General features: G+C 50.5%; 12 non-coding genes across 12 annotated transcripts; 5 read left to right on the top strand and 7 right to left on the bottom strand.

Moving 5' to 3' along the window:
- Nucleotides 1–3282: 3282 nt before the first annotated feature.
- TRNAF-AAA lies at nucleotides 3283–3355 on the bottom strand. The gene has a single exon. It is a non-coding gene; the product is annotated as a tRNA-Phe (tRNA).
- A 1526-nt stretch (nucleotides 3356–4881) lies between these two features.
- Nucleotides 4882–4963, bottom strand: TRNAS-UGA. The gene has a single exon. It is a non-coding gene; the product is annotated as a tRNA-Ser (tRNA).
- Nucleotides 4964–16917: 11954 nt separating this feature from the next.
- On the top strand, nucleotides 16918–16989 carry TRNAG-UCC. Its single transcript has one exon. It is a non-coding gene; the product is annotated as a tRNA-Gly (tRNA).
- A 3989-nt stretch (nucleotides 16990–20978) lies between these two features.
- Nucleotides 20979–21050, bottom strand: TRNAC-GCA. Its single transcript has one exon. It is a non-coding gene; the product is annotated as a tRNA-Cys (tRNA).
- Nucleotides 21051–24942: 3892 nt separating this feature from the next.
- On the bottom strand, nucleotides 24943–25036 carry TRNAR-UCU. The gene is made up of 2 exons: nucleotides 24999–25036; nucleotides 24943–24978 (listed from the first exon to the last, which is right to left on the bottom strand). It is a non-coding gene; the product is annotated as a tRNA-Arg (tRNA).
- Nucleotides 25037–27523: 2487 nt separating this feature from the next.
- TRNAR-UCU lies at nucleotides 27524–27596 on the top strand. The gene has a single exon. It is a non-coding gene; the product is annotated as a tRNA-Arg (tRNA).
- A 7721-nt stretch (nucleotides 27597–35317) lies between these two features.
- Nucleotides 35318–35389, bottom strand: TRNAE-UUC. Its single transcript has one exon. It is a non-coding gene; the product is annotated as a tRNA-Glu (tRNA).
- A 650-nt stretch (nucleotides 35390–36039) lies between these two features.
- On the bottom strand, nucleotides 36040–36112 carry TRNAK-CUU. The gene has a single exon. It is a non-coding gene; the product is annotated as a tRNA-Lys (tRNA).
- A 9663-nt stretch (nucleotides 36113–45775) lies between these two features.
- Nucleotides 45776–45849, top strand: TRNAT-CGU. The gene has a single exon. It is a non-coding gene; the product is annotated as a tRNA-Thr (tRNA).
- A 1540-nt stretch (nucleotides 45850–47389) lies between these two features.
- On the top strand, nucleotides 47390–47461 carry TRNAA-UGC. The gene has a single exon. It is a non-coding gene; the product is annotated as a tRNA-Ala (tRNA).
- Nucleotides 47462–48673: 1212 nt separating this feature from the next.
- On the top strand, nucleotides 48674–48746 carry TRNAK-UUU. The gene has a single exon. It is a non-coding gene; the product is annotated as a tRNA-Lys (tRNA).
- Nucleotides 48747–51987: 3241 nt separating this feature from the next.
- TRNAG-UCC lies at nucleotides 51988–52059 on the bottom strand. The gene has a single exon. It is a non-coding gene; the product is annotated as a tRNA-Gly (tRNA).
- Between the last annotated feature and the right edge of the window lie 8186 nt (nucleotides 52060–60245).

Here is a 60245-nt window from a genome sequence, read left to right as displayed (position 1 = left end):
TGGAGGAGCACACCCAATGGCCCATGGCAAGGGGTGGACAATTGGGTGTACTGTGTCTGAGGTGTTTTGCTGGAAATGTACATATTACTGGGGGCACAATTACCCCAGCCCCTAACCAAATTCCACACTACACACTGCTCTCTGGGCTTTGGTGCACAGATAGATCTGTGAATCTTACTGCTGTGAATAATCGAACCAGGGCATATGGCCTGATTCCACATCACGTGGTTAAGTTGGTTTGGACAATAACCCATTTCTCTGTGGACATTCAATGGACTTATGCTATGGACAAAAGCACGAAAACCTGCAGCGGCAGCGTATTGCAACTGCCAGCAACTGGACATGTTAAGGGCTTGACCCCGTCGAAGGAGGAGAAGAGGTGTTTTGGTGGTGGCCGGGATGTTGGACCATGCTGCAGTGCTCAGGTCTCTCGGTGTTGCTGTGGATTATTACAGTGGCTGGTGTATTGCTAAGTATACTTGTGTTACGTTGCCTATGGAAATAACCGAGAAGTAATGGAGTAAGCCCCTCCCCCCTGTACTAGACAACCTGGACCCAACCTTCCCAGGCCCACTATAGTGGGAAGTCTGGACGCTAATTGGAACAGGTGTGGCAGGCCCGTACGAGAGAAGGTGCAGGGCACTGTACTACACACGGGGCAGTGGGACAAATGGAATATCAACACCTTCCACCTTGATGCCTGGCCCTATCAGGAAATGTGTCACCATATGTCCTATGTCTTGCTAAGGGGGAGAATGGGAACAGGGACACAGGCAAGGCTCTGTGGCATCAGGGCTGGGATGGGGACACTGAGGAAGGAAACTGGAATCGTTGCTTGCTGGAAGTTCAATCCAATAAACATCTCATTGTTTGCACCTTCGGACTTTGCGTATTGCTGCTGTGTGTGTACGCAAGAAGGACCCGCTAATGGGAGGGTGAAGGGATAAACCCTCTAACACCTAACACACATTTCAACCTCTTCTTTTCACACCGTTGCTCATTCTCAGGGGCTGCTTTGTCTCCAGACAGATCCATTCTCTTTCAGGACAGCCTTGCTCTTTCCATCTGTTTCACTCACTGAGGTGTGGAAGTAAACACTCCTCTTCCCTCTAGTCTCAGACAAACACTAGCATTAATTGTTTGCTACTGAGGGGTTTAGAAAGCATTTGTCAAGATACCATTTCTGGGGGATTTTTCCCAAGAGCCATTATTTTGTGTTCAAACATCTCCCAACTTCCTTGGTGAAAATAAGGCCAAGGTTTCCTTGCAATATAGAGGCAGTTTTTCACCCCAGATGGGACTCAAACCCACAATCTCTGACTTAGAAAGCCATTGCCTTGTCCATTAGGCCACTGGGGCCCTGTGGAAGAATGGAAATTCAATCTCCTAAATGCATATTTCTCATATTAACTTGGAAGCCAAATACCCTCTTTCTGCACCTTACAGAAATGTCTGCGTCCCCTGGCAGTGAGGCTACTGGGCAGGTCACTTACAGAGCTGAGCACCACCTTTCTGCCAGCCATCTTTAGAGAAGAAGGCTCTTTCCCCTGACAGCCACACACACAGCGCTGCCTAGCATCCCGAGAGCCTCCCTCGTGTTCTCCCACAGCAGCCGCCTGCCGGTGTGGGTGGGAAAAGGGGACCAGGAAGCAGTGCGGCCTCAGGCCAGGACAGGAGGCCCTCGCCACACCCAGGCCTGCCTCTTGCCTTCAGCCCAGGCAGCCAGAGGTGCTGGGGAGCTCCCTGGCAGGCCGCCGCCTCAGCCAGGAAATAAGGAAAAGGGGATGAATGAAGAAGTCAGGAAATAACAAGGAAATGAAGAGGTTTGTCGAACGGGTTTCTGCCCAATTTACCATCTTCTCAGCTACCGCTCAAAGTTAAAGACCTAAAGTCGACCTATCGGCATAAGTACAGATGGTTGGATGGGAATTAAAAGGAGCTGCTGTCACAAGTGTTAGGTGCCTGCAAGCAGCATGCAGACCGTTTAAAAACACTGCAATTAGAGGCTCAGATGAAACGTTTGCCCTAAATCAGAAATGACAATAGGACGACCAGCAGAACGCCACTCTAGGTAAACGGCCGAGTACTGGAGGCTGTTAGAGGCAAAAAGTCATTCCTCAAAATATGGAAATCAGATCCTAGTGAGGATAGTAGGAAGGTGCACAAACTCTGGCTTGTTAAGTGTCAAAGTGTAACAAGTCAGGCCAAGAAAGAATCTGAGAAGCAACATGCTAAAGACACAAAAGCTGAGCATAAATCCGGTCAGTGCGACTCCTGGCCTGTCCCCGCAGAAAGGTGAACCCCCTCTGTGGCTGGAGAGAGCTCCTCTAAGCCGACCTCACTACAGACGTGCACCAGGTAGTGCTCATTGTAAAAATGTTTCCTCTGATGGTTGGGAAAACGGGACCAGCGGTCCTCAGGCCGGCTGACACAATTAAAATCCCCCCCAACAACAAACATCATGCAGTCCAGAGGAAGGGAGCCTTTGATCTTCCCTCTCATGCCTTAACTGGGGACCATACACACTAATATAGCAGTAACCAGTGCCACAGAGCACAAAGCCCACCAGTAATGCCCTCCCTGGTCGGAGCCCCACCACCTTCTGTACTTGCACCGCGAATGTGAAAAACAAGACTCCAGCCCCATCGTTCTTCCCTGGCCAGGAGGCCCTTCCTCCCATCACCCTCTGCCTATTGAGCTACCCTGGAATTGTTAATGTGCATTTCCTGAACACTCACCATGGCTAAGTCCAGCTGCTCCAAGGCACTGAACATTAAGCGCCTCCTCCTGGGCCCCCAAATCCCTGCCACCTTCCACAGGGCCACTTTCACACATGCCCCTTCCCTGGCACTGCCCTTGCTCAGCTGCACAAAGGAGTTTTCATCCCCAATCCCTGCCTGTCACTGCCCAGCACCCCCTGTGGCACCATTCCTGAGGGTCACCCTGCCTCACTCTCTTCCTGCCGTGTTGGGAAAGACAGCTCTCATCTCTCCTTGTTAAAGGTCAGGTGGGCCAACTAGGGGCAGAAGCCCATTCTATGTTTTCCTATTGCAGAGCCCAAGATCAGAGACATGCTTTCAGTGCCACCCAGAGGGGAGGCAAGTAGGGCAATTTGTTCCAGGCCCCACAGGGGCCCCATGAGAATACAGTATTGCCACTTTTTTAATGGAAGGGGCCCCCAAAATTGCTTTGCTCTATGGCAGCTCTGCTCACCTTGGGTGCAGGTACCACTGGGCTGCCAGAGAACAAGCTGCCCCCCTGTACAAAGAGAATGAAAGAACCTATCAAAGCCTGGGATTGAACCAGGAACCTTTAGATTTTTAGTCTAATGCTCTCCCAACTGAGCTACTTTGGCAGCTGTATAGCAGTGTTTTGGCCTGTTGCTTCTCTGTCCTGGATGTTTTTGCAGCAGTTGCACACAAAAAGGATGTCACTGTGAGGTGCCCATGAAGACAAGACTCGCTTTTGCCTGCCTTGCTCAGCTTGACTTGCTGCCTCACCCCGTTCCTGCCCTAGTGCCCGGGCTGACCTGGTGGTGGAAGGGGACTGGGGGCCAGTGGCACGGGGAGGAGGTTGAGCTGGACCCAGAGCTAGACTAGACCCTAGCAGTGAGAGTCTGGCCACCACCTGCCGCCCCACCCTGTTGTCCTGGCTTCCCCCACTGGGCGTCATTTCGGGAGGGAAGTGGGGCTTCTGCCTCCCCTCCCCGATTTTCATACCGCAGAGGAGTGCGAACAGGAAAACGAATGGCTGCTCCACACCCCCACCGGAGAAACCCGGCGCCCTTAGCTGTGGGGAGTAAGAAGTGGCTGTTGGCTGACAGGGCCTGTCCCCGAGGAGCTGGAACAGCAGCTGCCGCCTCCCCCTCGGCTCCAGGCTGTGGGAAATGCTCATTGCCTGGCTGCATGGGCGGCTGCTGCTCCGTGCTCTGGAGAGCGTCTGTATAGCTCTGTCAGCCCCCCGTCTTCACTGAGCCAGTCTGGTAAGGTCCCAAGTGCCCCCTCCGGCCTGGCAGCTGAGAGTCTGTGCAGACATCAGCCCCCCTGCCAGCCCCACAGGTGGCAGCAGCGCCAGCCCCCCAGCACCACAGGGGCACTCAATGCACTTCCTGTGGGGAAATGGCTCCTTGGCGTCCAGCTGCTAGAGTGAGAGCCAGGAGAGAGCAGTGTCTGGCTCACCGTGGGGGAGAGAAGAGACCTGGTGAGCGCGGATCTCCCTCAGCCTCCCCCGCAATGCTGGTCAGTTGTATTGTCACTGTGATAGTCGGTGCTTCCCTTCAGGGCCGGCCCTAGAGGGATCCGGGGTATGGGACAAATCCCCCCTTTCCTCCCCAGGCCCTGCCCCCCACTCCACCTCTTCCCCCAAGCCCCCACCCCGCTCCCACCTCTTCCCGCCCTGCACCTTCCTGTCCCATTCCTTTCCCTCTCCCACTCTCCCTGCTCCTCCCCCTCCCCCCCCCCAGCGCCTCCTGCACCCCACTGAACAGCTGATCACTGGCAAGTGTGAGGAGCTTGTCAGCAAGGCCTGTAGTGGGTGGGTGGGGGAGCTGGCTGCCAGTGGGCGCTGAGCACCTTTTTTTCTCTCTGTTGGTTCTGCAGCCCCGTAGCTCCCATGGAGTCGCTGACTCAGCTCCTTTCACATGCTAGAGAGAGGAGCAGAACCAGGGCTATGGCTGATCTATGGGGCACCAGGTGAGTGGCAGAGGCTTCAGGTGCTGAGAGTTTGCCTGACCCCTCAGGGACACAGTGTGAGGTGGTGTCCCAGGCATCTCGATGAAAGGAGCAGAACAGAATTTACTTGGGGTGGGGAGAGAATTGAGAGTGTCTCAGGGGGTTGTACAGAGGTATTGCCCGGGTGAGAGACTGGCTAAAACACAGGCCTCGCTGTGAGCAGGATTTGAACCTGTGCAGGGGAACCCTATGGGATTTCAAGTCCAACGCCTTAACCACTCGGCCATCACAACTGTGAGCACAAAACTGCCCCAATGCCAGAGAAACTGGTAAATAATCCCAATGCCCAGGCATGAAGTCATCTGAACTACAGGATTCCCACAGCAAACCTGGCTCCCAAAGCACAGGGGGGATTTGGGGTTTGTTCTGTTTGCTTAGCCAGGTGCCACAGGAGTCTTTGCTGCTTTTACAAATCCAGACTAGCACGGCCCCTCTGATACTCCTAGTGACACTCTCCAATGGATCCCCATCCTCCACCCACCTTGAGCTAGGTAGGAGCGGATCATCATTATCCCTACTTGAGAGAGGGAGAAGCTAAGGCTGAGAAAGGAGAATCAACTTGTCTTAGGTCACACAGCCAGCGAGTGGCAGAGTTGGGAATAGGACCCAAGAGCCCTGATTTTGAAACTAACCATCAGATCGTGAATTTCAAACACTGAATGACCTGAATAAAGTGCTCTCAGATGAGCTCCAGACCAACAACAGTTCACAGTAATTATTCAGCAAGTATTTGAGGAGAACTGCAATGTTAGAGAGAATCATGAACTGCTCAGAGACCATTAATGCAGCAAAGCAGCAAAATTTGTCAACATATAACAGGTTATGACTTATTTCCTTGGTCTTAAAAGAGAACAACAAGGACCTGAATCTCCACCCTGTCAATAACCCCCTGTTCAGCCAATCAGGGTAGAGACTGAGGACGGGAGGCTGAAGGTTCTCACCAGAGAGCCCAAAGGATGGCCCAGGTCACTGGTGGGGATCACTGCCCGAGCACTATTTCAGCCCCACATTTTTGGGTGGACCTCCCACAGTGGGAGCTGCAGAGCACTCCCCCGCAACACACACATACACACACACACACACACACACTGCTCCTGGTGTTGGGAGGGGAACAGGTGAAAGGACAAAAGAAGCAAGAGACAAAGAGAAAGGAGGGAGGGATGGATGGAGGAAAAGGTGAAACAGAAAGGACAAACCCTAATGTCCCCACTGATTCTATGGGACAAAATCCCTGGTGCAGAATAAAATTCTGCCTCCTTAAGTTCGTGTTTTCCATGCCTAGAATTCAACTGTCACCAGATGGATCAGACTGAACAGGTTTCAAACCTCGAGGAAGCTTCAACCTTCTAAACAGGGATGGCTGTTTTCTAGTAAAATCAGGAAAAGGGAAGGAGAAAACTCGAAAAAGGTTCCTCCTGGCACTCATGTCCGTGAACCCGAATACTCTCTCAGTCCTCAAAGAGAGACCTGGAGAAGGAGACTTGCTGAAGCAAAGCCACAGGGGTCTCTGAGGTTTCCCTGGCCCCTCACCCCTGTCCTGCGTGGCTGATGTCAGCATCTCTCTGTGAGGTCACCACCTCCACACCATCTTTGACCAATAGTCTGAGGTCCTGCAAAAGGCCTTTGTGATGTCACTGCCACACCCCTCCCTTGCTGTGCTAATGTCCTGCCCCTTCCCAGGCACTTTGGAGGTTTGAGCTACTCCCTGTGGATCACCCCACTCAAGGAGCGTTTGTTCTAGGCAGCAAGCTGGCTAGACGGGAAAACATCAGATGCTGCTCCCAATGCTACACTCAGTTTTTCAGAAATTAGTCGACTTTATGGCCAGAAGAGACCATTAGAGCATCTAACCTGACCCCCTGCATATCACAGGCCTCCTGTATGACACAATATCTACTTTGGGGGCAAACACATTCCAGAAAGATAGCTAGTCTTCATGAAATGACATCAGGACATGGCAAATCCACCACTTTCCTTGGGAGATTTTTCCTGTGGTGAATCATCCTCGATGTTGAATATTTGTGCCTTAGTTGTAATATGAATTTGTCTCTTTTCACCTTCCAGCCATTGGGTCTTGTTATGCCTTTCTCTGCAAGATTAAAGAGCCCTTTAATGCCTCATCTTTTCTCTCCATTAAGGCCCTTCAACACTTCAATGAAGTCACCTTTCAATCTTCTTTTGATAAGCTAAACAGGTTGAGCTCATTCAATAGCTCACTAGAAGGCATTTTTCTCCAGCCCTCAGAACACTTCGTGGCTCTTTGGTCATCAGATTCCTGAACTGCAGCTGGATGTGGCTCTTGTTCTTCTGCACAACATAGCTCCTGGAGAAGAGGGATCTGCAAATGTACATTCGTATGATACCTTTGTTTAACTGATGAAAACATAAACTAGACACTTAGAGGATTGGAACTGATTTCAGCTGATGGACAGCTTTGCTAGGTTTTTATGCATTTGGACAGCAAAATGTTGAGTGTTTACATTGATATCAAGCACTCCTGTATAGAGGAGCCCCTGAACATAATGGAGAATGGAAATGAAAATGTTTAACTTTTTTTAAAAAAAATAAAGAAGGTTATAAGAGAACATGGGGGTTTGAACTGAGGACTATGTGAAAACTGCAGTTAAGCACTCTAACACTGAGCAATATCCCCAATGACAACAGGAGTATGGAATCGTGATGTCCAGGACTTTGAAGGACAAACCCTGATTCATCGAGCTCCTTTGCCATTCCCAGACCACAGGTGGTTTTCAAAATGGGGTTTGATTAAACTTCTTAATTGTGGCAAACACCACAGCTTGCGCACCCACCAATATAGCTTCTCCCACTGACATAGCTGCCACCTCTTGGGAAGTGGATTAACTACACCCCCAGGAAAACTCTCTCCCATCAGCCTAGAGCAGTGGTTCTCAAACTGTGGGGCAAGACCCCAAAGTGGGTCATAACCCTGTTTTAATGGGGTCGCCAGGGCTGGCATTAGACTTGTTGGTGCCTGGGGCTGAAACCAAAAGTCTGAGCCCCACCACCCAAGGCTGAATCCCTCAAGCTCTGGTTTTGCCCTCCCCCAACTGGGGCAGGGCTCAGGCTTTGTCTCCTCTGCCTGTGTCCAGTGTAGAGGGGCTTGGTCCCTCTTTCTAGGGTCATGTAGTAAGTTTTTGGGGTTTTTTTGGGCAAAAAGGGGTTATCGTGAAAGGAAGTTTGAAAAACCCTGGCATAGAGCCTCTGAGTATGTCTAGACTTGGCTCCCTGTGGTAGATCAAACACTGAAAGTACAGCCATGGAGACACCACACACCAGCCTTGCCTAGCAGGCAAGAATCAAACCTCCACAGACAAGTGCCTGTTGCTTTTTAACCCATCTCCCTAAGCCCTCAGCCACCACCACTTAACAAAGGGACTTTTCTACATGATGGTTCTGGTCTCACTGAAGGGTTATTTCCAATTGTTTGCTCAGACCAGCATTAGGGGAAATGGTGCCCTGGGCAAAGCTTGTACTTTGGCACTTCCCCATTGCCCCTGGACGATCCCCACTCCCCCTTTACCGCTAGCTCCTGCACTCCCAACCCTTGCGCCTCCTTCACCCCTAACTCCTGCCCCCTCCTGTGCCCCCCTTTGTTCCAGTGCTGGGAGCCCCGCACTTGTTCTCCCTTTCCCTGGGCTTTGGCATCACTAGCCCCTGATTAGCGAGTAGGGTTCAGTGGTCCCCAAAATGTGGGGCATGACTCCTAGGGGGACACAGAGGAACATTCATGGAGTCAATGAAATCAATTGAGCTTCTTCAATCTCTCACTGTAGACATTTCCCTTGTTTTTAAAGGCAAAAATCCTGATCTTTCCAACGGGAGCTGCTGCTTCAATGTTCAGTTTGGGGAGGGATTTGGCTGCACTCAGAGATCTGCCTGCGGGTTACAATCTGCGATCCGAAGGGTCGAACGCAAACAGCATTTAGATGGGACCGTTAGTGCCGCCCCCGTGTGGCCAAAGACTAGAACTGACCAGCAGAGTTTACAGCTGGAGCCTGGGGCCTTGTCTACACTACAAGACTATTTCGAATCTACTTAAGTCGAATTTGTGGATTCGACCTTATGAAGTCGAATTTGTGTATCCACACTAAATACAGTAATTCGAACTTCTGAGTCCACATTAAGGGAGCCGGCGTCGACTTTGGAAGCGGTGCACTGTGGGAAGCTATCCCACAGTTCCCGCAGTCCCCGCTGCCCATTGGAATGCTGGGTAGAGCTCGCAATGCCTGCTGGGGGAAAAAATGTGTCGAGGGTGGTTTTGGGTTACTGTCGTCATTGAACCGTCAATCACGCCCTCCCTCCCTGAAAGCGCCAGCGGGAAATCTGTTCGCGCCCTTGTCTGGTCAGTTACAGCGCGGACGCCACAGCACTGCGAGCATGGAGCCCGCTGCGATCATCGCTGCACTTATGGCCGTTGTCAACTCCTCGCACCTTATCGTCCACCTCTTCCACAGTCAGCTGCTGAGAAACCGGGCGAGGAGGCTCCGGCAGCGCGGTGAGGAGAGTGGCGCAGACCTCTCAGAAAGCAGGGTACGCCGCGCAGTGGAGATCATGGTGGCAATGGGTCACGTTCATGGTGTGGAATGGCGATTCTGGGCCCGGGAAACAAGCACAGACTGGTGGGACCGCATAGTGCTGCGGGTCTGGGATGACACAGAGTGGCTGCGAGTGCATAAGCGAGTGGCCATAGCTCTCTGGAAACTAGCAACGCCAGACAGCTACCGGTCAGTAGCGAACCACTTTGGCGTGGGCAAATCTACCGTGGGGGTTGCTGTCATTCAAGTAGCCCACGCAATCGTTGAGCAACTGCTCTCAAAGGTAGTGACTCTCGGAAATGTCCAGGTCATCATAGATGGCTTCGCCGCGATGGGATTCCCAAACTGCGGTGGGGCTATAGATGGGACTCACATCCCTATCCTGGCACCAGCCCACCAGGCCAGCGAGTACATTAACCGAAAGGGCTACTTTTCAATGGTGCTGCAAGCTCTGGTGGACCATAGGGGACATTTTACCAACATCTTCGTCGGGTGGGCGGGCAAGGTTCATGACGCGCGTGTGTTCAGGAACTCTGGTCTGTTCAAACGCCTCCAGGCAGGTACTTTCTTCCCGGACCACAAAATAACTGTTGGGGATGTGCAGATGCCTACAGTGATCCTCGAGGACCCGGCCTACCCACTAATGCCCTGGCTCATGAAGCCCTATACAGGCGCCTTGGACAGTGAGAAGGAACTCTTCAACTATCGGCTGAGCAAGTGCAGAATGGTGGTGGAGTGTGCTTTCGGACATCTCAAGGGGAGATGGCGGAGCTTACTGACTCGCTCGGACATCAGCGAAAAGAATATCCCCGTAGTTATTGCTGCTTGCTGTGTGCTCCACAATCTCTGTGAGAGCAAGGGCAAGACCTTTTTGGCCGCTTGGGAGGTTGAGGCAAATCGCCTGGCTGCTGTTTACGATCAGCCAGACACCCGTGCCGAGAGAATATCCCAGCGGGAAGCGATGTGCATCCGGGAGGCTTTGAAAGCTAGTTTCCTCGCAGAGCAGGGTAACCTGTGACTGTCCACTTGATTTTAAGAGAGCCTGATCATGGGCCTGTGTCTGTATGTGTCGAGTTAGATCTGAGCTCACAAACCCGGTTCTCCAAGTTTCCCCCAGTTGCAAAGCATGATTTAAAACTAATGAAATGTTACAGTAATTAATAATAAATCTTTCGTTGACTTTGCATTTCTGTTTCTTGGTTGAAACACGGAAGCATACTGTGCTGGGTTCGGTGTGCACTGATGTACAGACCGGTTGTCCAAAACAGGACGGACAGCCTCCTGCTCCTACATAGGTCTGTGGGGTGGGGGACAGTTTACGGTGGTTGTGCATGTAGGGGGGGGTTTGCAGGAATGGGTGGGTTTGCAGGAAGGGGTGAGGGGTGCCGTCTTTGGATCGGGGTTGGCAGGACGGCGGGGGGCGGTGGGTTTGGGCGTTGGAAGGGGTGAGGGGTGTGGGGGAAGGGTGAGTATCTGTCCCTGGATGAGGGCTCTTTTTGGGGCTCAGGGCACCGGGGAGGATCGTGGCTACGGTCGAAGTGCATGTTAAGGGAAGCCTGCCTTTACATTCGGGGATGGCAGGCACCAGGACCCTGGACAAGCATACACATCAACGAAAGACCCGGGGCAGCATACACCACACAGACTGACCCTGGTGCCTAGTGACTGCAGTCTGTGTGTGCCCTGCAGTTGACCCTGCCCCCAAGTCTGTACCATGGTACTGTGGGCTATGCACTGAAATTACAATTCCGCCCCCCCCCCCCCCCACAGAAAGTCTTCTGACACGAGAAACGTGACGGAAACAGTGAGTAACACCAAACCGCTTTTAATAATGTAGTACACAGTGGGGGGTTGAAACTTGGAGTTGGGACTGGGTGATGCTGTAAGGAAAGAACTTGTACAAATTTACAGCGCGAGAGGTGTCTTGAACATTAGCGCTCTGCTGCGGTGCAGTGACAGTTCTCACGGCCCCTACCGCCCCTCCTTCTTGTAACTTTGGGTGAGGGGGGGACAGGACTTCTTGGCGTTGGAGGGCGGTTGCAGATGCAGTGCAGGGGGGCTCTCTCCTCCTGCCTGCGGTCCTGCAGAACATCTACAAGGCGCCGGAGCGTGTCCGTTTGCTCCCTCATTAGACCAAGCAGCGTTTTAGTCGCCTGCTGGTCTTCCTGCTGCCACCTATCCTCCCGTTCGATGTGTGTGCGATGCTGCTGACACAGGGTCTCCCTCCACTGTCTCTGCTCTGCCGCCTCCGCTCTGGAGCAGGCCATCAGTTCCTGGAACATGTCGTCCCTAGTCTTTTTCTTTCACCGTCTAATCTGAGCCAGCCTCTGCGAGGGGGATGCCAGGGCAGTCCGGGAAGGAGCCGAAGCTGTGTGATGCGAAAAAGTAGGTGATTTCCTTGAACACATACATGTTTGCCAACAGTGAACACAGTCTAGTCAGTTTCAGTGAACAAGACCATACAGGGCACCAAGTCTCAGGAGATCTCAGAACTAGTTCGAGATTTCGGAATACGCTCTCATTGGCGGCGCCATTGCACTGGAGAGCGCACAAGCGAGGAAAGACAGCTGCATCCCTCTTGCACAAAGTCCTGGTAAGCCTTACAGTACATACTGCTTATCAGTTAGTGGATAGCTGTGCTCTCCTGCTAAAGGCAATGTGCAAAGCAGAAAGGATTAGCCTTTTGCAGCCCCTCCCGCCAGTGCACGGGAACGATCAATGGATGCTTGTTCTCTGTGGCCTCTAGCACGTGGCTGTTAGGCGAGGGTCATTGTTATGCAACCTAATTTTAAACCATTAAAAATAGTAACACTACACTAATTGCCCTACTTAGATGCAGTATTTGCAGAACGAGATCACCCTGAAGCGGGTCACTCGTGCCCAGAAAGACAGGATGTTACGGGACGCACTGCACAGACCAGGACCATATGCAGCAATGCTAGTAGAGGCGATGATTCCTCTCTATATTCGGATGTCCTGGCGTGGAAGAGTCTGCTTCCACGGAGTGCCCAACAAGGCACCTCTTCCGACGAACCTCCTGCGGAGGCTTTGCGAGGAACTGAATGACCCCTTCGTGGAATTGTCGATAGAGGATTATTATTCTATCCCCATTTGTGTGGACCTTCTTTTCCTATAGTTTAATATTTAGAATTTTGTAAATACTGTTTCTATTTTTTCTATAACAATGTTATAAAAAATAAATGTTTATACGTGTGTAGCACTTACCGCCTGATCCTTCCCCTGATTCTGAGTCCGGGTTAATGGCAGGGGAGGGTTGGTAGGGGATCTCTGTGAGGGTGATGAAGAGATCCTGGCTGTCAGGGAAAGCGGGAGTGTGTTCGCTGTCGCCTGCGCCGTCCTCAAAAGACCCTTCCTCATCTTCCCCATCGGCGAACATCGAGGAGGAACTGTCCCGGTACACTATTCCGTCCCCGGAGTCCACCGTCACTGGTGGGGCAGTTGTGGCAGACCCACCTAGAATGGCATGCAGTGCCTCGTAGAAGCGGCATGTCTGGGGCTGTGCTCCGGAGTGTCCGTTTGCCGCTCTGACTTTTTGATACCCTTGTCTTAGGTCCTTGACTTTCACGCGGCACTGCATCGCATCCCGGCTGTATCCTTTCTCTTTCATGGCTTTAGAGACCTTCTCGAAGGTCTTCGCGTTCCGCTTGCTGGAGCGCAGCTCCGAGAGCACAGACTCCTCGCCCCACACAGCGATCAGATCCTGGACTTCCCGGTCAGTCCATGCTGGGGACCTCTTTCTATTCTGGGATTGCCCGGACTCCTCTGCTGGAGAGCTCTGCATCGTTGCAGGTGCTGCGGAGCTCGCCCCGATGTGCAACCAGGACGTCAGATTCAAAGTGCCCAGACAGGAAAATGAATTCAAATTTTCGCGGGTCATTTCCTGTGTGGCTGGCCAGAGAATCCAAGCTCGGACTGCTGCCTAATTCGAGCTAGCCATGTCGAATTTAGCGTTACTCCACCTGCCGGGGTGGAGTACCAAATTCGAACTAAAGAGCCCTCTAGTTCGAATTAAATGGCTTCCTGGTGTGGACGGTTGAGCGGTTAGTTCGAATTAACGCTGCTAAATTCGAATTAAAGTCCTAGTGTAGACCAGGCCTGGGACACTCCTGAACAAACTGGGCACGAAGCCTCTCGCGTGTGACCCTCGCCGTGCAGCAGGAGGCGGAGGGAAGCTGATTCTCAGGGCTCAGGGCTGCTCCCTGCCATGCTGAGCCGGTGTCTGTGCTAAGTTCGGCATCAATCAGGTGATTCTGGGCAGTTCGGGGTCCCCGGGCTCCCACAGGAGGGTGAAGCAGGTCACCCCTGGAGCAGGTTAGAGCTGCAGGGTGACAGTGGGGTTGCTGCCCCTGTGAACAGCTGCTGTAGCACCGCCCGGGCAGGACAGGGAGAGCCAGTTATACCCTCCCCCCCAGCCTGTATCGGGGGATGGGAGCACTCACACCCTGGGGACCCACCCACCAGAGATCTAGTGGGGGGAGAGTGGCACCCACACACCCAGGATCTTGTAGGGGGGGACAAGGGCATCCACACTCCGGGATCCTCTGCAGAGGGACGGACACCCCCACACCCAGGATTCTGTATGGGGGGCAGAGGTACCCGGACACCTGGGCTGGGGGATGGGGGGCACCGAAACATCCAGGATCTTACCTGGGAGGACAGCGGCGCCTGCAGCTCGAGATGAGATGGGGGCAGGGGAAGCAGGAGCATTTCCCAGTTCCAGGCTGTCCCCGTCTGGCCAAGGCACAGAGCTCACAAGCAGAGTTTAAAGCTCCAGCTGCCAGGCTATGAAACAAGCCGGGCTCTGTGGCTGGTGCCTGTGATCCCAGCACCTGGGGAGGCTGAGGCTGGCGGATCGCTTGAGCTCAGGAGTTCTGGGCTGCAGGGGGCTGTGCCGATCAGGTGTCCGCACTAAGCTCGGCATCAACATGGTGATCCCAGGGAAGCTTGGGGTCCCCAGGTTGCCTAAGGAGGGGTGAACCGGCCCAGGTCAGAAATGGAGCAGGTCAAAACTCCCATGCTGATCAGTAGTGGGATCGCACCTGTGAATAGCCCCTGCAGCGTAGCCTGGGCAAGACAGTGAGACACAGTCTCTTTTTATACAGACACGCCCCGCAGAGCCTGGAGGGGGGATGGGAGCACCCACATGATGGGGATTCTGACTTGGGGGTAGGGACACACCCAAGCAACACAGATCTTGAAAAGGGGAATAGAGACACCCACAGATCCCGGATAGGGGCAGGCAGGGGAAACCACACACGGGAGCTGGTTCATGGGGTGGGGGACAGAGACACCCACCAGAGATCCTGGATGGGAGCACCCACATGATGGGGATCTTGAACTGGGAGGAGGGAAGCACCATGTACCAGAGGTTCTGAAGGGGGAACAGGGACACCCACACACCAGGTGTCTTGCAGCAAGAGCTGCGGTCTTCATTTACACAAGGCAGTGATGGGGATTTAACCACGTCCCTTGCGGAGCTTGTTCCACTAGATGATTAGCCTCATTCAACACTACAAGTTTATATCGAATTTAGCAGTGTTAAATCACATTAACCCTGCACCCATCCACACAACGAAGCCCTTTATATCGATCTAAAGGGCTCTTAATACCGGTATCTGTACTCCTCCCCGACAAGGGGAGTAGCACTGAAATCGGTATTGCCATGTCGGATTAGGGTTAGTGTGGCCACAATTCGACGGTATTGGCATCCAGGCGCTATCCCACAGTGCACCATTGTGACCGCTCTGGACAGCAATCTGAACTCGGATGCACTGGCCAGGTTGACAGGAAAAGCCCCATGAACTTTTGATTTTCATTTCCTGTTTGCCCAGCGTGGAGCGCAGATCAGCACAGGTGACCATGCAGTCCCAGAATCCAAAAAGAGTTCCAGCATGGACCGTACAGGAGATACTGAAGCTGATCTCTGTATGGGGAGATGAATCTGTTCTATCAGAACTCCGTTCCAAAAGACAAAATGCCTAAACATTTGACAAAATCTCCAAGGCCATGATAGACAGAGGCCACAACAGGGACTCAATACAGTGCTGAAACTTAAGGAGCTGTAGCTATCCCACAGTTCCCCTCACTCTCCGAAAACCATTTGAATTCTTGGCTGAGTTCCCAAAGCCTGATGGGTCAAAAACATTGTTGTGGGTGGTTCAGGGTATATGTCGTCCCCCCCCCCCCGCTCACCCCCCCGTGAAAGCAAAGGGAAAAAAATCATTTCTCGCCTTTTTTCAGTGTCACCGTATGTCTACTGGATGCTGCTGGCAGACGCAGTGCTGCAGCGCTACACAACACCATCCCCTCCCTTCCCTTCCCGGTACTACAGGACTGATGTTATGGTAGGACTGATATCTGTCATTGTCGTCACGTGAGTGCTCCTGGCTGGCCTTGGTGAGGTCAGCTGGGGGTGCCTGGGCAAAAATGGGAATGACTCCCAGGTCATTCTCTTCTTTAAGCTTTGTCTAATGGAGATTCAGTCCTGCCTGGAATATTATAGCAGCTGGAGGCTGCCTTCCCCTCCCACCTTTGAGCTCTACTTGCAGAGGCAATAAAGTCAGTGTTGTTTCAAATTCCTGCATTCTTTATTACTTCATCACACAAATGGGCGGATAACTGCCACGGTAGCCCAGGAGGGGTGGGGGAGGAGGGAAGCAATGGGTGGGGTTGTTGCAGGGGCACCCCCTAGAATGGCATGCAGCTCATCATTTCTGCGGGATGTCTGGGGCTCTGACCTGGAGCGGCCGTTTGCTTCTCTGGTTCTTTTGTAGGCTTGTCTGATAGTCTAGACAGGACTGACCCTCCCTTTAGACAAAACTTAAGGGAATGACCTGGGGAGTCATTCCCATTTTTGTCCATGCACCCCCAGCCAACCTCACCAAGGCAAGCCAGGAGCACCCATGACAGCAGCAAACGGTACAGTATAACTGGCAACTGTCATTGTCAACTTGCAAGGCAGCAGACAGGACGGTATGGCTGGTAACCATCTCTGCTAACTTGCAAAAGGCAAGGGGATGCTGCTGTGTAGCGCTGCAGTACCGCGTCTGTCAGCAGCATCCAGTAGAGATACGGTGACAGTGAAAAAAGGCTGAACGGGCTCCAGGGAAAAGGGCGTGAAATGATTGTCTGCCGTTTCTTTCACGGAGGGAGGATTGACTGACATTTACCCAGAATCACCCACGACACTGTTTTTGCCCCATAAGGCATTGGGATCTCAACCCAAAATTCCAATGGGTGGGGGAGACTGCGGGAACTATGGGATAGCTATGGGATAGCTACCCACAGTGCAACGATCTGGAAATCGACAGTAGCCTCGGTACATGGACGCACACCGCTGAATTAATGTGCTTAGTGTGGCCGCGTGCACTCGACTTTATACAATCTGTTTCCAAAAAACAGTTTCTGTAAAATCGGAATAATCCTGTAGTGTAGACATACCCTGTGATTAATAACTTTGGTGGCTAAATGAAAGGCTGATGGTTCAAACCCAGGTGAAGATGGAGGTTTTTTTTTTAGTGTTGAGAATCCAGTACATTTTAACAGGCAGAAAATCTCCTCAATGCTGCTCTAGCCTCATTGGGCAAGCATAAGTGGTCCTTTTGCCAAATGCATTGGTGGTATAGTGGTGAGCATAGCTGCCTTCCAAGCAGTTGATCTGGGTTTGATTCCCAGCCAATGCAGGTAAGTGATGTTTTCTCTACTGGGAATTGGTTTAATTTCAGTCACGTTGTATCAGTTTATCAATAGAATGAGAGAATCAATGTCCTGCAGGTCATTCAACACAGAAGAAAGGGGCGGGACTATACAATGAGCTGTTGGAGTTATCCTGGTATTACAATATTTGGTTTATTTTTTTTTTAATTTCTTTACTTCCCTCTCCCTTTTAGACTCGGAGCCTTTAAGGTCAGAAGGGACCTTATCATCTAGTCCGACCTGCTGCACCTTGCAGGCCAAAAGACCCCACCCACCCACTCCTGTAATAGACCCGGGAGGGGAGGCAGCTCTATGCTCTGCCCCTCCCCCAGGCAGCACATGGAGGCCCTCTGCTCCCCTCCCCCAATGGGTGTGCAGAGATGTGCCAGCAGCACTAAGGTGGCTCCCTGCCCACTCTGCCTCCATCCCTCCGTGCCACTCTCAGAAATGGCCAGCATGTCCCAGCATCCCCTGGGGCGGGGGGAGTGTCTCCATTCACTGCCTCTGCCCCGAGTACCAACTCCGCAGCTCCCATTGGCCAGGAACTGCAGCCACTGGGAGCTCTGGGGGCGGCACCAGCAGGCAGCGGCGCACAGAGACCCCCTGGCCCCGCCCACCTAGGAGCTGCTGCAAGAGGGTTGTGTGTACCAGTCACTTTGGGAGCTGCAGTGCCCGGGGTAAGCGCCACCCCACCTGTACCCCAACCCCCTCCCCCAGCGTAGAGCCAGCACCGTGCACCCAAATTTCCTCCCAGAGCTTTGGTTGTCTTCCTTTCACCCAGAACCATCCTTCTTCTCCTGGGCTGCAAGTAGCCATCCCTGGGAAGCCAAGAGGCAGGCACAGGATTCTACCTCCCAGCAGCCAACCACACCTCCCCAGGCTTTGCAGAACGACTGGTGACGCTCTACTAACCCCACTTATCTGCACTGAGGCGCTTAGCTTCTGCCCTGCCTTCCTCAGCTCGACTTTCCTCTTTTGCCCCATACCCGCCTCACTTGCTCCTTTGGCAAGTCACGCAGAGGAGGCAGCAGGAAGAGCCGGCCGCCGTAGGCCAACTTCCAAGGGCAGAGGAGACCAAGCCACAAGGCTTCAAAAGGTGCCTGGCCCAGATCCTCTAGCTTTCCCCTGCTGATGCCAAGGTTTCTTCTCAGCTCATTTCACCACCCTCTGCCATGCAGGAGTTGGGGTTATCACAGGGACGGACCAGTGGCAGCAGTAGGAGCGCCTTGCTGGACAGGCAGAAATAAGCCCTCCTATTTCTGTCTGGTTTTGAGCCAGGGACCTTTTGTGTGGTAGGCAAACATGATAACCAATATACTACAGAAACTCTGTTGCAGTGCTTTCTCCCTCCCTTCATAAGAATGGCCACACTGGCTCAGACCAAAGGTCCATCCAGCCCAGTATCCTGTCTGCCAACAGTGGCCAATGCCAGGTGCCCCAGAGGGAGTGAATCTAACAGGTAATGATCAAGTGATCTCTCTCCTGCCATCCATCTACACCCTCTGACAAACAGAGGCTAGGGACACCATTCCTTACCCATCCTGGCTAATAGCCATTAATGGATTTAACCGCCATGAATTTATCTAGTTCTCTTTTAAACCCTGTTATAGTCCTAGCCTTCACAACCTCCTCAGGTAAGGAGTTCCACAGGTTGACTGTGCACTGTGTGAAGAACCTCCTTTTATTTGTTTTAAACCTGCTGCCTATTACTTTAATTTGGTGTTCCCTAGTTCTTATATTATAGAAACAAGTAAATAACTTTTCCTTATTCACTTTAAGGTGTGGGGGCTGGGCTGTGCTGACTTTAGTCCCAGGCTTGGATCTCCTGAATGACGGGAAACATCCTTGGCTGCTACGCAGGGACAGCAGCTACTGGTGACATACCACGGCTGGGATGTGAGGGGAATGTTGCATGGACTTTATCATACAGGCCCCATCTTGCTTCTCAGAGCCCACAGGCGAGAATCTAGAGAAGGGTGAGTCATTTCTCAGCTGCATTCTCAGGAGAAGCCGGTAGCCGTCCTTGACCAGAGACCCAGGGGAGCAACCACGGCAGTTCTGCGGAGAGCTCTGGCTGCCAGGGGATCCAGCTAGGAGAGGGAGTGCTGGGGGCTCTGCAGTTTTTGCCGTGGGGCTGTCTCAGGAGTCACAGGTGGCTTTGTTGGGGGGGTGGGGAAGTAGGGACTACAGGATGTGAGGCTGGCTGAAATGAACCTGCACAAAAAACCTCCCCCTTTGCTCCAGCTAAGGCCCTACTTTGGCCTCTCCCCCTTTCATAAATATCTCCATATCTTTCCCAGCGCTCAGAAACCCCCTCTCTCCCATGGGTATTTTCACGGTTTCTTCCTTTTTTCATGGAGAGAGAGAGAAAAAAAAACAAACCTATTAATCTGAGCTACCGACACAGTTCACAGTATGAAATACACAATTTTGTGTTCAATGAGTTGTGTTCATTTACATAACATGAAAAATATGTTTTGGTCAATGCATGAAAACCTCACTGCATTGAACAACCCACTGGATATAGTTAATGTACTACAGAATATTTAAAGAAGTTAAGAAAGATGTGCTTATAAATTAACATGTTGTGCCATTTACACACGGACAAGACACAGAAGAAACTGAAATCTGAGCTACTAAAATTTCCATTTTCTCACAGCATTTTAGTTCTCAATATTGTTTTAATTTGCTTATTCTTTTGGAACTAGAAATGAGGAAAAAGTACACTGAAGTCAGTGGAATTACCGCAGTGAGGGATTAGTCTCATTATTTGCCAATAACAAAACCTTTGTTAACAGAGAGTTAACTTTGACTGTGAATATCTCTTACCTTCCAGAACATCAACTTCAGTAAAACTCAAACTCTGGAAAAACAGGGAATACAGAGTGATGGTATATGCCCAGATAACCTTAACTCTGCCCTCTAGAAGAGAATCCCTGATATCATATGAGAACAAGGAAAGGTTTGGGGACAAATTACATTTACTTCCCAAGAGTTTGTTTCTTCTGTAATTAATTGATCCTGGCCCCATCCATTGATCCTGGCCTGGTGTCTGTCTGTGGAATTTACTGTTTACTATTTTTATCCCAGCATATTTAAAGGCAAAACTGCTTTACAAAAGCTCCTTTATTCTAGGTTATACAAACAGGTCACTTCCCAGCTATTTCAAGGAGATGGAATTTTCCTGACCCACAGGGAACTTAAACTAACATGCTCAAATTCACACATTCCTTAGGAGAAAACGAAGGGGAAAAAAAACAAAACCCACCAAACCGTTGCTGTTTCTACCCAAATGATCAATGAGACCAGAAAGTGAGACTGTGCAATTAACTGTCTGGGACTACACTGACTCTGCAGTTACTTGGATGCAGCCACACCCAGCTCTACGGTTGGTAAACGTACAGAGACTCTGCTGCTGCTCATGGACTGGCAGCACATGACCTCTAAACAGCTGCCATTCGAATGTATCTGAAAGTCACAAGGAACAACGATCTGTGTTAAAGGAAGGCTGCCATTTATTAGAGCCCCAATTGATGCCATGTGCACAAAGAGAGGATTGAATGTGTAACAGGGAGTTTGGTAAATCTTGGTTATTTTAGTTTTGTAACAGGCTCCTGTCCACCTCCAGTAGAGTTTTCAGTCCCAATGGCAACTTACTTACCAAATGTAATACAGACTAGTCCATGCCTCCCATGTGGATGTGGTTCTTGTTCTTCTGCACATTGTAGCCCATGGAGGCCAAGAACCTGCAAATGTGTCTTCATGTGCCTTTGTTTAGTTGATGAAAACACAAATTAGACACTTAGAGGATTGGAACTGATTTCAGCTGGGGGACATGTTTGCTAGGTTTTTATGCATTTGCACAGGAAAATGTTGAGTGTTTCCATTCATTTCAGGTATCTCTAGTCAGTGGAGCTCCTGAACATAATGGAAATGGATATGCAATTATTATTGCTGTTGAAGGACCAGGCTTTTAAGGGGGCACTTGGATTTGAACCAAGGACCACTTGATCTGCAGTCAAACACTCTACCACTGAGCTATACCCCCTGACAATTACATTGGCAATGGCAGTGATCTTAAGGATCTTGAAACCTGAGAGTGGAGTTCATTTCTTCCACACCAGTGTTGCTGTCTGTGCATCCCGGAGCTATAGGGTGAGTGGGAAATGCCCACAACTAGCTTGTCAGTATCAACAAAGGAGCAGCCGACATCAGGACCAATGAGACGTGCTGGTGGCCCATCAGGAAGAATCCACTCTCCCAGAGACTTCTCGGCAAGGGCACGGTACACAATGGGGCTACCTACCCGCCACGTCCCAGCAAGGGTCTTTCTAGTCCCACTTCAGTGTTACCCAATTTCTAATCAGTCTTTGGCCCAGATTCCTCCTGAGCGGCACCAGCACATGCCTGGGCCCCTGCTAGTGTTAAATCTGCCTTGAGCTGGGACCCAGCTTGGCAAAGAGCCTGCAGCCCCCTCTGTGCTGGGGAGTGAGATCAGCCCTGGCACTGGGCAGGGCAGCCCTCAGGGAATGAACCCAATGTGCCCGTGAGGCCCTGATCCAGAACCTCTGCCAGGCAGCTTGTGCTGCTCGGGCGTCTCTAGTCTCCAGAGAGGGTTCAAAGCTTCTCTGCTCCAGGGGAACCCCTGGGGGAGGGAGGCATGGCTCCTGCAGGATAAATCTTCCTGCCGGCAGAGCTCCGGTCCCCTCCTCATGGGCACAGGGCATTGCACACGGCACCCACCACATGCACACACCCCTTTGTGGGGAGAATCAGCTCTGGGATATTGGGGTCAAACCCCCCCACCTCCTGCCTGCAAAGCTTCTCCTGGCTTCAGTGAGGGAATGGGGGCGTGAGGGGCTAGTGCGGTAACAGCAGCAGCGTGGCCGTGGGGCTCGGCCGGTGGCTGGGGCCAGTCGCCTGAGCATGAACCCAGCTGACCCCAGGAGATGGACCCGGGTCACCAGCCCAACCCACCACGCGGCTGCTGCCGCTGCCCCGTTAGTGCGCGAGCTCCCACAGACCACGCCGGGGAGAGCCCCCAGCTGCAGGGGAGACGCCCCTGAGTGCCTGGCAGGGACCAGCTCCTGGCTGACCTGCACTGCTGGGGGTCAGGGGGCTGGGTGACAGGGGGGCGTTGGCTCTGGGGTGGGACTGTCACTTCCCCCCCTGCCAAGCCAACAGGATCACAGCAAACGAAACCAGCTCGACCGGCAGGGGAAGAGTTCAGTCCAGGGCCTGGTGCATTCTGGGAGCAGGGGCGGTGCAGAGAAAGGGCAGATAGGGGGCAGCTCTGAATACTCCGCGCAGAACTGCCTGCCCTGTCCTGGTACAGGGGGCTTTTCGCCATAGTTTTAATCAGGCCAATAAATTGAAACAAACCCCTGTTAAATCATTGCTCAGCCCGAGTCCTTCACCCACATTCCTTAGGGCATTGGGTGTTTCATTTCCTGCCTCAATTTCACACAGAGACACAATTTCCTTTGCACAGATCCATGAACAGCAAAACCTCCCTGTGTCTCTGGTCTGAGCCAGGCATTCGATTCCAGTGAATCCTTCTCTCCTGCAATGGCGATGGTCAGACAGAGGACGTGGCCCTGCATCCCTGCCAGGGAGATATTGGCTCGGCTCTTTCTTTCTGCTGCTGTTGTTAGTCCATGAAACATCAAGGGTGGAATGCAAGGCTGAGTTCATGCACCAGCCCCCTGAAAAAATTTCAGTGCCCCAGAGAAATCCTGCCACCTGCTATTGGAACGATGTGCTGGAGATTTGAATGGGAAAGGGAATGTCTGAATTGTCAGAGGGGGGAATGAACAACAATCTACAGCAATGTCATTCACACAAACACACTCTCATCCTGCTCCAGCCGGAAGGGAAATGGGCAGGAATTCTCACTGTTCACCTAAGGACACACTTACACTGATGTGCAGCCATGAGTGTGCTGGGGAAGCTGGTCTGAGCAAACCATTTGAAGTGACAATTCAGTGAGAAGTGAATTATCGTGTAGTGAAACAATTGTATATCAAGTAGTTGTGGCTGAAAGGTTAAGATGATGGACTAGAAATCCTTTGGGGTTGTCCTGTGTAGGTTCAAATCCTGCCAACTATGCCTGCACTGTTGTTATGATTACTTTAGTTTTAGTGCCTAAGCATCCACAGTGCAAACTGGAGCTAAATCTAGTTTCACTCTGTCTACACTTAAAACGCTGCTGTGGCACCTGCTATAGCACTCTGGAGTAGACAATCAGTGGAGAGGTTTTCCCATCCCTGTAATAGCTGCATTGACAGAACAATTCTTCCTTTTCTTTAGCACTATCTAACCAGGGCTTAGGTCACTGTAACTATACGGGTGGAGGGGGGGTTACACACCCTGAGAGACGTCACTCTGCCAGTGAAGTGCCCAGAATACACCAGCCCTTAGATCCCTCTTGGTATTTCAATGCAGGCACTGACCTGTGAGAGGAAAACATCAGCTCACAAACACAGAGACTGAATTCCCCACATTTAATCTCGCTGCACTTTCCAGAAAGTCACGAAATTCAATTCATTCTTGCTAGGACAGAGAAAAACTAAGTGACACTAAGTTTTTGGCTTGGGTAAATAAAATTAAGTGTTTAATTAATATAGTAAAAATATGTCCTGATTCCTCTAACTAACACCACAGCGTGAAATAGGAACAGAGACAAAGCTTCTCAGTGATGACTAATTTTGCAAATGATCTTCCCATTATTAATTTCCACGCTGCCCCCATTGGAGGTCTGGGCATCTCCAGTGTCATTGCTCTGCATTCACCTTCCCCTTAGACTTGTTCTCGGACATTCGCCTTCCTCTGCAGCATGGGGCACGGGTCACTTGCTGGAGGATTCCCTGCACCTTGAGGTCTTTAAGCCACGATTTGAGGATTTCAATAACTCAGACATAGGTTAGGGGTTTGTTACAGGAGTGGGTGGGTGAGATTCTGTGGACTGCATTGTGCAGGAGGTCAGACTAGATGATCATAATGGTCCCTTCTGACCTTAAGTCTATGAATCTATTAATCTTTTCCCAAATTTGGAAAATTGTGCAGTTCAGAATGTGAATAGTGACCTCATTTCCTTCCTGCACCTGCTCTACATTGCTCCACAGCAGCTTCTCCACCTGCAGAGTCACTCCAGCCCTGCAGTGCAGCCGCCCAGGGTTCAGCAGGAGCCCTGGCAAGGACAGTGGGTAAAGCTAACAGGCCCGTGTGCCTGGCCGTGAGGCAGCTGTAAAAAAGCAACATCCCCCCGCCAGAAGTAGAGACTGAATTCCCCAACTTTAACATCATGACCCCGTGTAGAAAGCCACACGTGTCAGTTGTAGTTTCACAGGGAGATGCAAAAATCAAGTGACACCAATTTTTAAGTTGAGTAAATAAAGTTGAGGAGATAGTTATTAACCTCACAAAAATACACTAAAGATCCCTCAACGTAACACCTGAAGGTGAAATATGAACAGAGACAAACCTTGTCAGCAAAGGCTCATTTCCCAAACGATCCTCAAAATGTTACTAATTCCCACCCCTCCTCCACAGGAGCTCTGTGCAGTGTAACTGTTCTGCAGGCAGCTTCCCATTCAATGCTGTTGTGGGACATTCCCAGGCCTGGAAATGTACGAATGACAGAATTTGAAGAGCAAACCTGGCTCCCCGCACCAGGCGGGATTTGAGTGTTTTGTCCCTGTCACTTAGTGTTTGTCAATAGTACAGACACCAGGGGCAGGACTCCAGGCTCTGCCTGAGGGATCCTGGCACAGGGGCTGGCGGGGAAGAAAGGATTGTAGATTCTGACCTGTGCTCTGGAGAGGAGGTAATATGTGAAGGGGGCATTATTGACTCCTCCCCTCCTCAGTGTCCCAGGGCTGGAATTCTACATTCCACAGGGGCAAATGAGGGGGTGACACCATGTGGTTAATGAAAACCAGTGCTCCAGGTGAGGCTTGAACTCACAACCGCAGCATTGCTCCTCTCAACACTGCTCTAGAAGTACTGTGCGCTAACCGATTGCACCACTGGAGCAACTGCTAGTTATCATTCTCTGAGACCTGCTAGGCTGATAAAGGCAAGGAGTGACCCCAAAACTGAGCTGAGAGCAGATAGTAACAAGTGTTGGTACTTGGTGGGGTGGATTCTTCTTAAGGCTTCCAGGCCCCATTTCACCCTTTTGTTCTTCCCTGTGTAATAACAGAGCTGGTTAAGACTCAATGGAGAGTCTTGCTGCAGCCCAACAGATCTGAAATCACTGATAACCAGCTCTAAGAATTAGTTGTGCTTTGGGACAGTGTCTCTCATGCAAGAATCTGCCCAGTCTGCGCTAGCAGGGAGGCTCCCTCACTAACAGCTGAAATCAGGGAGAGCTGTGTGAAGTGCAGGGCCCCAGGAGTGCCGGAACAGGGGGGAACAACACCCCCAGGGCTTTTAAAAATGGGAGGGCTCTGCCTTGCCACTTTCTAATGACCATAAGGGCGAGTGAGGGTGGGGAGGGGATGGAGAGCAGTGAGCGGGAGGAGGGGTCTTGGGCGATGAGGCAGCGTAGGAGCCTCTTGTGGGAAATATCTCCTGCCCCAATGCCAAAAGGAGCCCCTTGAGTGGGAACGGTCAGAGGCCCCACTCGGGGGCTGGCCCTGCTTTCCTACCTGCTTTTCAACTGCTGCAAAAACATCCCGAGCAGAGAAGCAACGGGCCAAAATACTTTTAAGCAGCTGCCAAAGTAGCTCAGTTGGGAGAGTGTTAGACTGAAGATCTAAAGGTCCCTGGCTTAACCCCAGCCTTTGGCAGCTTGTTCTCTGGAAGCACAGCGGTGCCTGCACCCAAGGTGAGCAGGGCTGGCCTAGGGCAAAGCAATTTTGGGGGCCCTTTCCATTAAAAAAGTTGCAATACTGTATTCTCATGGGGCCCCTGAGAGATGAGAGCTGTCTTTCCGAACGTGGTGGCCCTCAGGAATGGTGCCAGAGGGCTGCTGGGCAGTGGCAGGCAGGCATTGAGGATGAAAACTCCTCTGCGCAGTTGAGCAAGGGCACTACCAGGGAAGGGGCATCTTTGAAAGTGGCCCTGTGGAAGGTGGCAGGGATTTGGGGGCCCAGGAGGAGGTGCTTGATGTTCAGTGCCTTGGAGCAGCTGGACTTGGCCATGGTGGGTGTTCAGGAAATGCCCATTAACAACTCTAGGGTAGCTCAATAGGCAGAGGGTGATTGGAGGAAAGGCCTCCTGGACAGGGAAGAATGATGGGGCTGGAGTTTTGTTCTTCACATTCATGGTGCGAGTACAGAAGGTGGTGGAGCTTAGACCAGGGAGGGCATTACTGGTGGCTTTGTGCTCTGTGGCACTGGTTACTGCTATATTAGTGTGTATGGTCCCCAGTTAAGGCATGAGAGGGAAGATCAAAGGCTCCCTTCCTCTGCACTGCATGATGTTTGTTGTTGGGGGGGATTTTAATTGTGTCAGCCGGCCTGAGCACCGCTGGTCCTGTTTTCCCAACCTTCAGAGGAAACATTTTTACAATGAGCACTGCCTGGCGCAGGTCTGTAGTGAGGTCGGCTTAGAGGAGCTCACTCCAGCCACAGAGGGGGTTCACCTTTCTGCAGGGACAGGCCAGGAGTTGCACTGACCGGATTTATGCTTAGCTTTTGTGTCTTTAGCATGTTGCTTCTCAGATTCTTTCTTGGCCTGACTTGTTACACTTTGACACTTAACAGGCCAGAGTTTGTGCACCTTCCTATTATCCTCACTAGGATCTGATTTCCAACTATTGAGGAATGACTTTTTGCCTCTAACAGCCTCCATTACTCTGACGTTTACCTAGAGTGGCGTTCTGCTGGTCCTCCTATTGTCGTTTCTGATTTAGGTCAAAAGTTTCATCTGAGCCTCTAATTGCAGCGGTTTTAAACGGTCTGCATGCTGCTTGCAGGCACCTAACACTTGTGACAGCAGCTCCTTTTAATTCCCATCCAACCATCTGTATTTATGCCGATAGGTCGACTTTAGGTCTTTAACTTTGAGCGGTAGCTGAGAAGATGGTAAATCGGGCAGAAACCCGTTCCACAAACCTCTTCATTTCCTTGTTATTTCCTGACTTCTTCATTCATCCCCTTTTTCTTATTTCCTGGCTGAGGCGGCGGCCTGCCAGGGAGCTCCCCAGCACCTCTGGCTGCCTGGGCTGAAGGCAAGAGGCAGGCCTGGGCGTGGCGAGGGCCTCCTGTCCAGGAATGAGGCTGCAGTGCTTCCTGGTCCCTTTTTCCCACCCACACCGGCAGGCGGCTGCTGCGGGAGAACACGAGGGAGGCTCTTGGGATGCTAGGCAGCGCTGTGTGGCTGTCAGGGGAAAGAGCCTTCTTCTCTAAAGATGGCTGGCAGAAAGGTGGTGCTCAGCTCTGTAAGTGACCTGCCCAGTAGCCTCACTGCCAGGGGACGCAGACATTTCTGTAAGGTGCAGAAAGAGGGTATTTGGCTTCCAAGTTAATATGAGAAATATGCATTTAGGAGATGGAATTTCCCTTCTTTCACAGGGCCCCAGTGGCCTAATGGACAAGGCAATGGCTTTCTAAGTCAGAGATTGTGGGTTCAAGTCCCATCTGGGGTGAAAAACTCCCTCTACATTGCAAGGAAACCTTGGCCTTATTTTCACCAAGGAAGCTGGGAGATGTTTGAACACAAAATACTGGATCTTGGGAAAAATCCCCCAGAAATGGCATCTTGACAAATGCTTTCTAAACCCATCAGTAGCAAACAGTTAATACTAGTGCTTGTCTGAGACTAGGAAGGGGGGTGTTTACTCTGACACCTCAGTGAGTGAAACAGAGGGAAAGAGGAAGGCTGTTCTGAAAGAGAATGGATCTGTCTGGAGACAAAGCAGCCCCTGAGAATGAGCAATGGTGTGAAAAGAAGGGGTTCAAATGGGTGTTAGATGTAAGTTAGTGTTAGAGGGTTTATCCCTTCACCCTCCAATTACTGGGTCTGTCTTGCGTACACACAGAGCAGCAATACCCAGAGTCAGAAGGTGCAAACAATTAGATGTTTATTGGGTTGAATTTCCAGCAAGCAACGATTCCAGTTTCCTTCCTCAGTGTCCCCATCCCAGCCCTGACGCCACAGAGCCTTGCCTGTGTCCCTGTTCCCATTCTATCCCTTAGCAAAACATAGGACATATGGTGACACATTTCCTGATAGGGCCAGGCCTCAAGCTGGAAGGTGTTGATATTCCATTTGTCCCCGTGCGTAGTGCAGTGCCCTGCACCTTCTCTCGTACGGGGCTGCCACACCTGTTCCAATTAGTGTTCCAGACTTCCCACTATAGTGGGCCTGGGAAGGTTGGGTCCAGGTTGTCTAGTACAGGGGGGAGGGGCTTACTCCATTACTTCTAGGTTATTTCCATAGGCAGCGTAACACAAGTATACTTAGCAATACACCAGCCGCTGTAACAATCCACAGCAACACCGAGAGACCTGAGCACTAGCCGCATGGTCCAACATCCTGGCCACCACCGAAACACCTCCTCTCCTCCTTCGACGGGGTCAAGCCCTTAACATGTCCAGTTGCTGGCAGTTGCAATACGCTGCCGCTGCAGGTTTTCGTGCTTTTGTCCATAGCATAAGTCCATTGAATGTCCACAGAGAAATGGGTTATTGTCAAAACCAACTTAACCACATGGTGTGGAATCAGCTGTATGCGCTGGTTCGATTATTCACAGCAGTAAGATTCACAGATCTATCTGTGTGCCAAAGCCCAGAGAGCAGCGTGTAGTGTGGAATTTGGTTAGGGGCTGGTGTAATTGTGCCCCCAGTAATATGTACATTTCCAGCAAAACACCTCATACACAGTACACGCAATTGTCCACCCCTTGCCATGGGCCATTGGGTGTGCTCCTCCACGGCCATCAGGGAGGGGCACATTCAAACATCTTCTCTGGATTTACACCATTTTACACACCCCTCCATTGATTCCTAGCGAGCAAATCCCCTTCTCATTATTCCCATAGGGCTTGTGGGGCCCACCTCAGCTGCCGATTCACTTCCAGATACCACGGTAGCTATTACACAGGTGCTGGCCTCCTAGTCGAGCATTTTGAATTTCCATACACATCTTCCCCCAGGTCAACCTTTTGAAGCCATCCCCATCCATGTCATGAGGTTTTCTGTTCATTGAAACACAACAATGCTAACAACAAGACAAACACCACAGACAAACAACACAAAACATAGATTCATGGTATTCTGGGTTAGTCTTTTGCTGGCACCAGCTTGCTTGTAGAGTGTCTGAAAAACAAAAGAAACAATTTCCACACACACCCCCAGTGGGGACAGATTAGTGCTTAATAATAATAATACCACTTCCTTTTACAAATTTCCTTGCTAATTGCAGGAAAAACAGAAGAATTACCTCCAGGCTGTCCTTATTTTGTTCTATAGTTAGATAGTGAATTACCCCACTCACTGGTCATTTATGAAATTCATGAGGTGGTGTGCCTCAGTTTCCCCTCTTGCACAACAGACCCAGTTTTCAATAGTTTCTCTGCTGCACCAAGCTTTAAGTTTATCCTCAGGTAATAGCTGAGAGACAGCTTTAGATTTAGCTTTAGCACTGTATACACACCCACACACTCCTTAGGGTTAACCTGTCCCCCTTATTTTCAGGCTTGACTTGTTTTTTCACCTCCCTTTCCTGGAGGGCACAATCTGAGTCTTCCAGTAGCTTGTTTGCTGACCAGATGTATTTATTATTTGCAGCTCCTTTGTGCAGCCACTGATGGGCAGTTCTCTCCTTCCCCCATCAGCTAGGTCATTTGCATTCACCCCGGCTTTCGGGCTTGCTTTTGGATCCAAAGCCATCAGCAGCTCAGAGACTGTCTTAAAAGGGACACAAACAACTTCCACCGGAGTTCTGATTACTTTCCACTTTCATCTTCTGCTTCAAAACACACAGATCTGAAAAAGAAACCACAGCCTATTGTGGCTCCCTTTGGAGCCCTAATAGGGTTTGAATTAAGTACCATGTTTTGTTTGCATTTCTTTTACCCCTTCTCCAATATACACTGCACACGTCCTGGGAAAATGCACATTCCTTCCATAGTTTAACCTTCATAACATTATGTTACAAAACATAAGTCTCACTTTAGGTTTTTAAAACCTGACACAATTACACACAACATTTTGTTTTGTCTAACATCCCTTGCACTGCAATAATTTTTTTTTACACAACTGTACCCCGATTACACGTCCATCTTGTACAACCAGAGACAGCCAGGGGCAGGCACGTTAAGTGCCAATAGAAACCCCGGACATTCCTTTAGTGATTTTGCTAACATTACCCAGGAGTCAAATCATTTTGATGAGATTATCTCTCCGCCTGCTGCCTGCAGCCGTCCCCTATAGACCATTTCTGTGGACAAAGGGCCCATTTCTCCTCAGAATGGCTGTGAAGGCTTCTCAGGACAAAACTTTACCTGACCCTCTTGTATAATTTAATTACTAAGCTTCCATGCAACAGGAGTGCACAGAGCTGCACTTATAACTGGGTTTTATTATTAAACCAAAAACTGCCTTCTTGTAACACCACAACTGTTGGCTTTTGCTATTTCCACAACTCCCAAATGTTTACTTTCCTCCAAACTCTGTATTATTAATTTTTGCAAAGCCCTCGGCGGCTGCACTGCAGTGCTGGGGTGACTCTGCAGGGGGAGAAGCTGCTGTGGAGCAATGTAGAGCAGGTGCAGGAAGGAGCCAGGGTCACTATTCACATTCTGAACTGCACAATTTTCCAAATTTGGGAATGTCCAAGAACAATTCTAAGGGGAAGGTGAATGCAGAGCAGTGACACTGGAGATGCCCAGACCTCCAATGGGGGCGGTGTGGAAATTAATAATGGGAAGAGCATTTGCGAAATTAGTCGTCACTGACAAGATTTGTCTCTGTTCCTATTTCACATTGTGGTGTTGTTTAGCAGAATCAAGACATAGTTTTACTGTATTAATTAAACACGTAATTTTATTTAACCCAAGCCAAAAACTTAGTGTCACTTATTTTTTCTCTGTCCTAGCAAGAACTAAATGAATTTTGTGACTTTCTGGAAAGTGCAGCGAGATTAAATGTGGGGAATTCAGTCCCTGTGTTTGTGAGCTGATGTTTTCCTCTCACAGGTCAGTGCCTGCATTGAAATACCAAGAGGGATCTAAGGGCTGGTGTACGCTGGGCACAGGGGTGTTTGCAGAAGGGGCGGGGCCTCAGGTGGAAGGGGCGGGGCAGGGTGTTAGTCTCCCCCAGCTGGCGGTTCACGCCCTGCCCATGGTGTTGCAATGACAGAGGCTGCCCAGGCTGCACTTGTAGTGAGGTTCCCCCACTACATGGCCGCACAGAGGCTGCAGGAGACAGGCAGGTGGCAGCAGGGGAAGTGGCGACACAGGAGCTCTCAGCAGCAGGGTGAAGGACAATGCCGTGGAGTGGCAGCGACGCAGAGTGAACAGGGCAGAGTGAACAGAGCCAGTTGAGGGAGTGTCGGCAGCAGAAGCGGAGGTGTCTTTTGATGCCTTCCCCTCTCTCCCCCACCCCTGGGGCTTTGCTGCCCAAGAGGAGTGGGGGTTGGGGGAAGGAGAGCGGAGGGGTCTCTTAAAGGAACATTGGATTGGACTGTCACACCACAAGGTGAGAAACTGAGGCACAGCACTGCCCAGTGTACTCTGGGGTGGGGGGTTGCTGATGAGCGTAGATTTGAATGTGGTTGTGGGGTTTTCCCAAACTCAGGCTTGATTCTCTTTCTCTTTTAATAGAAGTTCTCATTGGCTCTCCACCCACGCAGAGCTGGGGAGTGGGGGCGTGTTGCCTTTTCCCCAGGCTGAAAGGTGACACCTGCCTGGCGAGTGAGGGTCGGTTTGGGTGACCCCCACTCAGGGCAGGCTGAGGGCAGGTCTCTGCCCTTTACTCAGCCCAGGAGGAGTTTTTTGCACTAACATCCCAAGTGTGCAAGTCCGTCCCCGCAGAGCTGCCCCATAGGGTGACCTTGAAGAAACTGGAAAATGGGACAGGGTGTGGGGGGTAATAGGCTCCTATATAAGAAAAAGTCCAGCCAAACCTTTAAAAACGGGACATCTGGTCACCCTGGAGCAGCCCCGCACTCCTGCTCCCTGGTTGGTGCGTTTGTAACCCGGGGGCTGAAGCCGACGTGAGAAAGGGAAGTGAGTGAGCTCGGAGCTCTCCGGCGCCACCTGCTGGGAGCAGAGGGCAATGACTGAGTGACGTCCTGGCTAATTTAAATATCACCTTGTTCTCTGCCGGGTGGCTCCACTGGAGAGCTGGGGCGTGGCCTGAGTGTGGCAGCACCTTATTTGCAAATATTAAAAGCAGCAGTTTGGGGCCATTGGGGTAAAATATGAGTAAGTTTTGGGGTTGGGCCCCACATGTTTAGTGCAGGCTGTGGGGAGCCGGGCTGAGCAGAGCCTGCCCCGACGGGGTGTGTGGTCACCCTGAGCTGGGAGCGTGTTGCCAGATATGGGGAAGGGGCTGGGTTAGGGGTAAGGGTGGCTGTGGAAAACCGGAAAGGATTCCCCCATTTTTGGTGTCTGGATGGAGTTCTCATTGTGTAAATAGAAAACAGCAGTGGGGGGACAAAGGGATTTGAGACTTGTGTTTTGCGGGTTGCTGGGGGGCCTGACCTGAGCCATCTGGGGCGGGCTGCTGCTGGGTGGGGTAGGATGGGGGCGGTGCTGTCTGTGTGCTTGAGAAGAGGGGCGGTTCCTGGTTGGCTGGTGCTGGCCTGTCTAGTGTTTTCTGACAGCTGAACTCCCATTGGCCTTCAGGCAGGGCGGGTCTCTGAAACCTGGTCTCCCATTGGGCCCTCCCCAATTGATGTTTCTGACAGGCTCAGCTCCCATTGGTGACGTTGTCTGACAGCGATGCGGGGCGGAGCCGCCAGGGCCTTGTGCGCTCAGAGCTCAGCGCCCGCCCACGAGAAGCGGCGCGAGGCCGCGCGGGGCCGGGTCCCGCTGCCTGGCGGAGGAACAGAGACCGCAGCAGCGGTGCCAGCGAGAGAGCCATCAGCCGGTCCTTAGTTTCTGCTTGGTAAAGGCAAGTCAGTGGGGTCCATCGGTCAGAAAAAGAGTCCCAGGACTTCTTGCTGGGCGCCAGGGTCCAAAAGCAGCGCATTCCCTCCTGGAAAGGGCTGTGTTTCGAATGTCCGTCCAGTGCGCGTTGAAGGGAAGGATCTGCGTGCCTGGGAAGCTGCGTCCCTCCAGAGGCGCTTGAGAAGCCAAAGGGGCCGTGGGTGAGTTTGTGATGAGGTGAGTCTGAAGTGTGGAAGGGGGAGGGTGGCAAGAGGAGGTTTTGAGAGGAAAAAAGGTGCTGCTGAGCTGGTAGGGGAGGGCAAGGTCCCAGGCAGGTGTTGTGTGAGGAGCTGTGTAGGCCCGAAAAGGCGTCGTGCTGGGCAAGGGCAGGTGAGGAGGGCCAGGGCTTTTCCCAGGGCTGTTGCTGCGGCCAAATCCTTTGGGAAGCAGAAGAGGGACATCTCTCTTTCAACACCTACATCACATCTGATTAATAAACCCAGAGGAAGTGATTAATCCCTGGGGGAGCAAACAGCTGTGCATCTCTCTCTATCAGTGATCTAGAGGGTGAAGAATTTAGGAATTTACCCTGTATAAGCTTTATAGAGAGTACAAGGGATTTATTTGGGGTTTTAGATCCCACTGGGAACTGGGTGCTGGAGACAGGTGCTGAGCTGTTTTGAGTTAAAGTCTGCAGCTTTGGGGGTGTGGCCCAGAGCCTGGGTCTGTGTTGCAGCAGGCTAGGGTGTCTGGCTCAACAAGGCAGGGTTCTGGAGTCCCAAGCTGGCAGGGAAAACGGGCTCGGAAGTAATTTCAGTCCCAAGGGGATCTCTGTGACCGAACCCATCACAGTGGCGTAGTCGAGCAGGATATGTGCACAGCTGATTGCTTTGAGACACTGGTAGTTATTTTTAAGCGTGTTGCCCGGAGGACAGACAAAGTGCTTATTCGGGAAAGGGAAGATGACAACTTTGGTTGCCAAATTGGCTGGGAAAGCTCTGGATATATTCAGTAAGATGCCTATTGCTGATGCTTCAAACTATGGTCTATTTAAGGAATTGGTTTTGAAACAGTTTCAGATTAGGCCCGAAACCAAGAGGGTTAAATTCACAACTCTTTCAACTCCCAGAGCCCTTCTACAGCACAGATGATTTGTATACACCTTCAGCGTGCGCCAAATTGGCAGGTTTCTGGGAGCCCTGTGAGTCTGATGTTGTTTTAGTCTCCCTGCTGATTTATTAGGAGAATAAAAGATGGACACCAGAACTGAGGCAGACTACGGACACCGCATTCTGAGAAAACACTGGTGAACCTCCAACTCCAGCAGTGTGGGCCACATAGACAAGTAACCAGCACCCACAATCTTTACAAGCTTTTTTCCAAAATAACTCATCTTTTGGAAAAATAGGTTGAGCCTTTTTGACAATCTGGCTAAAGATTTTAGTGCCTAACTGGGAGCCTAGTTCTTCTGCAAATCTGGCCCTAGCGGTGGGTGTGAGACCTTCTGAAAATTCTGGCCAATGTGTCTGGAAGTTCCAAGAAGCATCGCAACTTTGAGCATTTACTAGAACAGGATGAACAAAACCTTCCTTCCTTGACCTACAATCACCTTGATTCCAGGTTGAGGTTTCAAGAGAATTGATTTGATTCTTAGATGCAATGCGAAACAAACACCCTCCTGTAGACATTGGAAGAGGGAGGCTGAAATGGATCTGCCACTAAACCACGTTGCCTTTCATCAGTAGCCACCTGAGCAAGAGGGTAACCACTGGCCTAGAGGTGAAAGGCCCATAGCCCATGCTCAGAAGCCTTCAGCGGCTAGATCTTAGGAATGGAAAAGCTTAATGATCTTTCTCCGGGGTGTTACTTCCAAAGACTTGTATATAGCGCTGGGTGAAAGGTTTTGGATGAATATTATATTTAGTGAAATATTTTGGTGGACCCAAAATGATTGTTTGGTTTGGTTTGGTTTCACCAAGAAAAGTGAAAAGAAAAGAAAAAGATCTTGGGTCAAAGTGCAATGTTGTTCTAATTTAGGTTAGGCTCGGTAAGAAGGAAGAACTAAATTGTTTGCACAAGTAAGTGTATTTGTGTAAAAGGGTGCAGAGGCTGGGCTTTAAGGGGCAGATAGCCAGATTGTAGTAGTTGGAAGCTTTGCTTTCCCCATGGCCTCCAAAGAGTTTCCAAGCATTCTGAAGGAGGCCAGGAAGTTGCATTCTTCCGGTTGAACTCCAAGCGAGGAAGGCAAGGTAGACTTTTGTTGAAGAGGATAACTCCCTGACCGGGAATCGAACCCGGGCCGTGGCGGTGAAAGCGCCAAATCCTAACCACTAGACCACGAGGGAGATGACAGTTGGGGGGTTGGGCATAACTTTCTAGGCCTACTTTCTGTCCAACTGAGGCCATTCGTTCGTCTTCAAAGGAGGTTAACACAAGCTCTGAGCTCTTTGTTTCCTTACGGTTCCCTTCCTATTTTTAGCACTGATATGACAAAGAAACAGAAAACATATTAAAACAATTTCCAGTATTGTTATACATTGAGGCCATGTCTTTTTTTAAAAAAAAACAGTTTTGTTGCTATCTTGTTTTACTCTCCATGGGCTTACAGAAATGTACGAGGGATGAGTAAGATGTGGTGGAATCGTCAGCCTTAAGCAATCTCCATCCCAATGAAGAGGGCTGGTGGAGGATTTGAGAAAGAAGCAGTTATCTCAACTACTGAGCGCTGGCGAAGATATAGAAATAAGTAGAGAAGCTCTAGATGGCTGCTCAGGGGGTGGGGGGCAATCAGCTTGTGAAAGGTTATTTTTTCCCTCTCTTGCCTGGGCTAGAAGAGACTCAACTCTCTTAGGACCATGGAATTGTCAATGTGTCTTGTCTTCATGATGTACTAAAGGTCCGAGACCGCCTCAGCTGGTTGAGAGGACAAAGAGTGGATTCCGTTATGCTCTGAGACTCTAAGGGAGAGAGTGATGTCGAAGAGTGCAAGATGAAATGCCCAACCTGGGGCTTGAACCCACGACCCTGAGATTAAGAGTCTCATGCTCTACCGACTGAGCTAGTCGGGCTAGGCCTCAAGGGGTAGCAAAGGCACAGACAGTGCAAAAGAAGAGCGAAGGAAGTTTCTTTGCGTGCTGAGATTCGTTTCCTGACATTTGCCTTCTTTCCTGGTTCCTTCGCTCTCCAGCTAGCAAACAGGGCCCGTTCCAAGGCTAGTTAGATGCTGGTGTCTAGACCAGAGAAGTGGGAAAATCATCTAGCAGCTGCTCAGAGAAACCTGGGTGGGAGGGTGGAATTTAGGATTCTCCCACCAGGAGGAGGTGCTGTTTCTCAGAAAAAGCTTCTCAGCGCCCAAAGAGGGGGCAGAGAAGACAGTTCCCCGCCGGCCGCCAGACACATCTTTTCGCAGGGAATCAGAACCCCCTGGGGTAAAACTCCTCCAAGGATGTGCGGCTCCAGGAATGTCAGAGAAGGGAAGGACTGTTTGCTTTAGGAGGTGGGTGCGGGAACCTGCAGGTCCTTAGGTCCCTCCAGCGTCCGATGAAAGCATTTGGGGGGAAGGGGCCGGGATAGACAAAGACAGGAAAGACGGGCTTGCGGCTCCTGTGCAAACACCATGTTGCCAGCGGTCCAAGAGAAGCGGGTGGGGGTTCGAGCATTTTGGCTGCTTCCTGAGGGCACGGAACTCACAACCTGGCAATGCTCAGAGCCCCGTTCCTCGGGAGTTTTCTTTGTGTTGGTCTTGTGATGCTGAGGGAGGAAGCTGAAGCATCATTTGAGTTTGTTTCAGTGCCTTCGGTTGGGCTAAGGTTGTGACCCATTCATATATATAGTATGAACTATATACACTAACTATACTACAAACGAATAAAGTTAACTACAACTATATAAATCTGAACTATATATACAAGAATTAACGAGAGAAACTACGAGTAGCTAGGGAAGTGGAGGTCAGCTAAGCCGCGCTCCACTGTTCCAACGACCGACACGGGCAGTAAGAAGGAACTGAGGGGCGGGTGGGTCAGCAGTGGTATATATCTGGCGCTATAGCGGCGCCACTCCAGGGGGCACCCATCCGACCCACCGAGTGTTGCTTGGGTAAAAATCTTCCGACGAACGTGCACACGTGCGCACACCTTACTTGAATGCATATGAGCAATCACTCGAAGAAGAACTCCTTCTTTCTTGTATATTGCAAAGAAACCTGGTGTTATTTTTCACCAAGGAAGCTGGTAGATGTTTGAACACAAAGTATTGCAGCTTGGGAACAATCCCCCAGAAATGGCATCTTCCCCCCCTCCACCCCGGAGCTTCCCTGCCTGAACGTAAAGAGTGCGCAGCGCGCGTCTCTCTCCCTTGCTGCTGCTGCTGCCGCCGCCTAAGGGCTACAGCATAAGAGCAGTGCTAGCTGCTGTAGCACCTCAGGAGGGAGGGGACCCTGCCGTTTTGGCAGCCCTCCTCTCCCGCTACCTGGAGGAGACACGAAGGGGACTTCCGGCCTGGAGACGGACATCACTCACCTTAGCAGCTGCTGGGGCTTCTGTGAGTGTTTGACCCTATGATTCCGCCCCCACCCCTGCCCCTGCCCCATGCTGGGGAAGGGGCAGCCCCATCCCCCATCCACAGTGAAGTTATGGTGAGGGGCAGCAACATGGAAGGCCACCTGTGATGGCAACCCCCCCCATCCAGTACCCATCATAGAGGAGGTGAGTGAGCTTTCTGGACCTGAGAGGGGCCCTACGAGCATGTGCAGTGACTGTGGGGCAGAGTGAGTGTGCTGTGGGGGCAGAGGGGCAGAGGAGGGGTCCCTCCCCTGGAGCTTGCTGCTGCCAGTGGTGGTGATGGGGAGTCCTCTCTGGCCCTAGCCCTGGGGCAGCCTGTCTGCACCCCAAGTTCCTCATCCTCAGCCCTGCCCCACCCCAAAGCCTGCACTCCCAGCACCGAGCACACTCCTGCACTGTGAACCTCTCATCCCCAGCCCCACCCCAGAACCCGCACCTGAGGGGAAAACATGCAACTTAAATTTGGTGGTCAGTTTGGAGGATCATTTTGTTTAGCACGATACTTGACGATTTTACACCCCTTCAAAGTATGTAACTGGTCGTATACAGGTGTTACGAAGTGGGAATGTGCTTAATGTTTTCTCTGAATACTGTCTGTGTGCCTCAGTTTCCCCAATGCATTTCTTAAGGCTCTAGATGGTGGGAGAAGGGGTGTGATTGTTGTAAAGCCCTAGAGGGCCAGTGTGATGGTGTCTGCACAGAGAATGGCCGAAACCCTGTCTCCAGGCAACTGATGGCCTGAGCCCCTCCCCTGCAAAGGTGCCAGCTGAAGGTGTTGGAGACAAAGAGATCAGGTGAGCAGAGAGGAGTGGGGGCTGGAGGGGGTTTGGGAGTCTGGAGCTGGCTGGGGACCAGGCGTGAAGTGCAGACAAGGGGGTCTGGCTCACTGCCCCAGAATGGACCCGGCCTAGGGGTCCGGTTCACTGTACCTACAAGCTCTGTTTTACACCCTGTTCCTGTCATCGAATAAATCTCTGTGTTACTGGCTGGCTGAGAGTCACGTCTGACTGCAAAGTGGGGGGGCAGGACCCTCTGGCTTCCCCAGGACCCCACCTGGGTGGGCTCGCTGTGGGAAGCGCACAGAGGGGCAGAGGATGCTGAATGCTCCAAGGAGAGACCCAGGAAGGTGAAGCCGTGTGAGCTTCTTGCCCAGAAAAAGTCTGCTCCGAGGGAGAGGAGGCTCCCCAAAGTCCTGCCTGGCTTGGTGGGGAGCAGTTCCAGAGCATCGCCCAGGGACTCCGTGACACCCGGTACCCACCACAGGGAAGGCGAGTGGGCTTTCTGGACCTGAGAGAGTCCCTAGGAGCATGTGCAGTGACTGTGGCGCAGAGTGAGTGTGCTGCGGGAGGTGGGGACGATGGGTCCCTCCTCTGGAGCCTTGCGGCTGCCGGTAACAGGGAGGGGGTCCTCTCTGGCCCTAGCCCTGGGGCAGCCTGTCTGCATCCCAAGTTCCTTATCCCCAGCCCGGCCCCACCCCCCTCCCAGCAACCCCAGCCCTGAGCACCCACCAGCACTGTGTACCCCGCATCCCCAGCCCAACCCCAGAGCCCACACCTGAGGGGAAAAACGTGCAACTTAAATTTGGTGGTCAGTTTGGAGTATCATTTTGTTTAGCACAATACTTGACTATTTTACACCCCTTTAAAGTGTATAACTAGTTGTATACAGGTGTTACAAAGTGGGGCTGTTCTTAATGTTTTCTCTGAATACAGTGTGGGTGCCTCAGTTTCCCCTGTGCATTTCTCAAGGATCTAGATGGTGGGATAAGGGGGTGTGATTGTTGTAGAGCCCTAGAGTGCTAGTGTGATGCCGTCTGCACAGAGAATGGCTGAAACCCTGTCTCCTGGATACTGATGGCCTGGGCCGCTCTCCTGCAAGGTGCCAACTGAAGGTGTTGGAGAACAGAGAGATCGGGTGGCCTCCTAATGCCTGGAAAAGAGACAAAGGCCAGAGGAGGGAGTGTCAGTGCCTGTGCAGACTTCCGGGAAGCGCACGGTGTGGAAGGGGATGCTGGGATGCTTTGGAACAACTCCATACAAAGCCAGTCAGGACTCTGGGGGAGCTTTCTCTATCGGAGCAGACTGTCTCCAGTGCAGGAAGCTTACACCTTCCTGGGTCTGACCTCGAAGCATTCAGCCCTTCCACACTGTGCGCCTTACGCAGCGAGTCTGCCCAGGCAGGTCCTGGGGCAACCAGAGGTCTCTGCACCCCCAACTCCACAGTCAGACGTGACTCTCAGCCAGACAGTAAAACAGAAGGTTTATTAGATGACGGGAACACAGTTTAAACAGAGCTTGTTGGTACAGAAAACAGGACCCCTCAGTCAGGCCCATCTTGTGGGGTGGGGAGCCCAGAACCAAGTTCTGGGTCTCTCCCCATTTCCCCAGCCAGCTCCAAACTGACACTCCCTCCTCTGGCCTCTGTGTCTCTTCTGGACAAGGAGGCCACCTGATCTCTTTGTCCCCAACACCTTCAGTTGGCATCTTGCAGGGGAAACTGAGGCACCCACACAGTATTCAGAGAAAACATTAAGAACATTCCCACTTTGTCACAACAGGTGCAACAAAATATAATACTGTATATTGAAGTAGGCAAGTGCCGCTTCTGACTTTCCACTTTTAATTGACCCTTGTAATCTTGTGGCACTGACGCATTGTAGCTTCATTTTATATCGGCTTACAGGGAGGGAGCGGGGGGGCACCACCATTTTGGGCCCCACCAAAAATTATACAAACCTGTCGCCTATGGGCGGGCATGGGGGTTTCTGGCAGGCGAGGGAGAAGGTGAAAGGAGGCGAGTGGTGGGTGGGGACTGACTAGGAGGGACGCAGCAAGCCAGCGGGGGGCTAGGGGGTGAAGAGGGGTGTGATGGTGGGGCCCAGCAGGGAGGGGGCAGGTCCTATTTTACTGCTGTGATCTGGTCACCCCATGTGCAGTTTCTTCCTGCCCCCACCGAACCTTGTTTCGATGGGGCGGAGCTGGGGAAGGAGGGTTTGTTTCCACGGGGCCGGGCGGTGCTGGGGGTGGGGAACAGGGGGCAATTTTATATTAATAAGGAAATGTTTTATAAATTTTAATAAAATAAACATTAGTGAAGAAAATCAGTTGTACAACTATCAAAACAAATTATTTTCCTGATATGAAAGTGCAAATCAGCTAATTAATATATGATGCAATGTATGTAATAGATAATTTTGTTATTATTTATATAGTCATGGAAAGTAAATAATACATGGAAGAAATGAAAGGGGTTTTTTTTAAGTGTTTTTTTGTTTTAGTCATCCCTGCCGGGGCCCCATCGAAACTGTTCGAATTGGGCCCCGCACTTCCTGAAGCCGCCCTGGCAATGAGGCTAATCATCTAGTGGAACAAGCTCCGCAAGGGACGTGGTTAATTCCCCATCACTGCCCTGTGTAAATGAAGACCGCAGCTCTTGCTGCAAGACACCTGGTGTGTGGGTGTCCCTGTTCCCCCTTCAGAACCTCTGGTACATGGTGCTTCCCTCCTCCCAGTTCAAGAGCCCCATCATGTGGGTGCTCCCATCCAGGATCTCTGGTGGGTGTCTCTGTCCCCCACCCCATGAACTAGCTCCAGTGTGTGGTTTCCCCTGCCTGCCCCCATCCGGGATCTGTGGGTGTCTCTGTTCCCCTTTTCAAGATCCGTGTTGCAGGGGGGCATCCCTCCCCCCAAGTCAGACTCCCCATCGTGTCGGTGCTCCCATCCCCCCTTCCAGGCTCTGAGGGGGGTGTGTGTGTGTGTCTAAAAAGAGACTGTGTCTCACTGTCTTGCCCAGGCTACACTGCAGGGGCTATTCACAGGCGTGATCCCACTACTGATCAGCACAGGAGATTTGACCTGCTCTGTTTCCAACCTGGGCCGGTTCACCCCTCCTTAGGCAACCTGGAGACCCCAAGCTCCCCCAGGATCACCATATTGATGCTGAACTTAGGGCGGACACCTGATCGGCACAGCCCCCTGCAGCCTAGAACTCCTGAGCTCAAGCGATCTACTGGCCTCAGTCTCCCCAGGAGCTGGGATCACAGGTACCAGCCATGGAGCCTGGCTTGTTTCTCAGTCTGGCAGCTGGAGCTTTAAACTCTGCTTGTGAGCTCTGTGCCTTGGCCAGACGGGGACAGCCTGGAACTGGGAAATGCTCCTTCTCCCCTCGCCCCCGTCTCATGTCGAGCTGCAGACGCCACTGTCGTCCCAGGTAAGATCCTGGACGTTTTGGTGCCCCCATCCCCCGCCCAGGTGTCCGGGTACCTCTGCCCCCCATACAGAATCCTGGGTGTGTGGGTGTCCGTCCCTCTGCAGAGGATCCCGGAGTGTGGATGCCCTTGTCCCCCCCACAACATCCTGGGTGTGTGGGTGCCACTCTCCCCCCCAGTAGATCTCTGGTGGGTGGGTCCCCAGGGTGTGAGTGCTCCCATCCCCCGATACAGGCTGGGGGGGGGTATAACTGGCTCTCCCTGTCCTGCCCAGGCGGTGCTACAGCAGCTGTTCACAGGGGCAGCAACCCCACTGTCACCCTGCAGCTTTACCCTGCTCCAGGGGTGACCTGCTTCACCCTCCTCTGGGAGCCCAGGGACCCCGAACTGCCCAGAATCACCTGATTGATGCCGAGCTTAGCACAGACACCGGCTCAGCCTGGCAGGGAGCTGCCCTGAGCCCTGACAATCAGCTTCCCTCAGCCTCCTGCTGCACAGCGAGGGTCCCTCGCGAGAGGCTTCGTGCCCAGTTTGTTCTGGAGCGTCCTAGGCTCCAGCTGTAAACTCTGCTGGTCAGTTCTAGTCTTTGGCCACATGGGGGCAGCACTAATGGTCCCATCTAAACGCTGTTTGCGTTCGGCCCTTCAGATCACAGATTGTAACCCTCGGGCAGATCTCTGAGTGCAGCCAAATCCCTCCCCAAACTGAACATTGAAGCAGCAGCTCCCATTGGAAAGATCAGGATTTTTGCCTTTAAAAACAAGGCAAATGTCTCCAGCAAGAGACTGAAGAAGCTCAATTGATTTCATTGACTCCATGAATGTTCCTCTGTGTCCCCCTAGGAGTCATGCCCCACATTTTGGGAACCACTGAACCCTACTCGCTAAGCAGGGGCTAGTGATGCCAAAGCCCAGGGAAAGGGAGAACAAGTGCAGGGCCCCCAGCACTGGAGCCATGTGAAGGGGCTGCAGGAGAGGGGCAATGGCTGGTGGCCCAGGGAGTTAAGGGCAAAGGGGGCACAGGATGGGGCAGGAGTTAGGGGTGAAGGAGGTGCAAGGGCTGGGAGTGCAGGAGCTAGCGGTAAAGGGGGAGGGGGGATCGTCCAGGGGCAGTGGGGAAGTGCCAAAGTACAAGCTTTGCCCAGGGCACCATTTTCCCTAATGCTGGTCTGAGCAAACAATTGGAAATGACCCTTCAGTGAGACCAGAACCATAGTGTAGAAAAGCCCCTTTGTTAAGTGGTGGTGGCTGGGGGCTTAGGGAGATGGGTTAAAAAGCAACAGGCATTTGTCTGTGGAGGTTTGTTTCTTGCCTGCTAGGCCAGGCTGGTGCGTGGTGTCTCCATGGCTGTACTTTCAGTGTCTGATCTGCCACAGGGAGCCAAGTCTAGACATATTCAGAGGCTCTATGCCAGGGTTTCTCAAACTTCCTTTCACTGCAACCCCTTTTTGCAAAAAAAAACAAAAAAACTTACTACCTGACCCTAGAAAGACACGCCAAGCCCCTCTACACTGAGCACAGGCAGAGGAGGCAAAGCCTGAGCCCTGCCCCAGTTAGGGGAGGGCAAAACCAGAGCTTGAGGGATTCAGCCCCAGGCACCAACAAGTCTAATGTCAGCCCTGGCGACCCCATTAAAACAGGGTTATGACCCACTTTGGGGTCCTGACTCACAGTTTGAGAACCACTGCTCTATGCTGAGGGGAGAGAGTTTTCCTGGGGGTGTAGTTAATCCACTTCCCAAGAGGTGGCAGCTATGTCAGTGGGAGAAGCTATATCGGTGGGTGCGCAAGCTGTGGTGTTTGCCACATGTAAGAAGTTTAATCAAACCCCATTTGTAAACCACCTGTGGTCTGGGAATGGCAAAGGACCTCGATGAAGCAGGGTCTGTCCTTCAAAGTGCTGGACATCATGATTCCATAGTTCTGTTGTCATGGGGATATTGCTCAGTGTTAGAGTGCTTGACTGCAGTTCACGTAGTCCTCAGTTCAAACCTGCGTGTTCTCTTATAACCCTCTTTCTTTTTTTTAAAAAAAGGAAAACATTTTCATTTCCATTCTCCATTATGTTCAGGGGCTCCTCTATACAGGAGTGCTTGATATCAATGGAAACACTCAACATTTCACTGTCCAAATGCATAAAAACCTAGCAAAGCTGTCCATCAGCTGAAATCAGTTCCAATCCTCTAAGTGTCTAGTTTATGTTTTCATCAATTATACAAAGGTATCACACGAATGTACATTTGCAGATCCTTCTTCTCCAGGGCTATGTTGTGCAGAAGAACAAGAGCCACATCCAGTTGCAGTTCAGGAGTCTGATGACAAATGTTCTGAGGGCTGGAGAAAAATGCCTTCTAGTGAGCTATTGAATGAGCTCAACCTGTTTAGCTTATCAAAAGAAGATTCAAAGGTGACTTCATTGAAGCATTGAAGGGCCTTAATGGAGACAAAAGATTGGGTATGAAAGGGCATTTTAATCGAGGAGAGAAAGGCACAACAAGACCCAGTGGCTGGAAGGTGAAAAGAGACAAATTCATATTAGAAAGAAGACACAAATATTCAACAGCGAGGATGATTCACCACAGGAACAAGCTACCAAGGAAAGTGGTGGATTCACAATCTCTTGATGTCATTTAATGAAGACTAGGTGCCTTTCTGGAATGTGTTTGCCTCAAAAGTAGCTATTGTGTCATACAGGAGGCCTGTGATATGCAGGAGGTCAGATTAGATGCTCTAATGGTCTCTTCTGGCCATCAAGTCGAATAATTTCTGAAAAACTGAGTGTAGCATTGGGAGCAGCGTCTGATGTTTTCCTGTCTAGCCGGCTTGCTGCCTAGAACGAACGCTCCTTGAGTGGGGTGATCCACAGGGAGTAGCTCAAACCTGCAAAGTGCCTGGCCAGGGGCAGGACATTAGCCCAGCAAGGGAGGGGTGTGGCAGTGACATCACAAAGGCCTTTTACAGGACCTCAGACTATTGGTCAAAGGTGCAGGGGAGGTGGTGACCTCACAGAGAGATGCTGACATCAGCCAGGCAGGACAGGGGCGAGGGGCCAGGGAAACCTCAGAGACCCCTGTGGCTTTGCTTCAGCAAGTCTCCTTCTCCAGGTCTCTCTTTGAGGACTGAGAGAGTATTCGGGTTCATGTACGTGAGCGCCAGGAGGAACCTCTTTTGAGTTTTCTCCTTCCCTTTTAGTGATTTTACTAGAAAACAGAAGTCCCTGTTTAGAAGGTAAGAGCCTCCTCAAGGGAAGGGGTGTCATAGGTGTGTCACAGTTCGGATGCCAGTGGCCCCCCTACAGGAAGTTCCCACCACCCGGCTCTCTGTTCGCAGGGCGGGAGAGAGCAGCATCCACGGCAGTGATTTGCTCCTGGCTGCCGGAGCAGAGCAGCAGGCTCAGCTGTCAGAACTTCCCAGAGCGATGAAAGGGGAGGGGCCCATGGCTCTGTAGCAGGAATGCAGGGCAGGCGAGTTCACGGCGGGCATTGTGGGATACTGGGGAAGGCCAGTTATGGTGATATAATGAAGAGCAGCATTTACTGTGTTACTTTAAGTTTGCTGCAAAAAGCTCTAGCCCTCTCCTCGAAGTCGTTTTATTTTGTCACCAAAACAGGGCAGTATTGTCGCCAGACGTGGCATTGCAGTGTGTGCACCAGCCACAAGCTACCGACCAAGGGAGCATTGTGTGTTTTTCACACACCTGAGCAAGATAATTCTGATGAAACAACTTTGTAGTGCAGACCTGGCCAAAGATTGACACACACACACACACACACACACACACACACACACACACACACACACACACACACACACACACACACACACACACACACACACACCTTGCAAGGAAAACCTCACCTGCTCCTCTGCTTTGCAGAATCCAAACACAAGCAAAGCTTGTCAGGCGATGGTAGCGATGGCAGGGAGTCAGGTGTGGGCAGACACTGTATTTTAATTACCCACAGGCACCATGGCTTAGCTGGCTAAAGCATCTGTTTCGTAAACAGGAGATCCTGGGTTCAACTCCCAGTGGTGCCTTGTTGACTGGTTGTTGGGGCACCTGCTATTGGCTACTGTCAGAAAACAAGGTTCAGAGCTAGATGGGCCTTTGGTCCAGCCCAGTGTGGTTTTTCTTATGGTTTAAATAACACTCACAGGCACTGATAACAGAGTTACTGAACGTTTGGGCGTTAGGAGCGGGTAGGTCAGTGGTCCAGTCCCCACACAGATGACCCCCTCCCTCTGGGACAGGGGCAGGTCTGAGCTCACCCAAATGCTCATTGTGGCTGCCAGAATCTGTGGGCAGCTCGTTTAGTTTACGCCAAAGGTTGAGTCCTGCTTTGTGCACCATGTGTGAGAATGAAAATCCTAAACTGCCCTTTGAAATAACGAATGCAGCAGGACGTGTTATTGTCCCTGCCCCAGAGCAGACAGACCAATGGAGAAATGCCATTGAGTCCAAGGTAATACTCCCCTGCCATTTTACGTTTTTGCTTGCTAAACTCCTTTTTATCTGCCTGGCCCAGGCTGTCCTCTGCCTCAGCTGCTGCTCCGGCCTGCTCTAGAGTCAAACACGCAGGGCCCCAGGGGAACAGAGGCTGGGACAGGGCAGCAGCCTGGGCTGGGCTGGGAAGATGCTGGGAGTTCTCGTTCCCTGAGAACTGGCCTGGCTCCCTCAACAGCAAACAAATCAATTCCACGTCCCCTCCCCAGAGAAACCAGCCTGGAGCCAAGGGCAGCAGGGGACGATTCCCTGCTGTTCCCACCGAGGCAGGAGAGAAGCCAGGGTGTTTCTAGCAGAGCTTATGGAACTGAGGTGGGGAAACCAGCCTTTACTAACAGGCAGTTCCAGTTTAAGCTCAGTGTTTTTACAATTTTTACAACATTAAATAACCCTTCAATCGTACTGTCACCATCCATAAAATTGCTTCAGCCTTATATGTTCCCAGGTGCACAACTAAACATCTCTTCAAATCCAAGGGAGTGGAGCTCAGTCAGTGTTCAGAGTCATCCCACATAGAAGAACCATGTTGTGGTACATACTGGCCCCATCATGTTCCCATGGCCTTTCCCTCCTCTCTGTTAAAAGTTTTAGTATTTTGCACAGAAACTTTCTTCCCTCAGGAGAGACCTGGGAACCAGGGCTGCCAGCCAGACAAACACCCTTAAGAGTAGGCGTAACCTGTCAAAAAATGATCTCCTCTCTTCAGTTCAGTGACACCCTGAAATGTTACTTATCCCGGCAGAACCAGAGGATTGAAAGCAGCTACATCAAACCCCTGTGTAGCTAACAGGAATGAACACACACTCCCTTGTATCTGAAGTGATGTTTAGTTTTACCCTTTGTTAACTAAAGGGAAAGGCAGTGGTGGTGCCAGATATTAAGAGTGAAACACGAAACAATCATCATAGTTATGCCCATAGTGACTGCAAAATCTTTCTATATACTTCTTATTATCATCAGTGTATTATTTTGGCCTCAGAGCAGGGAATGTGTCCCTCATGCTGCTTTTAGGTCACCAGGTGCTTTGGAAACAGGAGGGCTCTGAGTGTAACCTATAGCACACATGGCCCATATGGGGATGTAGCTCAGTGGTAGAGCACATGCTTTGCATGTATGAGGCCCTGGGTTCAATCCCCAGCATCTCCAATTCTTTTCACCCTGCTGCTTTGCTCATCCCCAGAGGGGATGGGGCCCAGTCTCCCTGCAGGAATTTTAATCCTGCTCAGTGAGGCAAGTGCCAATTGCATGGAAGGTCAGGGGGGGTTTCTGCTCCTAAGTCACCTCGGTACATTTAAGATTCCCACCAGCTGTGCTGCTTGGGACAATGGTAGATGAGAAGGGCGAATCCTCCAGCACTGGAGGGAAAGGTCCCGTCTGCAAAGACTAGACTTATTTCTTGTCTGGACCCAATCTTTTCACCTGGTATAGCCCTTGTTCCAGTTCAGGTGGTAGCTAGGGGATGTCTCATGACTGCAGCCATGTTTGTTCAGTTCCACCCCCTTATACAGCTTTGGTACAAGGCAGGAATCTTTTGTTTCTCACCTGGGGAAGAGCCCCAGGTTTAAGATGGATTCCTGTACCAGGTGACATGGTCACATGTCCTGTGAGACCCCCAAGCCTTCATTCTTCCTGGCCTGACTCACAGATGGTGCAGGACAGAGCCAACTACAGTCTATTGTCCTGGTTAATGGGAGCCATCAAGAGTCCAAACCATTGTTAATGGCCCACACTTTGCATCATTACAACAGGACCTCAGAGTTATAGTTCATATTTCTAGTTTCAGATCCAAGAATGATCGGTTCATACAAATAGGATGAACACACACAGTAGATTATAAGCTGTGTAATGATACCTCACAGGAGACCTTTTGCATGAAGCATTGTCCAGTCACTTTATATTCACACTCATTAGCATATTTTCATAAAATCCTATGGAGTGCAACGTCACAGCAGGGAAAGGGTTTTACTGCAGCACCTGGCAGCAGTTGAGTTTCATGTTCAGGTTGTGGTATGAGTTCCTCGAGGTTTCTCGTAAGCACACAGGGCCCTTAGCGGGTGCTCTTGATACAGGAATTGCCCAGACATGATAAAGTGATGGGAACTGCATTTTCCTTTTTTATTTCTGTATTTCCAATGACATTTCTGTTTGTGATTTCGTTTTGCTTTGTATAACTGTGTTTTCTCCTGGATTTGATATTTAACGAAAAAAAGAATAAGGCCTCAAGGCACCAGATGGAGGAGCAGGCTGGGGCTAGGACTGCTAAGAGAACAAGAGTAGCAGGTTTTCTGTATTGTTTCCTGCCCTCATTTTTCTTGACTAGTTTCTCTTCTGCATGAAATTTGCCTCTTTAAAATGTGAGCCTGGCTGGCTCAGTTGGCAGAGCATCAGACTTTTAATCTGAGGGTCCAGGGTTCAAGTCCCTAGTCAGGCAAAGAAACACTTTCCCCCCTGTGACATCCCCAAGGATTTTTAGAAGGACTCTCCTTCACTTTAGTTTTTCCTTTTCAGGACATGGCCTTTCCTAGGAAGGGCCCTTTACTGCCTGGGACTGAAGGTGCTACTGCCTCACCTGTCCACTGGCCTCACAGTCTGGAGGAAGAAAGGCCTCTGGGCCTGCAGCAAAGTGCTGGGTGCTGACTTTCTGAGCAAATGCAGGGCTGGCCAGAGAGGCATCTTCCCACTGAGTCCTCCCTGCCAGGAAAAATTGTCCCCACAGACAGGGGTGGCTCCAGGCCCCAGCACACCAAGCGCGTGCTTGGGACAGCAAGCCACAGGGGGCGCTCTACCGGTCGCCGCGAGGGCGGCAGGCAGGCTGCCTTCGGCGGCATGCCTGCAAAGGGTCCGCTGGTCCTGCGACTTCGGCGGACCTCCCGCAGGCAAGCCGCCGAAGGCAACCTGCCTGCCGTGCTTGGGGCAGCAAAATGCCTAGAGCCGCCCCTGCCCACAGAGTCCTCCCTGCTGGAAGTCTACAGTAATCAACAGGTGCTCTGCTGGTCCCATGGTGTAAGGGCCAGCACTCAGGACTTTGAATCCTGCACTCTGAGTTGAAGTCTCAGTGGAATCTGAGAACAATTCCTGTGCCACAAATCCTGCTGGGCCTTCCAAGGCTCTGTCTTGCTTTCTCAAAGGCCATGAAAGCCACTACAAAAGGTTTTTTTTCTCCTGCTGATAATAGCGCACCTTAACTGATCACTCTCGTTATAGTGTGTATGGCAACAACCAATTTTGCATCTTCTCTGTGTGTGTGTGTGTGTGTGTGTGTGTGTGTGTGTATGTATGTATGTATGTATGTATATAGATAGATAGATAATCTATATCTTCCTGCTGTATTTTCCGCTGCATGCATCCAATGAAGTTGGTTTTAGCCCAGGAAAGCTTATGCTCAAATAAATTTGTTAGTTTCTAAGGTGCCACAAGTACTCCTTGTTCTTTTTGCAGATAAATGAATGGAGGTTAAGTTCATGAATGGCTATTAGCCAGGATGGGTAAGGAATGGTGTCCTTAACCTCTGTTTGTTAGAGGGTGGAGATGGATGTCAGGAGAGAAATCACTTGCTCATTACCTGTTAGGTTCAGTCCCTCTGGGGCAGCTGGCATTGGCCACTGTTGGCAGATAGGATGCAGGGTTGGATGGACCTTTGGTCTGACCCAATATGGCCATTCTTATGGTCTTATGAAGGGAGGAGCAAGGTACTGGGACAGAGTTTCTGTAGTGTAGTGGTTATCACGTTTACCTAACATGCAAAAGGTCCCTGGTTCAAAACCAAGCAGAAACATGCTGGCTTAATTTTCCCAGCTCCTACTGGCCTATTCCCTGCGGTTGTAGGAGCAGCAGTGATTTCTATGCTCAAAAGGTCTATTATACTTCCCCTGCTCCCACTTTTGTCTCCTCTCCCTCTCTGAATGCCTGTGAAGTGGCTTTCCCCCTCCCGCTCCCTCCTGGAATGCTGGTGGGATGAATGGGCTGGTTGAAGAGCCGAAGAGCTCCCAGGTAGACAAGGTGTCTGGGACGCTAATTAGGCAGCGATCACACATCCAGAGCATGGACACTGCCCAAGCTGGAGTGTGACCAACCAGATGCAGCCAAGTCATCTCTAGTCGCAGGCCATGAGGTGCAGGCCCTTAAAAGGGGAAGGGGCCCTGTGCTCAGGAGAGCACTCACAAGCTTGTACCTCCAGTGAATGCCCGTTGCCCGGACCGCCTGGCCAGTGGTTCTCTGCGTTGCATTTCATTGTGCCTCAGGAAGACTTACCTTCATCGCACCATCCATAGCTGCGCTGTGGGACACTTACCTTGCAGAATCCAGACATCTCCAGTGCCGTGCCTGTCCTGGGAGCGTGAGTGTGTCACCCTGCCCCCCTTCGTTTGAGCTTAGCTATCAATATAATAAACGTGCTGCTTTCTGCCAAACTCTGGTGGGTCATTAGTGCTCCCTACGCTGACTAGCTGGCCCAATTTCGGGTAACACCTGCGATAACCCCAATCCCTGCATGGCAGAGGGTAGTGAAATGAGCTGAGAAAAAGCCTTAGCATCAGCAGGGGAAAGCTAGAGGATCTGGGCCAGGCACCTTTTGAAGCCTTGTGGCTTGGTCTCCTCTGCCCTTGGAGATTGGCCTATGGCGGCCAGCTCTTCTGTGTGACTTGCCAAAGGAGGAAGTGAGGCGGGAATGGGGCAAAAGAGGAAAGTCGAGCTGAGGAAGGCAGGGCAGAAGCTAAGTGCCTCAGTGCGGCTAAGTGGGGTTAGTAGAGCGTCACCATTCGTTCTGCAAAGCCTGGGGAGGTGCGATTGGCTGCTGGGAGGTAGAATCCTGTGCCTGCCTCTTGGCTTCCCAGGGGTGGCTACTTGCAGCCCAGGAGAAGAAGGATGGTTCTGGGTGAAAGGAAGACAAGCAAAGCTCTGGGAGGAAGTTTGGGTGCGTGGTGCGGGCTCTGCGCTGGGGGAGGGGCTTGGGGTAGAGGAGGGGTGGTGCTTACCCCGGGCAGTGCAGCTCCCAAATTGACCCGTACACACAACCCTCTGGCAGCAGCTCCTAGGTGGGCGGGGCCAGGGGGTCTCCGTGTGCCGCTGCCTGCAGGCGCTGCCCCCAGAGCTCCCATTGGCTGCAATACCTGGCCAATGGGAGCTGCAGAGTTGGTACTCGGGGCAGGGGCAGCGCATGGAGACTCTCCCCCCAGCCCAGGGGATGCTGGGACATGCCGGCCATTTCTGGGAGTGGCATGGAGGGACGGAGGCAGAGTGGGCAGGGAGCCACCTCAGTGCTGCTGGCACATCTCTGCACACCCATGTGGGGAGGGGAGCAGAGGGCCTCCATGTGCTGCCTGGGGTAGGGGCAGTGCACAGAGCTGCCTCCCCTCCCGGGTCTATTGCAGGAGTGGGTGGGTGGGTCTTTTGGCCTGCAAGGTGCAGCAGGTCGGACTAGATGATCACATTGGTCCCTTCTGATCTTAAAGGCTCTGAGTCTAAAAGGGAGAGGGAAGTAAAGGGAAAAAAATAAATAAACCAAACATTGTAATACCAGGATAACTCCACCTGCTCATTGTATAGTCCCGCCCCTTTCTTCCTCCACTGGGTGTTTAATGACCTGCAGGACATTGATTCTCTCCTCCCATTGTTAAACTGATACAATGTGACTGAAATTAAACCCATTCTCAGCAGAGAAAACATCACATCCCTGCATTGGCTGGGAATCGAACGCAGGTCAACTGCTTGGAAGGCAGCTATGCTCACCACTATACCACCAATGCAGCTGGCAAAAAGACCACTTACACTTGCCCAATGAGGCTAGACCAGAATTGAGGCGTTTTACTGCCTATTAAAATGTACTGGAGTCTCATCACTAAAAAAACCTACCTCTACCTTCACCTGGGTTTGGACCATCAGCCTCTCAGTTAGATCACCAAAGTGGTTAATCACAGACACAGGTAACTACCCTACTTCCCAAGCTTGTCTATGAAGCACCTACAGGGGCACACCTGACTAGTGAGGGGGGCACACTGCTGGGGTTATGAGTTCAGGCCTCACCCAAGGCATCGGTTTTCATTAGCCAGGGAGCTTCCCCCACTCACTTTGTCTAATCCACATGGAAAGTGCCATATGTGGGTGAAGAGAGTAAATTCTAAACTCTGAAATGTGGCGGTGGCCCATAGATTGGGATAAGGGGTTTGAAGAGAAAAAGCTCTAAGGATATAAAACCAGACAGTCGCCAGGGGCAGGTACAGTACAACGTCTCAACAGGGAGCCATTCGGGGGAGGGGGGTTCACGTCCTCTGTTCAATGTCCTGAGAGGTATTTTAAGATGAAGATAACACCATGGCTCACAGTTGACTGGCACGTCCTGGGTTAAAGGAAGGGACTTGGGTTAATAGTCGGAAGATTTGTGTTACCGTCACTGTCTGACCCCCCCTTCAGTTCAGAGGTTTGTACTTTGTTGGGTGGAACGCACAGACTCCTGGAGAGCAGGGGCAGCTGTTTCCATGGCAGAGAGCCTGGCACTTAGGAGACTTTCTTGACTTGCTGTTTTGAAGCAATTCAATAAAATAACGGTGGAGCTGCAATGTCCAGTCAAAAATTTCAGCCCCCCCCCCAGTGCAAAAATGCTATTTGAGGATCTAAACAGGAGGCTTCCGGCGCTAGGGCACCTGACCAGAGAGCTCAGTGGGGGGTGTAAGAGCTGCTGACTCTGAGGGTCCTGGGCTAAATCCACTTGCAGGGGGAAGTGTTTTGATTTATTTGATGGATAATGAGCACCAGCTACCAGGGGAGAAGCCCTGCAAACCTGCGGCCACTCCAGCTGCTGCTCCGGGGGGAGCCCCAGGGGGCCTGCTGCTGCTCCGGCCACCCCAGGAGTGCTGCTACCGGGGGCCACCGAGCTGTGGCTGCTCCTGCTGCCCGCGGAACCACAGGAGGAAGATGATTTTTTGACAGTGACGGATGCCTCATCCTAAAGGCTTTTGTCTGCCCCCTTCCAGTGACTGTTTGGCACAGGAATGCAGCCCTCACTCCTGGGTCTCTCCTGGGGAAATAATGTTTCTGTGCAAAACACCAAAGCTTTTGACAGAAAGGAAGAAAAGGAAATGGCCACACGATGGGACTAGGACATAAGGAATGAAACACAAGATGCTTCTCCCATCTGCATTGACTTTGAACCTTGTTGTTTGCGGTGGTGGTGTATCCATGTTGGTCCCAAAACATGAGACATAAGGAGGAGGGGGGGTCACATAATATCTTCTAAAGGACCAAGGAAGGGAGTATTATTTACTCCTTCTCATAACACAAGAACTAGTAGGGGTCACCAAATGAAATGAATAAGCTGCAGGTTTGAAATGAACACACTTCCCTCAATCTGCTGGCAATGCTTCTACTAACGCAGCCCAATCTGCTGTTAGCCTTCTTGGCAACAAGGGGACCGTTGACTCATATCCAGCTTCTCATCCACTGTAATCCCCAGGTCCTTTTCTGAAGAACTGCTGCTTAGCCAGTCGGTCCCCAGGCTGTAGCACTGCACGGGATTCTTCTTTCCTAAGTGCAGGACTCTGCACTTCTCCTTGTTGAACCTCCTCAGATTTCTTTTGGCCCAATCCTCCAATTTGTCTAGGTCACTCTGGACCCAAACCCTGTCCTCCAGCGCTTGGATTCTTTACGTGCTTTCACAGAGTGAAGAGCACATGTTCCATGATTTCATATGGCAGAGTTTTATGCTATAGGGAGCTTTCCTTGTGTGAATTTGACAGGTGAATCAACATAGATACATATTGTGACCCTTCTCAGGGAGCAGAGGGCTGTGAGTTTCCTTGTTGCCACCTGCCACTAGGAAGAGGGAGTTTTGCATTTGGCAGCTGGATGTTAGTGACCAAACTCACCCAGCCCTTCAGGAACTCAAGAACCCTCCTCTGAGCTACAGCAGCCACCCTAACCCCTGAGTTCCTTCAATGTGTCTCCCTCTGGGGTCCAGCCCAGATCACCAGATACTCAGACAAATCCCAGATTCTCTCTGCCCAAAGCAATGGTAGATCCCAGGTTACTAGTTTTACTGTGGACCACTGCTACTGTATCTCACACAGCACTTGAGTATAGTTATCAAACAAGCAGAAATTTATTTAACAACCGATAGAGATTTAAACAAACAAATGTGAGTGATGGAAACCAACTGTTACCAACTAAACAAAATCAGAAAATGTAACCTACACTTCTTAATAGTTACCTTTCCTATCTAAGTAGATTCTCACCTCACACGTCAGTCAATTTCACTGATTGCTAGTCCCTAGGCGCCATGGCCCTGCCTTTCATGAAGCATCACTGGTCATTAGGAATCTCCTTGGTGAATGGACCCAGAGTGTTTTTCTCCACCCTGTTATGAACTGAATCAGTCTTTTGTCTTTATATTCACAGAAAGGACGATCTACTCATTCTCATATTGTCCTTGTCACTTCCACAGGATTTCGATGTCTATAATTTGTCTTTGATGGTTTTCTATTGGCTTTTCTCGGTTGGTGCAAAGGCTGACAATGGAGCAATACATCACATAACTGGCTAGCAAGGGAGAGGTGCCAATTCCCTCCCACTGGAATGGGCCGTCCCCAACAAGACCTATGATTGGGGTGACTCACTTTCACAACAATACCATATGGGCATAATTTTCCATGTACTTACATTACCCCTTAACTATGACTTGGACACACCTCTCGCAGTGAGTAGGAGTATCAATAATTTACAAGCTTTCAGTAGAGATCTCACTGCTATGCTTCCTGGATAACTATCATAAAAGCAGTGTATTAGGTGTGGGGAGTTTTTCAGGTCTGACACAGGAGTTGCTTGTGAAGAACAGTGACCCCCTTTGCCAATTGGCACCAATGAGCTTTTGTCACAGATGCACTGAGCTATACCGTCACCCCCTGATAGAACAGAAAGGCCAGCACAAAAAACAGAGAGAGGAACAATAAGATACTAAAATGACAATGGCTGGAACTCTCCATTTCTCTCAGTCTTTGCATTCATGGGCACTCAGAGCTGTAGCTACAGTTGAGGAACCGGGTGATCGGACAGCTGGCTCAGCCCTCCATACGAGTAACTCACACACATAGGGAGATGGGTCAAAATTGGAATTGATGTTAAGGCTGTGTCTACACTTCGAACACTGGAAATATTCTTCTGACAACCTAACACTGTCTACACTGGGGCTCAGGTCACATTAACTACTTCTCTCAGTGCAGAGGACTTTTCACACCCCTGAGAGATGTGGCTCTGCCAACAGAGCTTTTCTACATCGACCAGCCTTTAGCTGGCTTATTGACCTGAAAGGCAATGGATTTCAGTCTTATTCTTTATATTGATGGTTGATGAGTGCAGCTGTCCTACCTGCTGGACACACCCTGTGACAGATGTCAGGCCTTTCCTTTGCAAATTAGAGAAGTGGGGAAGACCCTTACAGTCTAAGTGGGTAAAAACTTATACAACTTGTCACCTCGAGTAGCTTTCCTTTGAATAGAAATTGACTTAGAAACTAAACAAAATAAATTCTATTTGAAAACAGAAAATACTAAAATCTATACTGGGCCAATATTCTCTTATACACACTTTCTCTCACACATTCTCCCACACCAACCTTTGGAGTGAGGTTTTCTACAGGAACTCTTTATACTACAGGGGGTAAATTAAATCCAATTATCTTTTCAAGATTAGCCATCATTTCCTGTACGACTAACAAAACAAAACAAAAAAAACCAACTTTCAGTTTTCCAAAATACTTCAGATTATCACACATTTAGTCTCTTCTTCTTTAACCAATAACTTCACCAATAATCTCATTTTAATAGATGATAAAAACATATTCAAAGATCACAAATTCTTATCATATAAGTTAGTTTTCTTCTAATGCACATTGCCAACAACTGAACCTTGGCTCAAGTTGTGGTTTGTCCCAACCACTTCTGTGAGTTCATATATCTCAGGATCTTCTGCAGTATGTGTTGGTGGAAGGGGTCTCCTATGTGGGAATCTTTGCATCATGAGGAAAAATACCCTCGTGTCACACTTTTAAGCTTTCAAAGTGAGAGAAGATAGAGGAGAAGTGATGTAAATGCATAAAACACAAGAGAGAACTGTCTGGTCTACACTAAAGACATTTATCGGTTAACTATATTACTCCGATGTGTGAAAAATCCACACCACTGAGCAATGTAGTTACACAGCCCTAACCCCCTGTGTAGATAGCGATACATCAGCAGCAGAACTTCTCCTGCCAAAAGAGCCACTGCCGCTTGCGAGGGTTGGACTAATCAAGTCCGATGAGAGAAATCTCTCCCATTGGCTGAAAGCGTCTGTAATAGCAGCGCTACAGCAGCGCAGCTACATTGGTGCAGCTGCACCAACATCACCTTTATTGTGTAGCCAGAGCATCAGACACAAAACCATAGAATCAGAACTCAACATGCGAGTATCCAGAAGTCTGAAATTGGAGCCTGATACATTCATTGCCTCATTGGTTACCATCATTTCTACAGCCTTGAAGTCCTTGTTACCCAATCAGGCAGCCAGTTTGGGATCCACGGGAAAGGAATGTCCTTTGAAGCTCTCTCTCTTTGGATCCAAATGGTGAAGGATGATTGTTCTCAGTGTAACCTGGCATCCTTTGGAACTGTAATCAGTGACACTGAACTAGGAAGTGGAGTTGTACAAACAATTTTCCTTGGGTCATTGGTCACCATACCTTCCTTTACTAGGATGGAAACCAAGAACTGGATGTGGACTCTTTCAGCCCCAGCTCTTTCCAAATCCTTGGTCTTGGTTAGGGTAAATTTACACTTCTCCAAAGTAGAATCCTTTACAAAACCACTCCAAATCTCAGCAGTGTTAGTGAGGCTTACCAAAACATGGAGGCTTACCAAAACATGCCCAGCTTTTCTATAATTTGGTGGCACAGTTCCAGGCAAGGGACTGGATACAGGGCTGGATCACAATCTTCATTAGTGATCAGAGTTGGAGTTTCTATTCAAAAATAGCTATTTTTCTGCAGCTATTAGATTTCCAAAACGGATTTGATTCGATATACATTTAAAGCACCTACAAAGGATAAATTCAACAAAACTCCACTTCTATTTCCTCAACATCTGCATCATGAAGGGCAGCATCTCCGATACAATAAGATTAGCTAGGAAAGAACTTCTGTAGGGCCTGGGTTACAAAGGCTTTGGAACCAAATACATGGGCATTGTGCCTAGTTCAAAAATCACTTAGCATGGAATTTTCTCCCCAGAACATCTGGGACAATATTGACTTAAACAATTGAACTACACTGTGATCATATGCACTTCCTTCAGTTAGTTGGGGTTCTGCTGTTGTTCACAATTTCTGAGTAGAGATTTTAAATCACTGCTGTTTCTTTGTTAGCCTGTCCAGTAAATTGGAGAGTTCTCTAATGCTGACAGAACTGCACCTCAACCTTTCTCCATATCATCATGCAGGGATGGGGAAAAAGCAAAGCTGAAGTGAGAAATGATGACTTTAGCAAATAGTCATTTGTCTTAAATTCTCCAATAAATCTGCACTACATCCTATCAAACTGAACTACTATCCAATTGAGTGACCAAACAGCCTTCAGGAAAGATAGAAACCCACATCACAGAGAGCTAGAATACATGGCAATGAAAGTGTGAAGTGAAATTCCAGAGCAGGTTACATCTGATTATTCAGAATCAGGACAAGAGATTCTCCCATCACATTCTCCTCTGATCCATTCAAACATACTTCACTCAGCACTGTCTCAATAGCCAGTTATGTTATTTACAAAATTTTTAGTATCTGAGCATTGCTATAATTTGGGACAAAACCACTCACACCTTGCCAGAAGTGGCTTTACCAATAGATGGAACCTGGGATTTAAACTCCCAATGATCACACTGTGTTTGGGATCCATTTGAATTCCCCTTCCAGGTCTTTGACACTTTCATCTCCAGTCAGAGCGACTCTGATATAGGATTAAAGAAGTCAAAGCATCATCTCCAAGCACAGACAGCTAAGAACTGTTCCTCACAGGACACTTTGAGAAGTGAATGGATAGAATGTGATGATGATAACCTCTGCATGGCTCAGACAAAAGGTAACAGTTCTGCAGTGATGGGGAAGGAGGGAATCTCTGCGTCTCCCCATCTCCTTCCAGTGGCTCAGAGGCTGAAATTACACTTTTTTTCCTGCCCCTGCTCCTCTTCATTTAACTATAATTTGAAAAATTCCCATTATATCTGCTCTTCAGCACAACCCAGAGCAACGTGAGAACAAGTGGCAATGATACAATCTGTATCACTGGTGACTAACAATAACTTTGAAATAGGAAGAATAGTATAAAAGTGATGCTCCCTGGTTCCTGATAGGAAGGGCACACTAGAATTACTCATGGGATAATGGAGTTGATAGAAAGGACAAATGGGTCCACCTCAAAACAGGGCAAACTGCAAAAGGCAAAAATGGGCCACTCCTCTGGTCAAACTGAGGGATAACCATGCTGCAAACAGTTCAAACAGCTTTAAAAGTTACTATGTGGGAATCAGGAAAATTATTAGAGAAAAAAAAGTATTGATAGCCCTAGAGGTGTTTATGTTGTTGATCTCCCTTGCAGATTCTCTGATGACTAACATGGGCTAAGTGCCCACAGAAGGTTTTCCCGCACTCACTGCATTCATAGGGCCTCTCCCCTGTGTGGATTCTCTGATGCCTAATAAGGTCTGAGCTGCAATTGAAGGTTTTCCCACACTCACTGCATTCATAGGGCCTCTCCCCTGTGTGGATTCTCTGATGTTTAATAAGGTCTGAGCTCCTAGTGAAGCATTTTCCACACTCACTGCATTCATAGGGCCTCTCCCCTGTGTGGATTCTCTGATGGGTAAGAAGGTCTGAGCTCCTAGTGAAGCATTTTCCACACTCACTGCATTCATAGGGCCTCTTCCCTGTCTGGATTCTCTGATGTCTAATAAGGTCTGAGCTCCTAGTGAAGCATTTTCCACACTCACTGCATTCATAGGGCCTCTTCCCTGTGTGGATTCTTTGATGCCTAATAAGGTGTGAACTGCGACTGAAGGTTTTCCCACACTCACTGCATTCATAGGGCCTCTCCTGTGTGGATTCTCTGATGCTGACCAAGGTCTGAGCTCCTAGTGAAGCATTTTCCACACTCACTGCATTCATAGGGCCTCTCCCCTGTGTGGATTCTCTGATGGGTAAGAAGGTTTGAGCTGCTAGTGAAGTTTTTGCCACACTCACTGCATTCATAGGGCCTCTTCTCTGTGTGGATTCTCTGGTGTCTAATAAGGACTGAGCTGTGAGTGAAGCTTTTCCCACACTCACTGCATTCATAGGGCCTCTCCCCTGTGTGGATTCTCTGATGTTGAGAAAGGTCTGAGCTCCTAGTGAAGCATTTTCCACACTCACTGCATTCATAGGGCCTCTCCCCTGTGTGGATTCTCTGATGTCGAGAAAGGGATGAGCTGTCAGTGAAGCATTTTCCACACTCACAGCATTCATAGGGCCTCTCCCCTGTGTGAATTCTCTGATGTTGAGAAAGGGCTGAGCTGCTAGGGAAGCATTTTCCACACTCAGTGCATTCATAGGGCCTCTTCCCTGTGTGGATTCTGTGATGCTTTATAAGGATGGAGTAATCACATATGTTTTCCCCAAACTCACTGCATGTATTTTTTCTCTTTCTGCTGAGGATTTCCTGTTGTGTTGTGGTTTCCTTGAGGTCCTTCTGAGTTTCCTGACAGGAAATACTTTTACCCACTTTCTCCCCTGGCTGCTTTCCCTGCTCTCCTTCTGGTCTGTGCTGAATGTCATAGGATTTTTCCTGCTTATGACTCCAGGACACATTCCTTTTTGATCTTTGCGATAACGCTCTGTGTTTATCCACTTGCTCAACATTTTCCTGCTGAGAATTCTGTTCCTC

The sequence above is a fragment of the Mauremys reevesii genome, linkage group 12 (genome assembly GCF_016161935.1).
Source record: "Mauremys reevesii isolate NIE-2019 linkage group 12, ASM1616193v1, whole genome shotgun sequence".
Classification (NCBI taxonomy): domain Eukaryota; kingdom Metazoa; phylum Chordata; order Testudines; family Geoemydidae; genus Mauremys; species Mauremys reevesii.
The sequence above is the reverse complement of the archived record's forward strand: the minus strand, read 5'-3'. Positions and strand labels throughout refer to the sequence as shown.